A 72,089-nucleotide genomic window follows, 5' to 3' on the forward strand; every position below is an offset into this window, starting at 1 on the left:
GTTCAGTCAACCATTGTGACATAACGCTTCATTTTCCGAGGATATATCAGTAACAAGAATTGTCACCTGCGTGTACCTTATAGCAAAATTAACTTAATAAATTTATTGTACAGTTGGCATAAAAGCGAATGACGCATTTACTTTTAACTATGGGAATCAAAAATCGTATTGCTTATGAATAATTTTTTTTTATGACATAGGTGGCAAACGCGCAGGAGACTCACTTGATGGAAAGTGACTACCACCGCCCATGGACATCTGCAACACCAAGGGGCTGGCAGGTGCGTTGCCGGCCTTCGGCTCTTTTCTTGGAAGTTCTCTAGTCGTATCGTTTCGGAAAAACCGCCGGCGAAAGCTGGTTCCACGAAGTGGTTGTGCGAGGCAGTAAATGTCTAAGAAATCGCGCTGTTGTGGTTTTTCGGACATCAAGGTGGTGCGGGTGAAATTTTGACGAGATGTCCGAAGGTGAAATTCAGCAGCCGGGATTAATCCGAACAATTCCTCGGAACATTCCTCATGAAAAATTTGGTAGAAGATCCAACATATCTACGCAAAGCCAAAGGATCAAGGAGATCGGAAAGGGCTTGATCGTCGATAACTCGAGCCGCTCTGCGTTGGATACGGTCAAATGGAAGGAGCTGGTACTGGGTAGCACCCACCCAGAGGTGAGAGCAGTACTCCACGTGAGGCCACTTTGCGCCTTGTAAAGTTTTAGGCGATGGGCCGACGTGAAATACTGTCTCGCCTTGCTGAGCACACCGAGCTTTTTTGAAGCCAATTTGGCATTGCCTTCCAATTGACCGCGGAACTGAACGAGACTCGAAATATTAATGCCAAGTATTCCAATACTACCTGTAGCGGCTATAGGGATGTTCTTAAATCGTGGAGATACGATAAATACTGTTTTTTTTGCGGTTAACGCGCAATCTTGCGTCTTTTTGAGGTTGAAATGGACTAAATTTAGCCGGCCCCTGTTTGAGACTTCGTTTAGCGAAGACTCGATTTCAGACACAAGTTTGCTCCGGTTTCCTTCGACGTTTTCCCGAGAAATATTAGCGCGGCCAGTATATAAGGTGTCGACGGTACTGTCGTCTGCATAGCAATGAATGTTACCGATTTGCAACAAATCATTGATATGCAGAAGAAACAGAGTACGTAGAAAGTAGCCTTGTTGGAACACCAACATTTTAAGTCAGAGCATGCACCGCCGACAACGACCTTGATGCTCTGATCTCCCAAAAATCTGGTAATCCAATTGCATAATTTCCCGGGAAGCCCATAGGAACGAAGCTTCGAAAGAAGTGCTTTGTGCCACACGCGATCGAAGGCCTTCGCTATGTCCAAGCTGGCTGCTTATGCCTCACCCATTTTCTCAACTGCTTTAGCCCATCTAAGAGTAAGGTAAACTAGAAGATCACCGGCCGACCGACCCCGACGGTAAAAATGTAAAAGGTGGTTAGTAAAAAAGTGTATCAATTTAGTTCACTCACATTATTCGAATCTTACTGCATACACTTTTCAGTATGATTTCAATCTATCAGAGATGTACGCCCTTATAAAGCCAGTAGATATAGCAAAAATTATATCAAGACACAAATAATGTTTGGAGCGACTCAATTATTAACTAACCTAACCTAACCTAACTAAAACAGCTGGCTAGGTAGAAGAGTCAGGTACCGTATATCTTTATTTATACCCCTGATAGGTTGTATACATTTCATAATGGTTGATTAAGAACTAACGATGAGAAAACGCGTCAAACAACCAGCTTACTTATGCATGCATAATATTAGTCAAGATTAATCATATATGTTGTTTCATTTACCATTATCAGATTTTTCGTTTTAGCCTATGTTACATGCGGTTAAACTTAATAAAACCTTTCGCATGTAATTAACTTTAAGCTTCAGAGACTCGTTCAATTAACTAGTTTACAACGCTTATAGCCTGAATGATATCCTGTTTGCACTTAACGTCCGGTACATTGAAGACATATATGTGTAGAAATACGAATTCGCTTGAATATTCTCTAAATTAAATCTACAGTTCACTCAATATGATCGCAGCTATTTATAGCTGATGATTAAATTTGACATAAAATTTTGAAATAATATCGTATCGTACATGTTTATGTATTATAATTATAAATAAAACTAGTTCTGGTGACAAAGTGACATTATTCTGTTTAATTTTTTCACTTCGATTTCTCTACATCGGCAAATTTAATCAATTGACTTTGAATACGTTTATATTTCCGTATAGGTGTAGTATAATTTTGAATTTGAAATGGATGTTATGTTTCGTAAAAATGAATGCTAAATATCATTTATGCAAAAGCTCTACAATTGTTATTGTTATTGAAGATTCATATCATTTTTATTTTTTAAATATGTAGTATATTTTATTAATGAAATATAAAGATTTTACTATTAATGGCATTGTGCCGTATATTCACATAGGTATTAAAGTAAACAGTTAGTAAAGTTACATAGTCTATGATTAAAATATTTTACATCTGTACATATCATATTCTTTTGCATATATCATGTAGGTATAAAAGTCGAAGAATTGCTTGTAAGCTTATATACATAAGCTCTACACAAACCCAGCAACGGCATAATGATTGTATCACTGTCCATGGCTACGAGAAATACACTAGTACAGTTGTTATATCAATAAATATGTTTTTTGGGCATAATATGTACTTTAGACAATAATGAAAACTTAAAAAATTTAAAACGGGTTCGCAGATTTTGGTTACAAATTGTGCAGTCGGTAGGTCTTGAACCTACGCTTGCTAAGAGACTCTGGATTTCCCAGACGCCACTCGGCCACGACTGCCGATGGAAAATCGGCGAATTTGCGTACATAATGTAAGGGTATATTGAAATAATTTTATTTCAATTCTTATACCTTTACCCGAGACAATTATTAATAGGTATAATAATATAAAAAAAAATAATGCAGTCCCATTTTTTATAAAGAGGAACTTTCTTCTATTTAAGTCATAAATAGTATAATTAAAGTGCAAATTTAACGCATTTCCAATTTTTAATATTGAATTTGTTGCTTTATGATTTACAAAATATATTTATCGAATTACTCACCTCCACGTTAAATTGTTATCAGAGTGCAAGTTGTAGTGAATGATGCTTGGGCTTACATCTTACTGTGCGTGAGGCAATTAAGAGTAAAAAAGGTAAAAACACAAATTAGATTATATTTGTTTACCTCAACTTATTAATTAAATGAAGAATACCCTCCACACTTTCCAATAAAAAAATAATTATTTGTAAATAGACGTTTATGTTATTTTCATTAACTTACATTATATTGTTAATATTGAACAAATAATAAATTAGGTCATAATTATTAAAACTATAACCAAAACCATACCTACTAAAATAAAGTTTTTGTTTGTAATAATTAATGTTAAAGTAAATACCCGTACAATTTCAATGATAAAAAAATGCAATAATGAAATATTTATATTTGTTCTGTCGTGCTATTGTGCAGTACAAATATAAACAGCTCGATAGGATACGAACCTATGCTCTCAAAAGGAAACAAATTTTCCCCAGGCGCTGTAACCGGCAGGCTACAACTGCTTATCGGAATACGGCGAATGTACCTATACTTATTAAGTTAATTTACTTTTTTAAAGGAATATTTTTGGTTTAATAAGACTGTATATGATTACTTTGATATATTCTACTATATACCATTAATTTATACCTAGTTTGTAAATTAATATTCGTTACTTATTATAATAGTTTTTGTATTAGAGGAAAGATTCGATGTGGCTTTTTAGTTGTACTTAAGAAATGAAATAACGTGGGTAATATTGTCGCAAATGCTAAATAAAATAGACGATATGATGTACTTGGATACCTTAACTGGTAACACTTTTTCCTTGTTCTAGAATTGTTTTAGAGCATCAGAATATCGATTATAATAATAAATGACTCGCCCAAACTTAATAAGGGCAATAAAGTGTATGGATGTAAATCTAAGGTTTCTAATCGATTTCAATTAAAAATTCGTCAGAACATGAAAATGCAATTTACCTGATAATACGATATGCTTAGAGGGTGGCATTTTCTTGAAGAAACAACTCTCTTTAATAAAAAAATTATATGCGCTCTACCTTCTGGTATACATCATTATATATCATTTGCAACGTTGGGCTTACTTGTATTTTCTATTAAGGTATGTCTTAAGATAAATATGAAAGGTGCCGCAATTCCTTCTGGTGCCATGAGCAAATTGGTTGATGTAACTAACATGGTCGAATGAACTAATTTCGTTTATATTCGATTAAGTTTATAATATAGATACTTTAATGAAATTTAATTTAATATAAGATAACTGCAATATAAAGTTCAATGACCTAAGATTATCTAATAGCAGAAGAAAACATGTAATGCGCGTTTTTTTAATTAATAACTAAAATCAGGTTGTGGAAAATATTGTACGTTACTTTCGTAATGAGGAAAGGCATTGTAAAGACTGGATAATACTAAAAATAAATACCTACCCACACAACCTGCAACATGAACAAAATAAAAACTTGAGTATGAATAGATACACCCGTTCACATTATGACAATGTGAACTATTGACACTTAAAAGTAAAGGTAATCCGTAAAATTTCAAACTGCAGTTTCATCTTCCTTTGAGGAAAAGGCTTGGTTAATAATAATATACCTCAATGCTTGAATGCTGGAATGGGTTGGCTGATACACATATCGGAAGATTTTCATTGAAAATTGACACGTGCAAGTGTCAAGATGTTTTCCTTCATCGCCGAGTACGAGATAAATTATAAACCCAAATTAAGCAAATGGAAATTCAATGACGCTCGCCTGATTTGAACTCACAATCATCGGTTAAGATAGTCGTTCTAACCGCAGGGCTATATCGGGTTTTTATTTTACGCTTAGCGATTGTAAAAATCGGTGTTCACAAGCAGTCACAGTACAAACTCATTTCGAATTTCCAATTATTAAAATCGTAATAAATAAATCCAACTGGAGCTTGTAAATGAAAAACAAACATAAACAGAATGCGTTTGAGCGGAATGACGTAAAGATACAGTCGAGGCACAGCGATTCGAACTGATATTGGCTCCCAGGTACGGGTTGATATTGAGTTATGATTCAATATTAATTTTATTTGTCTAACTCCACTCCGTCTGCGCCGGCCAGGTTCGTTACGGAATTTTAAATTGCAGTCGCGGATGATTCGAATCAATTGTGCTTCTCAATTTTTAAGATATTTTATCGAAAACGTGCTTGAACATTTATAAGTTAAATTATGACTGTAAAATCACAGCGCTGTTTTGCTTTATTATCTTAATGTCAATTGATGTCATTAAAACAAATATTAAATTTTAATAATATAAGCAAAAACGTAGGTAATATTCTGTACAAATAAAAAATGTATGTTTGTCTTCTATTCGCTTCTAAATCATTGGTGATATTGTAATGTAAATTTGATGGGTTCTCGTCTATGGTTTCTACGTATAAAAACAAGAAATATGTTTTTAATCAAATGACATTTTTAAAAAAATAATCGAAAATTTGCGACTTAAACGGGTACGGTGTTCTTTATTTTTGGATATACTTCTATATGAAAATAATGTTCTATTAAAATAATAATACCATGGAGCTGCTAATTAGACACGATCTTTAGCAGTGAGAGGGAATTTGCATAAAATACAAGAGCTCCTTGAAATATAAAAGTACTTCCATCGCTTCTATTTTCAGTACAAATATTCAAGTTAAGTTAATACTTTTGTATATGTAACAAGGCGTATAAACAAGCGAATTGGAAGACAACTAGACTTAATTTTAATTAAATTATTTCGATAAATAACTATTCAGTGTATTTGTGTTCCGGTTTGAAGGGTGAGTAAGCTAGTGTAACGCACATGGGACATATCACCTTATTTTCCAAGGTTGGAGGAGCACTGGCCATGTTATGGATAAAATATATTAAAGTGTAATAATTATGTCTATAGGCGGCGGTGACCCCTTATCATCAGTACCACTTCACTCATAAAGATAATTAATAAAAAAACCCTGTAAACCTATTATGTTAAAAATAATACAACGCACTCTTACGAAAAAAATAATAATAAATATTCATTCACTTGCCACACACTTGCTCTCAGAGGCAATTAATGGTATTGTTAGTATTACAAATAAAACACATACGTCCCCTTCTCTCACTACCGTGAGGGTTAAAGAGAACCATATGGATGTACATTGTACAGTCAGTGTATGTAGAAATAAAATCATAATCGAATATTTTCATACGAAAATATATCCTATCGTGATGAAATAAGATTTAAAATACGAAAACAATATAATATAATATTTTTACGAATTCGCTCATGGAATTGTGTTTTGCGTCATGGATAATAAATTTATATTATTGATTAAAAATTGCTGCCGCTGACCAATACTTTAATCCTGTTTGTAATATTATTGCTAATGCAGATATATTGCATACATCGGGGGGTGAGTTTGTAAGAAGAAACGTTTTTAGGGTGACTAATTATCTTTTGTGTTCAAATTCAATATTAATACATTGTTTATTCGTTGGAACCGATACTATGTCAATTGAAATAGTATGTTTTCCATGAAAATATAAACATTAACTTTATACTTTTGAGAGCTGAGATGGCCCAGTGGTTAGAACGCGTGCATCTTAACCGATGATTGTTGGTTCAAGCTCAGGGAAGCACCACTATATATAAATGTGCCGAATTTGTGTTTATAATTCATCTCGTGCTTGGCAGTGAAAACATCGTGAGGATGTGTCGTGCATGTGTCTAATTTCATCGAAATTCTGCCCCATGTGCATTCCACCAACCCGCGTTGGAACGGCGTGGTGGAATATGTTCCAAACCCTCTCCTTAATGAAAGAGGAGGCCTTATCCCAGCAGTGGGAAATTTACCGGCTGTTACTTTACTTTTTCTACTTTTATACTTTGTTATATAATTCCAAAATTAAAATTAATATCGGTGCTGTAAAATGTATTTTATTTTATCGAAAAATCATTATTGTAACTAACATATACTCGTAGAGCAACTCTGTCCCGGAGGGATCTCGGTTGCTCAATGAACGAATGTCACCCCCAGTAGAGATATTGCAATATTTAATGTTTTACTTTCTAATAAAAACAGGAACGCAGCTGTGATGCATTAGCTACGCCAGCATGTAATGCTTTGTATTTTTCTAGGGCACTTGAAAACCACTTTAATTCCTGCAATAATATTGTTCAATTCATGCTTTCATTAAAACATACACTTATTATAGCTATAATATTATAATTCTCGCTCAAGAAACTTTAATATTATATAATTTTATTATTATATTTAAAAGTTAATTTAAAAGGGAATTTAATTTGGCAACGCGATACGTATTCTGTCATATCAACGATTGTAACGCCCTTGTTTGAGGTACGAACCCATTACGGTGTCATATTCAATTACCTTAAATCTAAAAGTAATCATGAATATTGTGATAGATTTGATTGGAAATTGTGTTTTATCGAGGGTACTGTAGCCACAAAAATTAGAAACAGCAATCGTTATTTTTTTATAATCAATTTTGATTTATAGTCTTAAATTTACAATGAAAGTACGAACAAAAATAGAATTAATTATCCTGTAATCAAGTGAAGATATTGTAAAGTTTAATTAATAATGTGTTACGTTTATTTGTAACACAAACTACGTAGTGTTTCGTTTATATTGTTTACGAATAAGCGCCGCCTTGTATCGACCGTATCGGCAGCCTCTCTACCGAGTGTTATTATTTGATGCGGTAATGTAGGGCTTTAGGAACCCTTCACGAAGGGACGCTGAGGGGCAAAGTAGACAGGTAGCTCGTTGTACGAGAGAGCGAAAGATTAAGCGTTTTAGGAATATATATTGAAAGAAAAACTATACATATTTTTTATCAATATCTAGTAAATGTGAGGAGATATATATGTATATATATTATTTATCAAATTATTATTAAGTTATATAACATAGTTACGAATATTTGGGTAATGAACACGAAAATACCCTTAAATTTATACGAATTTAAGACAATTGTATTAATAAAGCACACGTGATACAGTAGATTGAAATTGAGGTTATGATTCTACTAAGTAAAATAAAAATATATTCCACTATGCTCACATACGTTTCTATAATGCTGTACACCTGATCTAAGTCACCTTCTAAGTTATGGCAATCTTTTAGAGGGTAACTATTTCTTTAGATTGAAAAGGGAAAAAAACTGTTATCGATGAATACCTGTTGCCAACGGGTCGGTTTTTCTCATAATTTATTAATCAAGTCCTGAACGCTAGGTAAAGGAACAAAGAATTTTACGATGCATCTCGATTTAAAAAGTACTTATCCAATTGTTATCATATGATTTTATGATGGATTAATGGGAATCAGCAAATGGACAAATTAAAAAAAAAATGTTATGTATTTAGAAGCTTTCTATAATCATTTTATCCTTATATCTGAATAGCACGAGAATATAGTACAAATACTTTACGGGCAATTTTTTTTTGTTTTCTGTTTACGTCGTGAAAAGAATATTTTATCTCTTTATATTCGTTCATTATCTCAACAACGATCAAATTAAAAGACTAATAATCAAATATGTTAAATAATTAACCATTTTAGTTCAAAAGCAATTTTTTCCGGAAGACTGAAGACATATAAGGCACATAACGTGATTGCGTGTTTGCGTTGATTGTCTGAATACGGAAATGTTTAGAAGACTTCGATTACATTCACTGAATTTACAGCGGTATGGCAAGCTTCGCAAACAACAAAGGCATGTTTCAATCCACTTGATGGTTTTTAGTTACATCACGGAGTACTCAAATATTTGCGATGAAGCCCTGGTCCTTTTGTTTGATTCATTAAAAATGTATCAATTTCACTCATTTCAACGTAAAATATATAATATTACTTTTAAACAGCGTAGAATTACATTAAATAATTCCTTTGTTTCATTATAGATGCTAGACAGCTTTGATTATTTATATGTCTAGACATATAAATAATCTAAGCAGTCCATCTATCTGGTCTATCTAGATAGACTGTCACAGCTTAGAACGTGTCGAAAAAAAGCTATCTACATTTGGCCAGTGGATACACGCACCTTATTATAGTAGGGCCGAGGGTTTGAGCCCAGTGGAGTTAACCGATGATCACGGATTCAAACCCAGGCGGGCACCACAGAATATTCATATGCTTATTTTGTATTGATAATTCATCTTGTGCTTGGCGGTGAAGGAAAACATCGTGAGGAAACTTGCATGTGTGTACTTACTTTCAAAGAAATTGTGCCACATGTGTATTCCACCAACACGCATTGGAACAGCGTGGTAGAATATGTTCCAAATCTTCTCCTTAAAAGGAAAAGGAGGCCTTAAGACAGCAGTGGCAAATTTACAGGCTGTTGTTCTATCATAGTAGGCGTATCTATAGATAAGACACTAAAGTCGGACTGTTTATTTTAGATCTTTCACAGCGCAGACAGATAGCGCGACACTCTATATAGATATAAAGATAACCTAAGTTAATCTGCAACAAATTTATATAAGTAGGCGAAACAATATTTAAAAAAAAAAAATTGGAACGGTCTATTTTTCTTGCCTTGATTGGATTGGTGGAAAAATGATCCATAGTACGAATGGCGTAGGTAATTCTCAAACAATATTTAAAAATGTGTAGGTAATCAAGACTTCTCTTTTGGTGTACAACGGATTGCTCTGCCGTGTTTCTGACGTTGCCGACTTCTTCATTTTTGCTCACTAGCTCCTGTACGCTGACATCGAAAATGCATTTTAATTTTAACTCTTTCACTGCGTATCGCTTTCGATATCGATTGGAATTACGCCGAAGTCAAAATCTATTATAACGCAGCATAGAATTGCCTATCCAATAACTTACTTATATAAGGGCCTTGCATTCGAGCTATGTTTTTGTAATACTTCATGATATCTTGTTGATAAATATAAGGTGTGATAAAGCGAGTTACCTGTTGTATAATCGTTCCAGAGAATAGTTACTTCTCAGAATAGTGTTTCTTTTATTATGTGTAAATACAAGTTCCTGATCTATTACGTCACAATTTCAAATATCACTTTTAACTATTATAATTTAGAGGCAATTTATTTATGAGCTGAGATGGCCCAGTAGTTAGAAGGCGTGCATCTTAACCGATGATTGCGGGTTCAAATTCAGGCAAGCACCGCTGAATATTCATGTGCTTAATTTGTGTTTATAATTCATTTCGTGCTCGGCGGTGAAGGAAAACATCGTGAGGAAATCTGAATGTGCCTAATTCTATAAAAATTCTGCCACATATGTATTCCACCAACATTGGAACAGCGTGGTGGAATATGTTCCAAACCTTCCTTCAAGGGGAGAAGAGTTGTTGTTATGTATGATGAATAAATGAAAATAAATAAATGAAAATGAAAAACATATTTTTTAATTTTAAGTTTTGATAAAAACGTTTATATAGCCCAATCACAAATTAATATTAATATTGGTGGTGGCTGCACCCAAAAGCTTTGTTTTACTGTGAAAATACCTAATATACATTTAGTGAACCGTGTCCATATCAGTCAGCAATCTAATTTTCTTAACCGCAAACGCTGCAGAGCTGAGTCTAGTCACCATGGCGAGGTCGCCATTGCAGCTAAACATATTATGTCGTGATTCTGTAGTGTCTAGAATGTCTAATGCTTCACCGATTATGCATTTGTTTTACACTTACGTTTCGAGTTTTAAAACTGTTATATTTTGTCTTTTTACTATGAAATGGTATATTTTACATTTACATCGTCATAATAAAACTTTTCTAGTTTATTTGGTTTCAAAGTATTGTCGCTAAGAAAAAAAAAATATTTTTTCATATTTAGTATTTTATCCTAAGCATATAGAAATTGTATGTTCGTCTTCATTTGTTGTTTGTATTTTTTTTAATAATAGTAATGATTTAATAACATTTTAATCTAATATGTTAAAGATAAAATTTTGCTCCAGCTAGACGAGTAGAATAGTAAAAAAAATTCTTGTAAAAGGATTAATTTTAGAAACCATGAAAAGTTACTGGCCAGTTAGATAATACGACTGTATAAAAATAAAAACGTAAATATTGTAACTGAACTAATGTATACTATTCGATATTTAAAATTTCAATTAAATGTGGTTTTATCATTTTGGCGCCAAATGTATGAGTTAAAGGTAACAATTAAATGAAATCAAAACAAAACTTGTGATAGGTTTTAAAAAATCTATAAATCTTTAGAATAAACGTGATGTTTCGCGGAACTCACTCGTAATTATAAGTATACACGTTTCAAAATGGCGTATATCCGTAATTCGTTTGTCAACATTTGAGGAGTGACATACGAAGTGAATTCTAATAGAATCGCACAGGCGGCCAGCGCTAGTTTGTCCATGATTAAGTCCGATTACAGAAACGGTGGTTGATATAAATGAAGACTAGCCAGACTCACGCACACATATTTTTGTATTGTATTTCCTTTCTCTTTCTTTGTACTCTCTTTATATATTTAAGCATAAAATTTGAATTTAATAATAAATCTAATAAATGTAAACATTAATTGGGAAGTCATTATAATATACGGGGTCTTCTAGTTTAGGGGTACAGGGCCTCTTTGATATTTGTAATTTCATCTATTAACAATAAATTTATTGGATCGTCTGTAGTAACGCGTTTATTGTTTTATAAATTGATCACGTCTTGGAGTGTTAAAATATTATTTGAACATATAACTGATCGAAGTTATACCAAACATTGTATATATATGTATCCCAAAAATCAAGTAAATGTTTCTATATTTAATAAAGTAGGTACTTGGAAAAATCCAATCGTCTTAACTAGAAGTTTGCTAGTATTTAACATGTAATCGTTACTTTTGTGTGAATATACTCGTATATGAAAATTTTATTAGGTATCTCAAAATAAATAGTTACAGTCTGGATGGTATAAATTGTTGAAATATAATTTAAGCTTAGTTTTCACTTGATGTAAGTTGTAGAGGCGTTTGCACGTTTTCCAGCGCCGTGTCGCGTTAGCAGCTGGGAAGCGAATCGAGCCCATGGGAAATCAACAGCTTGTCCGGCATACGCGAACATATATGCAGAAATGTGTTCGGAGTGCACTTAAGTAGGCGTAGTTGTAAAGGTGAGAGTTGACAAGGAACGCCATTGAATGAAAACGCCATTCCAGTTTTTAAATATCACAACACGCTTAGGTGAAATTACTAAGCTGTATGTAATTTATTTATTTCTAATAATATTTATTCGTTAATGTTTTGAATTATTTCTTATCATTATTAAATTATAAATTAAATAACTTTTTTTTTGTTATTGTAATTTGAGCATTTATTACATTGAAACAATAATGCTTTCATTTAGGAGTTCTTACTCTGAGCAGTCGGTTTCCAAGAAATGTTTAAATATAATTGAGTCAATAAAACAATGATATGCGAAAATATTAACATTTTTAGTTATTATAAATAAAATAAAAAACTATACATACATTAACATACATATAACAAAGTTAGTTAGTGCGCAAGATTTAGCCGAGTTTATATAGAGAACTCAAATAATGTCAGTACCGGTCAACGTCAGTCCTGTTTGCCAAATGAAGAGATGATTTAGTCACAAATAGCACTGGAGATTCTGTTACGCTAGCAATGAAAATTAAAGCACGTTTCACAATCGATTTTCACTCTCTTTTGTACAAAGGAAAACACCTATGATATTATGGGTCTGAGTTTTGGTATGATTATTTTTTAATGTAATCAGTTTTTACTCCGTAGAGTTTTATATACCTACGTCTTTATAGTTTTATATACTTAAAATGAACCGAATATTGTTGGTCCCCGAATACCTCCGATTTGAATATATAAAAAAGTTCAATTGAAATAGTAATAAAAAACTATTATTTCATTGCTTTAAGTAGAAAATCATAAATATTGTAATTTAATTGATTTTATATTTTTGACTTAAATATTACTAAAAAATTAAATAATCATGCAACATTAAAATACATTTAAGGAATTTAATAGTTTAAGTTTTGTATAATATTAATAATAACACAAAAGCCATATTTATTTAAAATATAAACCTATATCAGCTTTTTATAGTATATAAATATAATATGATATCATAACTTACTATATTAGCAATATCACTAACAACCATTATCATTTTGTTAAATTTACAATAGTCGTTTTAAAGTATAAGTATAATTAATATTCAGAAAAATAATCTTCATTAGTATTTCTTCAATTTAGTCAATATATAGTAATCATTTTGTGTTTATTGTTGAGTGTTCAAGGCTTCTGATATAGTTGTATCAACAGACAGCAGTAACAGTAGCGCCTCAGTCAAATCTCTTTTCTCTTAATTTTTTTTTTATTAGCTATTTTATTTTATAAACATACCTACGTAACAATATAAAAATTAATTAATTTCCAAACCTTTGATTTTATAAAACGTTTAACAAACAATTATCTAAAGAGAAAACAATTCAAACGATATAATTCAAGTGTAATTTAAGCATAACGATCAATATCAAACCAGTTAAACTGCGATACTCAATTCGAGCAATCGATAGGTAACAAGAGCTATCGAAAACTCCCCATGCCTTCTCACTCGCAGTCAATTACGACGGCCATACCGAATATGTGATATCATAACAGAGGTACAAAATTCGAGGACTCCGAATTTGTGATGTACCTACACAAACTGTTTCATGTTTGTTGCGTCCCGAATTTGATTGCCAAGATCATATCCCGCGTCTGGTTGAAAATTCGGCGAACTCTTTTTAATCCTAACAGATTCCGCTTTCTAGAGCTCCCCGATAAAGTTAATTGGTGCAATACTAACGTTTTATGGACGTCCGTGGAATATCAATTATTCGTTGTAACTTGTCCGAGTGTATTGTACACTCTAAATCGAATGGATTTAAATTTATGAGAGACGTGTTAATTTATTTCTTAGAATTCGTTCTTTTCAGTCTATCGTTCTATAGTGCAATTATTCAATAAATCCACTTTGATGAACTTGTAAGCGGCGCTTTTTAGTTTTCTTCTTTTCGTCTCGATCTGCGACAGAGAGTGGTTAAAGAATGAACGAATAAAACCTGTCAAATGTCGAATGGAATTCAACATTTCAGTACCGACTTTACGCACTTCACTTTTGAAACAGCTTTCACATTTTTCTTCCGTCTTAACTTCTAATTGGTGGCAAAGTAACATAAATATAAGTGACTTGTAATTCATGTCTACTATGAGTATCTTTCACGGCGTTTTGAGACTATTATTTGATACTGAAAAGATTTTTTACAAAATAAAGTCAGCCTCTTCGTAAGAAATGAGTTCTTAAATCAGCACAGACGTTTCTATGAACTCATATGTGACACGTAACATTGTTTGTATAAAACATTTGCCAGTGCATTCGAAAGTGCCACAATTGAATAAAGATCTGCACTGTGGCGTCTTAATCCTGAATAAGTACGACATACAATACTATTTAGCTCAGTAAATGAACAACCTTTATGTTGAAAGTTCTTACGTACAAAGCCGGAGGCGTAGCTCGCTTTAATAATAATTTAATAATAACCCTGAACTAAACCATTGGGTTTATAATAACATTTATATTCAATATAAAGTATATTTATTTAATTTGTGATAATATTTTGATTAATGACTATAAACGATACAGTAATCGTAGCCATAGTGAAATGTTACGCGTTAAAAGGTCAACACTTAATTTTAAATGTAACGTACAAAAACATTATTATATGAATACATGTACATTTTAATAAGACGTTTTATTTTCAATTACAACTTAAATTTAGATACGTATGTAATTCTAAAAATTTCATATACAATTTTAATATAATAATATGTCACTTAAAAACGTTATAAATACAAAATTAGACCTCAAATGTTTAGCAATGAAACATCAACGTTTTACTTTGAATAGTAAGACTCGACTTTTTTTTACTTCTAGTATTTATAAGGGTCCTTTATAGGCCGCCTTTATGTCACCATTGCTACACGCTAAATTAAATCAAAAACAGTTGCAAAGCTAAGACTGATTCAGTATAGGACAATCTATATATATAAAACTCTAAGGTGACTGACTGACTGACATAGTGATCTATCAACGCACAGCCCAAACTACTGGACAGATCAGGCTGAAATTTGGCATGCAGGTAGATGTTGTAATGTAGGCATCTGCTAAGAAAGGATTTTGATTAATTAGTAATAAATTCATGTATTTTTTGCCGAAATACTCAAAGGTTTAAAAGTAATGGTATTAAAAGCCCTAATTTAAAAACGAAAAATATTTTAGTGTCTTTCTAAAGCGGTGATTAAAAACACTTACAACAATTTATTTTTAAATTTGGATATAAAAAGTAGCACTTTTTAACATCTAAATTTAAAAAGGTATTAGTATGCCCAGAAAATGTTAAAGATTTTACTTAGTTTTGCTGAATAATATAATAGGTACATATCAATTATGTAGACAATTTTCTTTAGCGTTTGGCATGGCGAAAAGGGTAACTCTGGGCAACAGTAATACTTGTGTTGCTGTGATCCAGTTGGAATGATAAAAAAAACCAGCCCAACTACCAAAGAACGTAACATCTTAGTTTCTGAGGTTGAATGGCTAAAGATTTTTTACCACTGCAATTTCTGTAAGCCTACCATCAGGTGTCCATTTACGTTCAAAGGGTAAAAAACACTTTGGCGTAAATTGTTTTGTTTTTATGGAATAGGTTGGGGGACGAGCATATAGGCCACCTTGTCTATGGGTGATGGTGACCACTTACCATCTGGTAAGTGGTCACCATCACCCATAGCTATCTAAAAGGAAACTAAGATGTTATGTCCCCTTGTGCCTGTAGTTACACTGGCTTACTCACCCATCAAACCGGAACACAACAATACTGGGTACTGTTATTTGGCGGTAGAATAACTGGTGAGTGGGTGGTACCTACCCAGACGGGCTTGCACAGAGCCCTACCACCAAGAAATTGCAAACGGGCAATTGTTTATGATGAACAGATATGTAATTACGAATGGTTTCAAATAATCATTTAATTTTCTACAAGGAATTCGGTTTTATTAGAGCTTTAAATAAATTAAAATATGATTGATTTTGTAAAATTTCTTAGTACAAGCATAATTTATAATATCTTCACTATATTTATATTTAATTGCGTACTCAGAACTTGAAGTATCTCACGATCTCCGCTCATGATGGTACTACAGGCTCGTTTTATTTTATGTACATTATTGCTTTCTAAAAATTTACCTATAACGATTATTTAAAAACAGTTTATGTAAGAATATTTGTTCATTTGAACTGAGTTTTGTGTTAATCTTTGAGTCCCAAGAGTGGAATATTTTTAGATGAAACTGTAACTTAATTAATAAAGACTTTCCGTTCGGAGAAATCTCGAATGCGATATTTTTATCTCTCACATTTATTCAGTTTTAATTAATAATAATATAATGTTATTCGTTGATGATAATATGTTGAAGCAATTGTACAGTATGTAGTGATAGTATGTGCGTCGTCTGTTTATAAATGAAAATGAAAATATCTTATTGATAATTAAATAATTTATTAATAAACGAACCGAATTGAAATGAATTTCCTAAAATATTCTAAAATGTACATTAATTAAGAAAATTAATAGAAGCAATATAATAATATAAGCGGCTTTAGAACTGCCTTTCAGAGGCGGTACTTGTCCGTTCTAAGACGAAAACTAGTCAAGCAAAAATTATCCCAATTGAAATAAATTGTATTTTATATAATAAAATGTAAATTTAATTTTAAAACAAGGACAATAATTGCTTCTTAATAATAAATGAGAGTCTGGAATGATTATATTTATAAAAATATTCATTTAAAAAAAGTAATGAAATGGTTATTTGTATTTTACATTTAATAAAGAAAACTAACTTTTAAACATTTAGAAAAAGCGTGAAGTGAGAATTTTTTAATTATTTTTTGTTCTGAAATCTTTAGTGTAGACAATGTGAGTGTATACAATCAAAAAAAATTATATGTCTTCAAAATCTATAACTCACACACACACATAAATACTTTGGTACTTTATAAATAAAACAATAGAACCACAAGCAATCAGTTGAATTAAAATATTCTTTTTTCATACAGTATTTACATTATAATAGGGAGCTCGCGCTTTAAATTAAAACTTTTACAAAGCTGTGTTAAATGTTTGTTGAGAAAAATAAACCTGAATCTGTTTTGCAAATCATTACTTATCTGATTCCTATTCGCTTTGAAAACAAAGTAATCATTGATCTATACTTATATTATAAAACTAAAATAAATAATATTTTCATGCTTATCTGTGCTTCAATACAAGTTTATAAGAATCAATTTTATAGCGTTAACAGTAATCCTTTTTTTGTATTTATATTTAAGACGTATTTACAACTTTGCTTGCTAAATTAATGAGAAAAAATATCATTAGGATAATACAGAAATCTATTTTTCTGTGGTTTATGGAAAATATTAGGCAGGGTGCCCTGTTGGGTACTCATTGATCATTTAAGTAAGATGATGGTTGTATAGTGAGGACAAAAAAGCGTAAAAATTTAACTTAAATCGTGTTTATAAAATTGGGATGATTAAAAAATAATAGATGTATTAAATACATACATATTATACATTAACAAAACTCAAATCCCCAGTGACTTATTTACAGTAGAAATAAAAATCAAAACTGTATATGCCATATTAAATATATCAAATAAAATGCTCATTTCTTTAAATAACAAATATAAATGCGAAGTAAATTGAGTACTCTTGACTATGCTAAGTAATAGCAAACCTTCTTCTGAATACTTAATTTCATTGAATATGCCAACCAATTTATTCATTTCACTGAATACTCAGAATGAGATATTTAAAGTCACTGTGTTTACCTCACTGTGTTTACGTCTATTTTTATTGTTCTCTAATTATAATTGACTTATGTATATCTTGTTTACGTTTTGCAAATGCATTTATGTTTTTCTTGTAAGTCCTGCCGGCTAATCATTATAAGAATTTACGTTCTAATATTATGCTAGCATCATACCAGTGGAGGTATTTATTGTCCAATCAAACTCATATCGAGAGTCTTAGCAGTAAATTAACGAAACTTGAGCTGAAATAGAGGTGACTAAAGTTTTCTCATTTGACGAGATTACTAATAAAAACGAAGACGTTTCTTCCATACATACCATTCGTGTTGAGTTTCACAACTTCAAGGGTTATAAAATCATGAGTACGATATATATAATAGGTAACCGTATCGATAAGGTGTGATTGTAACTTATTATTTTTTTTAAAAGCAATCAGACAGTGAAATCTTGTCATAGACATACACAACTTTTAAAATATCTCTTTATTTTTACAAATAATTCGATGTATCAACCTAACTGGTAATAAAAAAATATACATACATGTATATGAATTTAGTTAACAAATCATTATAGTATTTCATTAGCTTTAGATGCATTTAAATTTAACCCATTACTTAAAAAATCGATAACTTTGTCATACACAAGTTCCTTGGCTTGAGGGTTCCAAAGGAAATCTACATGTGAGAGATTTTTATCACGAATTACGTAGTGGTCGATGGAGTTAGAGACACTAAAGTATAGTCTTAAAACATCTGTGATTGTAGCGATGAAATCGCCGCTAGAACTAAACATGACAACGGGCACGGTTACAAGATGCAAAGGATATTCTTGATCTTCGTGGTTGTATTTATGAAATTTTTCACTGTTGACCATTTGGGCGAAGTGTAATATTGTTTTTGTTGATCCTCCTGCCGGTATGTGATACAGAATTCTTGCAATCAAACTTTTGTCCCATTTATATTCTTCTGGAATACTACCGCTCAGGAATAGTAATGGATTAACACAGTATATATTAGGACCGCTGCAATATTTATTCGCTATCCAAATTGGAATTTTTCTATTAGGGACGAATTCACCCTCCCCCAGTAATTTTAGCAACTGTTCAGGTGGACTTTTTGCCATTCGAGTTAGAACCTTTAAGGGACCGTCAGCATTCGACATGTAGGCTAAAGGAGCGAGGAATATTGCTATTCTGAAATATTTGTTGTAATCTGGATATGTTGACAACATTACTAAAAATGCCGTAGCCCCCATAGAGTGTCCGATAAAGTTAATTTGTTCGTCAGAATTTTTAACTTTTTTTATATAATCAACGACAGCCGGTAAATCATATTGACCCATTTCATGAAATGAAAAATCCCAAAATTCCAACGAATCAATGTTATTCGATACATGTCCTCTTGAGTAATAATTCCCTCTAGCATTTGCTAGCCATACATCGCATCCTCCACTCGAAAGTATGTAGGGAAGTGACTTTTCGGGTCCAAGTAAAATCCAATCAGCTGAACTACCAAGTAGGCCGTGATGTAGTAAAACGGTAAAATTTCCAATTTTATTACCTTCTTGCAATGGATTCCTCAGGCGGTGTAATGTCAGTAGAAAACCATCTCTTGTAATAACGATATGTGACTCGATTCTTTTTCCATGAAGTGTAGCTAATTGTGCCGTAGACATTAATGCTGTCGGTTCAGATCTAAAGTTAACGTATTCCGGAGATTCGGTTTCTCTTCGTGCAACCTCTTCCTCGACAAAATCACAAAACACTTTCTTACTTTTAGAATTTATATCTACAATATTTGCTTCTATTGACTGCTGCTCTTTTAATTCAGGAAACATAAATAATTTGAACTTATTCTTCAATCTTTTAAATGCACCTGTTATTGAATTTCCGAGTTCATTCACTTTCTCCGCCATAAAATCAGCGAATTTAACACATTTGACGTTTTTACTTTGATAAAATAAAATGCATGAAATAATCAATAAAAAAATCTTCATGATTTTGTTTCTACATCCGTTTGTGGGATAAACTATGTATGAACTAAAATAATAGCTTATATCATACCATACACAATGACAAATTCATCAATAGTTGTATTGAGTTAGAGAACAATGAATTATCATAACAACGTTCGCTTATAGAAATTGTTTTATACATTAAAGAGTTAGGAACGATACAATTAATTTTGTTATTTATTTTAGTGAAACTAAATTAGTCAAGCCAGTGACTAATCTCCGGTGTAGTTTCTTCACATAAGCATTCGTTGTTCTCTCACATACTTTTTATTCTTGCATTCATTTATAACGGCAAGTCAGAGAGGCACAAGTGTCTACTCGTAAGTTATTCAAAAATGTTCATAAGTATTTAAGTAGTTCATTTTCTAGTCGACTTGCTCTCAAACCTATTCGAAGCATCACATCTTCTTCAAACATTCCTCTTCGTTTCTTTCAAGCGTACCACATTTTCTTCTTTTTATATTCAATAGATCTACCGCTAACTCTATACTTTTCGTATACTTTTACTTCTTAATTTTCCTCAATTTTGGACTCACTCTCACGTCGTTCTCTCCTTGGATATAGATGATAGATCAAACAATTCCTTGCCACAAGTTCCAGCCACTGACACACTTTTGACTTTTTACGATTTCACAACCGTCTGCTAATCACCTAGAAGACTTCTTTATATTCTTTATTGTGCGTATGTACACCTATATTCAATTCTTAATTTTGGATGTGAACGCGCTTAAAAGACCCTTAGAGAAATAGAGTAATTTTCTTCTTCCCTGTAGCATCATCCCGGGAATCAAGGATGGTTTAATATGGTTCATAAGTATTTCCTCACGTAACTGTAAAATGACGATTCAAAAGTGCTTGTAAAAGCCTACTTAAATAAAGTTTATTTTGATTTGATTTTCTCATTAGTTCAGTAGTCATTTTTTGATACTTTTGAAAACATTAAGGTCTCAATTAGTTCATTAATTTGACGTCACTTAGAACTGCTGTTGTAGATACTTAAAAGAAAGAAGAAGACGGAAGAATGCAACCAAAATCGATACATTTACGATTTTGGTTGCATTCTTCCGTCAAGATATTTTCGAGGTATACATATTGTTATACATATTGGAGATCTTGTTCCGCTGTCTTAAAATATTTTTCTAATTAAAATAGTTATAAATTATAAAAAAACACATAAAAATAATTGGTTACCCATTTTCCTATCATTTGAGGTGATCTTATGTTTATTTTTTAACCTTTGGGTCTGTCTTGATTCCAGGTCAGTTAAGGATAGTTTAATTTGGTGCGATGTTTCATTGACAAACATATATGTGACAATAAGTGTAAATAAAAAAAATAAATTAAAATTTGATAATTATTATTAAAAGTTTCTAACAACTAAAACATTATTATAAGTAAAATACAATGTCATGACATCATTAGAGCTATGCCATTTCTGTTTCCAAAGTTGATTGTGGATTGATGACGCAAGGATTGTTTAATATTTATAAAAGCAATGTCTATCGGGTGGTCAGTTGGTAGATGCAACTTATCGTCAGACGACCTATTTAAAAGATAGCCTACACATTATATAAAAAAAACAATACAAAAGGTCAATGAAATAATTAGTAACACACCTGCAAGTCCCACCGTTTTTTAGTCAGGCGGTTTAGTCACTATCCACCAGATCCAGCTGGTGTGCCATGTAAAGCATAAAAAACTTACATCGATAATCGTGTTACATCATAATCTATATTAATATTATAAATGTGAAAGTAAGTAAGTAACTGTCTTTCTGTCTGTCTGTCACTCTTTCACCGCTAAACCACTGAACTGAATTTGATGAAATTTGGTATGAGGCAAACTCGAACTCTAAGAAAGGACATAGGCAACATTTTTACCTAAGTAATGACAACCCAACCAAAACATTAAAACGCGGGCGAAGCCGCGGGCAACTACTAGTATGCAAAAAGAGTAACTACTGAGTTTCTTGCCGGTTCTTCTCGGTAGAATCTACTTTCCGAACCGGTGGTAGCTTCACTTAATTGTAAAATGACGATTCAAAAGTGCTTATAAAAGCCTACTTGAATAAAGTTTATTTTGATTTTGATTTTGATTTTTGAGTATACTATCATTGTTTCGTTCACAAGATTCAATATATATTTAAAGAGCGTTCGATGTACTTAAGAATCTAATCAAAAATTATATTTTAATATTTTATTGTAAAGACATTACAAAGATGTAAATGAGAGAATAAAATGCTGTAAACGAAAAGCTAACCTCTCGGCCAGCTTGAAAAAAAAACTTCCTTTCTTAACGACGTAAACAATTTAAATCTAATGCAAAATGCAGACGGGGTCGGCGGCGGCCTCCACGCCACCCCTCATCGCGTCTACCTGAGCCTATGTAAATAATATATCTTAATTCAGACCAACACCTTTTTCGCCGAACTGGAAACTATTAAATATACATGTTAAATTTTCTAATACTATTCGTATGATTGGAACAATAAATCAATGTTTAATTTCACTTTTATTTTTACTCTTAAATCACTTACGTTCTAAACATAAACAACATAAAAAGAGAACATATCTGGTCATTTCGAGGGCTCTAAGGGTACTTTAAAACTCTAAAATTATTTATTATTTAATTTACTTAAATGAACAATTATTTTATATCAAACAATTCGAGTACTAATAAGTTTATAATAATGTTAGTTATTTATCTTAAGACGTCTGTTACAATTTACCTCGAGCAAGTTTTGTTGTTAGTAATGAAATCTGTTTGTAATAGAACAATACGCTTATAACATTAAGCATCGGGTTTACGTATTTTGACATGGTGAGACGAGACGATGTGTAAAAGCAGACCGAGCAACCAACACGGCTCATGCAAAATGCAGCAGCGCACCTTCCCCTCCCTATTTCGACCTCCCTCGTTTATCCCCCCATTTATAAATGATTCTGGCTCAATTTCGCCGGCTCTCGTCCGCCCCAATATTGTTTGACTTGTGGATATTTATATATCTATTGAACTGGACATGTATAGTTTTCGTTAAAAGGTTTTAAGTGAATGTTTATCGTTTATATTTTATTTCACAATCGCATAACGTGTATTATGTTTCGTTATGTTATTATAAGTAGGTACTTCATATAATTTTTGTTTGCTAGCCTAGTAGATCTAAATAAAACAATATGTAACTTTTTTTGGATTAGATGAAATCATTATTTTTTAAATATACAAGTGTGTGCAACAAATACTTCGTTAAACAAATTTAAAGTCATTGTTAATGATATTATATAACTTGTTAATTTTAAATTTATAACAGCATACAATAGAAAACATTAAAGCACTTCAGTGTTAATAAACTTATAACGTAAATAAAAATCTATATTTTGTGTGATATTAAGCGACATTTGCATCCACTTAACAACTCGGTATCTTATAAAAAACCTGAATCATTTTTGCTATCTTAAGAATAATCTGAAGATAAAAAAATCTTTTAAATATTCAATAAAGTTTATAAACACCAACATAAGATATCTGCTGTAGGCTGTTAAAATTGATGACATAATTTAATAGTAAAGGAGCCTGTTACTATTCCACTACTAGCCTAAGAACACCTTTCCCTTTCGGAGAAACTCTTTAGAGATAAATCCACTATGCTGCTCTCTTGAATGGTCCATACAAATATAGTAGAATTTCATTTAATAATACTTTATTTGAAATATATTTATTGTTGACATGCAAATTGTATACTATTAATCATATATAAACTCATCTTCACTGTGGACATCAAAAAGGACTCCTACAGCGATGTCTGATTTAATTAAAACAGCACCTTAGAGAATTTAATTTAATTAGCGTGAGCAATAATTTTAGGGACCACCTCCATTCTATTGTTCCCCGCTTTATTTAATTTTAGCTTTATTGCACTCTCCGAAGACCAATTGCTTCTTTTTAAATTTCGCACACATTTTTTTCTAGGTAAAGGACATATGGATTTAATTTTAGGAAGTAATAGAAAAAAAAAAGATTTCATTATATTTTATGGAACTGATTTCTTTTCGTAAAATGAGAAGTTACACGTTTAATCATTTGATGTAAACAATATATAAGTTTTGTATCAATTTTAATTAATACGAATTTGGTAAGGGGTCCTGTATATTTTATAATAGTGTAATACTTGATAGCGTGTCATCAACACAGATGCTTGGTGAATGCTGACCGAGACACTTGCTTCAAAGGAACTTGTCTTTGTTTCAACGGTCTGTATTTGTGTTATGATTGTTGTTGATGATTGATGTTTATGATTATGTCCGAATGCCGTCATTTGATATTGCAAGATACCCTTGTGTGCTAAACAATGTCTTTCAAAGACAATAATTCAGTCTGATCAATAATGTAGGTACTACTAATAAAAATAAAATGAAACTGACTCAATTTCAAGTGCGATTAATTTCAAGGTCTAGCCAATTGCGTAGAAAAATTTTAATTCACAAGTGTGAATCCTTATCCGATATGATGTAAATCTGACACGGGAGGGCATAACATAACTCGACATCCTATTAATACACGAACTAAACACGACGGCTGGTAACGCGGTAACTGGTTATTGAAAAATTATTAATGAAAGAAAATATTAGATCAATTTGGAGTGGATTAAAAAAGTTTAATTATGACATATAAATATTATATCTAGGATTTTTGGTGTTCTGACACTTGCAACTGCACTCACTCTTCAAACCGTATCACAACGCTACTAAATATCCATTGCTATTTGGTAACAGAAAACTTAACAATTTATGTTACCCTCCCCACACGGACCCACTCTTACGTTATTGATCTTCGAGTCTTCAATCAACATTGAATTCGTCTTTGTTGTGGTCATAACATACGACAGAGATATCGTAGCGATTCTAGTTAATACAGTTATATCGGATTATATTGTTCACTGTCTTTGATCTTCTTCGGATGTTACAATGACCGCACGAAAAGCGCACATACGTATAGCTCTTGCATCTTGATGAATTCAGCGATTGATTGGCGCTGCTTGGCGCAAACCTGTGCAGACTCAATTGTCACCAATTTGTAATATAGAACCCGATCAGTGTAAAATAATATTGCGACGATAATTATGTCATAAAAACATTTGATAAAATTACACATACTTTTGTACAACTATAGGACAAAAGAAAAAGTTTTTTTCATGTTATAGTTCACACGGCTCACCAGGTGGAAAGTAACTACCACAATAAATAAACAAAAAATCTGTAGTGTATTTAGTATCAGCATTGCCCCCGTGCGAAGCTAGTGCGGGTCGCTAGTTTGTTATCTGAATGTTCAATGTTTAATGATAAGCAAGGCAACATTCAGTAAAATATGAATAATGGTACGCGTGACGTTTTCTATGTACTCCGTCACGTGGTAGCAACGTCTTTCCTTTGTCTCTCGGCGCGCCACATAGACTCCATTTAACCTCTGTATAAGACATTTATTTTTGCTCATACAGCGGAAAATTTCTTTAACACACACAACTATTTAGAATGATAACCGAACTAAATTCAATCAATTGTTAAATACTATCAATAATCTTAGTCAAGCTTACGTTGTTTAAAACTGGTTCCAATTCAAATGAATTTTCTTTCCTCAATGTTTAAACATTACTATTATTATTTATTGTTATTGAAAGTGAACTTACTGCCGATTGCAATGATCAGACGTGAGTAAAATTCGTTAGTTATTTTAGAACATATAATTTTTAAGAAGCGTTTACGAAAAAAATATTTATTTCATTAATTTAGAATTACCTTTTTCTGCAGACTAAATTTCTAATGAATAGAGGCTACATTACTCCAAAAAATATTGAAGTAACTCATTACGTATGTATAAGTACCTGAAACATCCTAGGTGAGTCATATCAACATTGGTAAATAATGAATAAAGAAGTTGTGGCGTTGCCATGGTGAGAGGGTGTTGACGACGTGACGGGGTTTCCGGTCAGAGAAAGAGAAAATGGACGCAGACAAGTTCTAAATGACCAATTTAAAGTGATAAATAGAGCGGTATTATAGGTAGGTATACATATATGAACGTTATTTTCAGTACAATCAATATTTGTCAATAGTTTTGATGTTATTTTAGTATGTATTATGATCCACCCAGTATATTTCAATCTTAATTCCCAAGGTCGGTAGTCAATTGCCAATGTAAGTCATGTTATTTTATTAGGCGCCAATGATCACTTACCATGAGATGAGCCATTTGCCAAGACGCCTATCACCGTAAACAAAAAACTAAGTCGTTACATTTTATTAATCATTCTATTAATTTTTTTTGGTAGGTTCTAATAATACGGATCTGGGGGCACGGCAGTGTCCCAGCAAAGTCTCGAGCAAAACGGACACGGACATACCATCTTTTTTCGAAGCGATTCGCGGCTGTTTCGCCCATTATATAGTTTTTAACTGTGGCCAAGCATACGTGACCCTTTCAAGAGTGACTAGTTTGGCTGTAATATAAAGAAAACTATTGATACAATTACTAAATGTTGACTTATAACTACAAAATAATTTGAATAGGACTTGGCTTCTATGAGATCTCAAAACTTTTTACGATGGAAAGACTGCATCGAGAGACTTGGCATTTTTTTACGTTTAATGTTTTTGGTAGGTACAATTATCTCTTAGGTAGTGCAATAGTCAATAATTGAAGGTAAAAAAATATTAATACATTAACTCCTACTTATCTACCATGGCATGCCCATCCCCCCATCCGTTACAATAATGTCTAACAATCTCGTGGTCTATTATTATGAAATTTCCGACATTGGTTTCGCTATCTGGCCTTTTGGAGGGAGTGACATCGTTGTATAAACATTTTGCATTTACGAAGACACGAATATTAGGCGATTTTAATAGTCCATAGTGTGATAAACTCTTTTGCATAATAAATGTATCTTTTTACGCCCAAAAGTGAATTTGATGAAATGCTTTACTTTTTTTTAACTTCCATATGATTTTTTTTGTTAGATAATATCATTTTTCTTAGTTTTCACAGCCTTAAAATAAAATTTGTCGTCTTATTATTTAATGTATTGGTATCATCAACAACATCTGAATAATATATGCTTTTTTAATTCTAGGTTTTCAAGAAGTATATAAAGACAACAGCCCACGTATTCTATATTATAAAAATAAATTTGGAAATAAAAATTTACAAAAACGAAAGAGGACGAATTATATTGTAAATAAATAATAAATAAATATTGAACATCATCACGTAAATTACTCTGATCCCAATGTAAGTAGCTAAAGCACTTGTGTTATGGAAAATCAGAAGTAACGACGCGTTACTTATTTATATTTCTGATTCGGTACCGCAAACACCCATACCCAAGATGATATAGAAAAATAATGAACTGTTCCTACATCGACTCGGCAGGGAATCGAACCCAAGACCTCGAAGTGGCGTGAATGAATACCGGTGAACAAACTACTCGAACACGGAGGTCGTCAAATTTATATGAATATTTGTATATGAAATATAAGGTACTTACTATAATATTATTATTAACTTAGCTAACTTATGGAAAGCGTATCGACAAGAACTAAGCCTTACCAAGTAGTATTAGTATTCGACGTAGTAGTAAGTTGTGCAATACATTAGCATGTTAGTGGTTATTTATTATGAATATATTATTTACTATCAGTAAATTAAAAGTAATTATTATTACAAATTAATTAAAAAATTAACTGCCTTATTATATGAAATTAAGAGAGTTGTAGAATTTATTGATATGTAGTGCAAAAGTAGTAGTGGTTTTCAAGCTTCTTCCCGGGCTGCGTAATGCATGTATGAACGTACTATAAATAGTGCGTTGAGTGTTGAAGTAAAAAGACAATACATAAATTATCTCATTTGTTCAGAATATTACTATCCTTAAAAACAGCTAAGTTATTAAAATGAGCTAAAGTATCTGTCTACAGATTACCCTTAGTCTTGCGTTCATATTTTGGTTGAGGTTGGGTAATTCCAATTAAAGGATGTCTTGGGTTTTACGTCCAAAAATTCTAAGCTAACGACGAAATAATTATCCCAATGAAAAGTGCACGGATACTACGCATTTGTTTATATTTAGAACAATTAGTTTAAATAATTAAAATTTTGAATGAAAGTTAATACTGATGAATTTTAAAAACGAGAGAATAAAAAAATTAGTCAGTTTATCCCGCATGGTTTAGTGTTTCAAATAACCACGTATAATAACATCTAATTTCAGTTTAAAATAGAATATTTTAAATGTAATATTTTTTTAACAAACAGTTTAGCATCGGAATTATTTAATAAACTTGCACACAGCAATAAAATTCTTCATAAAGCTACACTTTACCTAATTAGTGCGCCACTTTCTGATCAAGGCTTATGAGATAATTAAAATAATTTCTTGCATCTTAAATTCACATAGTAGTATACTATCTATAAACAATGTATTTTTGGCATTGGGATTTTATATGGATAGAGAACTGGAGGGTAAAAGTAAACGACGATATAAAGCTACCTAACAGAAACGCTAATGGGATCGCCATTGATACACGTTGCACTACATAGTCATAAAATATGAAAATTATAATATAAATTTTTAATCGAGGGCTTTAAGATCTTAGGAGCGATTCATATAATGTAACATAATAAGGGATGCTGATCTCTTATACCGTCATGCCTACTCACTTGTCTATCAGAATAAAATTTAAACAACCGTTCGTCTCCCTGTTATTATAAAGGAAGAGACGAAATTACATTAAAAAAAAATGCACGATTATAGAGAATGTTTTTTAAACAATTACTAAGCCGTAATAAGACACAGATGCAATATCATTCCTGTATTAATATCAACAGTGTACATTGAACAACATAATTAAATTACAAACATTAATTAATTGATGTTTGCAAATTTGTCATCACACTTAAAATAAACAAAGTGATTCGTGTTAACATTAGTAATTTGATTTATTTATTTTTCATTTTGAAAATTGTTATTCGTATATTAATTGATTTGATGACCCTGATTGTAAAATAAAAAGCAGATAGAGCGCATAGATCATTGAAGTTGAAGCAACAAAAACGGATACACATTCATAAGGAATGCATACATTTATTATTACATAAATAATTAATCATTAAAGTGACAATTCATTTGACGTACTAGTAATAACAAAAATAATATTCATCATATAACAAAAATAGTCGTTTCGCAAAGCTTTAAAGTTGACTCCAGACTTTTGTATTGTGAGCATCAAACGTTACAATTTTACCCAGTCCTGTTCTAAATTGAAGTAGACCAAAATCTAAACATATTTGTAAACGAAAACATATTGCGAATACTTTTTGATCATTATCATCTTTGATATTATCAGTAACGGTTGCAGTTCTGATGGGTATTGATGATTGGGATTCAATGCGAGCTAGAACACAAAATAGTAACGATGTTTTAAAATGTTTAATTAATTCACTATTATTACTATTACATCGTTTATATTCGAGTAGCGAGTTTGCATCAATATTTTACAAAAAACTCTCACGGCGATCCACCTCGATCAAGTATGCATCCATTTTTCCTTACCAAAATACCCGCCAAAAATGTAAAGCTTGCCCCTCGACCTCGCTCGAGGCTTAAAGTCTACCCTGATTCTTCGTGACATATGACACAATATTATAACAGTAACTTTGAAAACAAAAGACTTCAAAAATATATTATTTCATTTAATTTTCCAAAAATACTTTCTTAGTGTTCCAAATGATGAGCGTTGATGGTTACACAGGACAAATAATATAGTGAGTGTATAGTAGTAGAGTGTTTAATAAATGTACTTTCATTAAATGTGTCCTAAAATAAATATGATTTAATATCAAGTTGGTTAAATAAATTATACTTACTGTTAATGTCTGGGGATGATTCGCCTTAACCGATGATCTTAATAATATTTATATTTCGTTGCAGAGTGTGAACAGGAATTATTGATGATATGATGAGACTTGAAGCTATGTGGATTGATCTCTGTCGACACGGTAACTTTTCTGTACTGGTGTCTCGTGTGATATAAGAGGAATCTAACTAGACGACGCGGTTCCATATGAAGATCACCAGCCTTCTATTACATTTTAACTTGAAATTAGTTCGATTTTATTTGGGTTCCCTGCATATTATATTAATATTCTAAATGAAGACATCTTCGGCTATGCAGCATGACAGTATCAGCTTTCGTTATATAGTTTATAATAAAATAAAATTATAGAAATTTATAGTATGGTTATTAAAGAGCTGATCTTTTTACAATTATACGAACATATAGATTGATTTATTAAATTTAAAAATAATATTAAAATTGCTTATAGGTTGATTTTTGAATGTAGCGATGAAAATATTTGAAAAATGATTTAGTTTTTAAGTTTTGCATCTTTTTTCAATGTATAGATTTTACAAAGGCATAATCCTCGGGCGCACCGGGGCCGATTTTGCACTAGATAAAGTAAAAACAAAGGAGGCTTTTCGTAGTTTTGTTAAAATAAAAAAAAAATCGTGAAAAATAGGAGCAGGCAGGTCGGATGTTTCTGTTTTGTTTTGATAGACTTGCGAGATTAATATGAATCTCAGAATTAAAACTTCATCGTAAACGTGTCAAGACGGAGAAGGTAGATGTATCGTTTTTTTATGCTATAATTTTTCGGACGAGTATGCGGGCCACCTAATAGTAAGTGGTCACCAACATCCATAGACAATGGCGCTGTAGGAAATATCAACTATTCCTTACATCGCCAATGCGCCGCCAACCTTGGGAACTAAGATGTTACGTCCCTTGTGCCTTTAGTTGCACTGGCTCACTCGCCCTTCAAAATGGAACACAACAATACTAAGTATTGTTGTTTGACGCTAGATATCTGATGAGTGGGTGGTACCTATTCAGACGGGCTTGTAAAAAGTCCCACCAGCAAGTAGTCGTCTATTTAATGAAAAATTTAAGAATACTAAAATAAATTGAATATGTTCGTTCGTCTTCAGATTAGGTTTATCAGAACATACCGAACAATCACCGACGGTTTGATTCGACACGAAACGACCCAACATGGGTTGGTCGGGAGGGATAACTAGTCATTTATAAAGATATACCACAGCCAACTTTAATTTAAAATCTTTTGAGTCTCAATTTCAGTTTCAATCAAAGTTTGGAGCGACGGGGCTTTAACTAAGAAAACAGGACATCTGAATACAGAACTGGTATCATTAATGTTTTATTACAAATATGCATCTTATTTATCAAACAATAATGTTTATTTTGCTGTATATATTTTACTAGCGACCTGCCCCGGCTTCGAGCAGAGGCAATACTGATACTGAATATACAGCAGAATACATACAAATCAAATCTCTGTGTCATTAGACAATACAAACCGGTACAGATACCTTACTTTGATATATCTTGTAAATTAAACCAAATCAAAATAAACTTTATTCAAGTAGGCTTTTACAAGCACTTTTTAATCGTCATTTAACAATTAAGTGAGGCTACCACCGGTCCGTAATGTAGATTCTACCGCAAAGAACGGGCAAGAAACTCAATAGTTACCCTTTTTCAACATTTAAAAAATACAGTCATGTTAGTTAAATACAATTATATATGTATGTAATATATCCTACCTGGAAGTCAACAAGTGGAGTTACCACGCTATTTTATCATCTATAAAATCTTGTATCGAATGTTTTGTAGCATTATAAAATACTAAAATTATAAGTGTTTGTTAACTATATTGTTTATGTATGTAGTTTATGCAAAAACCTTCCTCTCGAAAGACTATCTGTTAAGAAAAACCGCATGAAATGCGTTGCATAATTTTAAAGATCTAAGCATACATAGGGATAGATTACTTTGTTTTATATAATGTCATGATGATTTACTTAATTTACCAGATTCATATGAAAAAAAAAATCTTTTAATAAATTTTGTACCTTTTTTATACCACGTTTTTAACTACTTGCAGATAGTGGCATTGTTCGAAAATATCTTACATAAACGAAACAATACCACACGTGAGACAAAGTTGTCCATTATGTTTGTAATTACACTGACCCACTCACCCTTTATTACTGGACACAATACAAGACATTGCTCTATGACGGTATAATAACAGGCTTTCATGAAGTACTATCAGTGAAGGTACTTTATTTCACAATATACCACATATTACTTTACAAGCTCGAGTTAGAAAGTAAATAGCACCTTTAAATTAGTTCAGGTAATTAGGTTCTAGGAGTTAAATGCTTTACTCGTCTCGGTTTCAATGTTCTCAGTGCTTATGATATTAATATTAAAGTATGTTTTCCTTTTATAATTTTTTTTTTCAAAATTAAGACATAAGCAAAATATATTTTGTAACATTTCTTGGGAAAAATTATATCACAAGAAAATATATTTATTCTTAATTATAAATAGCATACATACAAGATTAACTATCTATATATTTATGCAGTAACTTATTTTATTCTATTCTATTTTTAAAAGAAATCGCATATTTTCGTTGCTCATTGTAGCCTTAACAATAATAGTCACAGAATATCAAATCAGAATACCAGTTATAATTTCTAATAATTGCCCCTATGAAGTTTACGGTAAGCGTAATGTAGGACGACCTCCGACTCGCTGGTCCGACGACATTCGCAGGATTGCCGGTGGAGGCTGGATGAGGGAGGCAGAGGACCGAGCTGCGTGGCGCGCTCTAGGGGAGGCCTATGTTCACCAGTTGACAGCAAAAGGCTGATTATAGTTTACGGTATCAACGATCCATATCGTCAGTCTTCATTTGAATTACAATAACATCACACGAATGGGATAGTATCTTCTTCTCTACTTATTTCACGCATAAACAGGCTGTGGAACCAGCTTTCGTCTGTGATTTTTTCGAACCAACACGACTTGGGAATCTTCATGAAAAGAGCGTACACTTTCTTAAAGTCTGGAAATACCTGCAAGCTCTTGTATTGTCTATGTCCATGTGCGGAGTTAGTCACTATACATCAGGGTCAACATCCTGTTCGTTTGCCACCTTTATCATAAAATATATATGCTTTGAATTAATTGAGTAAAAAAATAATCATATTTATGTTTTAGGAAAAAAACAAACGTCACTGCTTAGCCAAGTTAATTATTAATCTCCTGACTGCTGTCAATATTTTCAAAAATATGGAATACTTTTAAAGGATAAGATTTAGTACCAATAATTTATTTAATATTTTCAGTCAATTAATAATTACACAAATAATTATGTTAAAAAATTTTAAGGTTCATTTCAAGGTCAACTAATCCACCTTTTTATTCTTTTTCTTGGAAGAAAAGAATATGTTCTAATTTATTAAGCTCATTAGGCCTTTTGTGGTTCATTTATTATAAACAACCAATCCTATTGATTTATGTTTTTCAAAATAATCCTATCGCGATTATAAACTTTTTCAATTTCCGAAACCATAATCCTAAAGCTTTACAAAGTACATTTTTAACAGAGCGGTAGGGTGAATATTAAAATTGTAACTGTGAAGGGGACTGGTTGACAACGAAGCAATATTCAAATAATTGGATCGACATAGCCAGCCAAATTAGTTAGTGAAATATGCATAACATTATTTAGGTTGCTACTCGACGACCTATTATTAAGAATCTTAATTATTCAGATCATCCAAAACAAGATGAAGGGGAGAAACTCAATGAAGAGAATGTGGTTATATTGGAATAGTAACGCGTCAAATCTATTCTAACGTAATAGTTTTGTATCATCTCGTATTGTCTGTTCCGTTTGTTTGTAAATGTCTCGTAGCTAACTGCACATTTAGGTGTATCTACTTATAGAAAAGTAGCTTTATTTTAATTTAAAGTGAAAATTAAATGTTGAACGTTTAAGGATTTCAGATAGAAAAATATAAAAAGTCTTAACAGATATGAGAAGAACATCGAACCATATAAAAACAAGATCTTAATAATCATCTGTGCTATCACCTATTAAATAGAATTCCTTCTGTTCAGTATGTTCATATATTATAATGGACTTCGTTGACTACATGTGTGAAGGTAGTCCACGTTGAGATTAAGAGTACGTAGTAATAGAGGTTATATCATTAATAAAAGTAAGAAATGTACAGTGGGAACAATATTCTGGACATACATTGGCCAATTGGCGAAAAGGTATGAACTAAAATATTTTATAGAATCAAGAAACAAAGATGACACCAGTGACATCGATGAGAGCGAATGACAGAGGGTAAAACCATGTTATTTAAATACTAATATTAGATCTATATCCAATTTTAAATTGTATGCAACCAAAAGTAAAACAATGACTACCCAACAACAACAACAGCCTGTAAATTCCCACTGCTGGGCTAAAGGCCTCCTCTCCCTTTGAGGAGAAGGTTTGGAACATATTCCACCACGCTGTTCCAATGTGGGTTGGTGGAATGCAAATGTGGCAGAATTTCTATGAAATTTGTCACATTCAGGTTTTCTCACGATGTTTTCCTTCACCGCTGAGCACGAGATGAATTATGAAGACAAATTAAGCAGATGAAACAGCGGTGCTTGCCTGGGTTTGAACCCGCAATCATCGGTTAAGATGCACGCGTTCTAACCACTGGGCCATCTCGACTCGTTGTGAATGACTACCCAAACAGAGTCAATACATAAAAAACATTATTATTTATTCTACTATGTGATAGTATATTCGGGTCCATAATAGTTTACCAACAATTATCAAGTTTTGTTTTTGAATAAGAGATTTTGGTGTCACGAATAAATTATAAAATGAAAGAACAAAAGATCAGTATAAAGAGAACCCTTAACACGTGTATTTTGCGATGTGTGACATAAGATTTGAAACACAAGAATGTACGACAAGTTGAAAAAACGGCATTCGTCTGATCTCGGGGTCATATTGGATAAGGGTTATAATCGACAGAGAACCATGAAAACCGTTGGGGGAAGCCTTAGACAAAAATCACCTCGTACTATATAGAAAATATTTTTGACGGGAAATATTTAGTATTGGCTAAAACTTTTTAATAATTTCTGTAAAAAAATATGTAACTAGTAATAGTTATTTACTATTGAAATTGAAAAAGCAAGCAATAAACCAAACACCAACGATTGTTTTGATCAGACATTTCAATTCATGCAGGAATGTATTTTATGTAAATAAAATAGATTTTTAAAACGGACATGTTCTGCTGTCAAAACTTAATCGTAAATAAAGAAACGATTCCCTTCTCGGCTATATTTAAAACGGCCCAAAACTCCAAAACTCTGTCGGTATAAGTTACAATTGCTATGAAAAGTTTCGGCGGGGATAAATTGCAGCCTTCATAATGCACCACCGGCTGCGATAGGTCGAAGTTGGGTAGAACTAGTAATAATTTATTATATTTTACAACAGTGCTCCTTGCTGAGGATTGTTTTTTTTATATTTAATTAGTAAAATGTACCTGATTTGAAGTCTTAAAATGCAATGTATTATAACCAAATTTTGTTTCCTTGTTTTGAATACTGATTCCACTTATAATTACAAATGTGTATGCATTTGAGTATTAAAAAAGTAAAGTAACAGCCTGTAAATTCAAGGCTAAGGCCTCCTCTCCCATTAAGGAGAGGGCTTGGAACATATTCTACCACGCTGTTCCAATGCGGGTTGTGGAATGCATATTTGGCAAATTCTTTATGAAATTAGACACATGCAGGTTTCCTCATGATGTTTTCTTTCACCGCCGACAACGAAATGAATTATAAACACAGATTAAGCATATATATATTGTGGTGCTTGCCTGGGTTAGAATCCGAAATCATCATCTCTCTCTTAGTTTTGAATACTGATTCCACGCATAATTACAAATGTGCTTGCATTCGAGAGAGAAAATCTTAGACTCATGCATCTTTAACACATGGCTGTCAAACGTGGAAATTCACGAAAAAAATTAAAAATAAAATTAGTTAACGTCAGAAGGGTATGGAACGAAGCATGCTCAATATAAAAAAGACTCACAAGATTCGACACACAAAGATAAGACATCACACAAAAGCGATAGATGCGCTGTCGTATGCCCAATCACAGAAACTGAAATGGGCTGGCCATGTAGCCCGCTATGTTGATGAGAGATGGACAATAAATGTCACTAAATGGAAGGGCTCAGCAGGCAAACGGAGAGTGGGAAGACCTTACACAAGATGGGAGGACGACATAAAAAAGATCGCAGGAACAAGTTGGTTAATAACAGCAAAGAATAGAGATAAATGGAACGCCTTGGAGGAGGTCCTTCACCTGAGAGGGGTCCATGCAAAAACAAGTTTTCCAAGAAGAAACTCTTTACCTATGAATTCAAAAATTATATATTTTAAAAAAATCAATATTTGTTTCTACTTAAATATTCAAAACCTTATTTTTATATAACTTTAAAAAAATAAATAAAACTGCATAACGTAATATGTAAATTTATGCATGGAATAAAAGGCTTTTTTTATTTTATTTATTTATTTTATTTATGCATTCAAGTATTAATATATTTTTGATTAGTCCTATAAGTGATCTTTAACTATTCATTCGATTGTATTGTTACACTTGTTACTTTGTTGAGTGTTCGAATCTCGAACTTTAACGAATGATTAGCTCAAGAGGTAAAAAGTTAAGTTTTGACAACATTTTACTTAAACATGATATTAAATATGATATCTAATAGAGTTGACGTTAAACTTTTGCAAAAAGTATGGGGTTTATCTAAAAATAAAATAAGCTCACAAAAGTCTTACTATATAAAATGATCAAACAAGTGATTTTATTTGATACGAATACATATATGCGAAGTTCGAATCTACGTTAATACTCTATTAATAAAGAATTCTGTATATACACAATTTGTACACATATTTTTACGTAATAATGGTAAAAAAAAAATTACTTTAGAATATCTATGTATTCCATTTTCAAAATTATAATCAATGATTATAAATCTTGTGTGACACAACAATTTATGTCAAAAACTATAACTGTCGTATTCTCGATTTACATATTATATATAAAATCATAAAATGACTGTCTCAATGGGTATTGATAGGAAATTTACGAAAATGAATCCTGAAAAAAATATAACATTATCGTATAGGTAATCGTTAATTATAGTATGATTAATTTTACGATATTTTTAGAAAGTTGAGTTAACCGATGAAAGTTATGTTGACGCCAACTGTTTGATTCCTAAATTTAAAAGCGTTTTCATTTTCAAATGCTATTCCCTGTTTTCACTAGGGATTCCATAGCATTTCCTTGAAGTCGTTAAATACCAAATCACATAAAATTTGAAAAGTTATTATTTTAATAGACTGTTTAAACAGTCTCCAAGCTGTTACCCAAAATTAATTTGTAATTTAAAAAAGGGAATCTATCTTATTAAAAAAATAATTATAATTCACATCAAAAAGAGCTTATATTCGTTATATTTAGGGCTTAATGTGAGTACATATTAGTGAATCACACCGACTCGACAAATTCCATCGCTAGAAAGCAATACCGCCTTAAAAATATAATGAATGATTAATATACTGATACCACCGATTTCCAGAAATAGTTTTAAATTTTTAATAGTAATTATTTTATCTATATAATAATTGAACTTGATAATGCATAAACTTATCAACTAATAAGTTTATGCATTATCAAATTGATTATCGACTGTTGTATTGTTTACGCATATTTTCAATGAAAAAGATCAAAATTTAAAACCGATTCATATCCTACGTGTCTTCTCTATAAAACGTGACATTGACCGAATATTTTTTGCTCAGAGACTATATCCATCAAATAAAAAAAATGTATAGCTTTATTATTTACTGAGCAAACTAATTTAATACCATAGCATGATATAGTTATTTGTCACAAATCCAGTTGGGGTAAATTTGAGCGGTAAGTCACCCACAGTTATTACTACCCTATTTATTTATACAAGGGGACCAAGTGCATGAAATGATTACAGATAAAGATACATAAATCACATATAACATTATTGAAACTTTAATTTTAAAGTCATATACTGCGGATGTTATGTAAGCGGAATCATCGTAAAGTATTTTCACGTTATTTTGTTTTAATAAAATACAAGGCATTTTCTTTTGTACCTTTATTGATACAATACCACATTTTTGTTTACGTAAGGTAAGCGCTGGAATGTTGATATTATATTGAGGAATCTGGCGAACAAAATGAGTTTTATTTTTCGGTTTAGAAGCGGCTATTTTATTCTTAGTTAAAATTTCATCAATTATTATTAACATTATTAATAATCAGTTTATTATTATTATTTCATGGTATGGAATTAATTGCGATAAATAAAAAAAAAATTAGCTCCGCCACTCCAAAGAATTAAAATTTTAAATATTTAAATAACAATAAAATATTAAGTATTTCTAAATATTTTTCTAATAACATCTAATTTCTAAGAATAACAACAACGACAACAACAGCCTGTAAATTCCCACTGCTGGGCTAAAGGCCTCCTCTCCCTTTGAGGAGGTTTGGAACATATTCCACCACGCTGTTCCAATGCGGGTTAGTGGAAGATTTTTTTACATTTATTTTTATTTCTAATAAATTTAAAACAAAGTCTGGATTTTTTTATTATTATTTTCTTTTTTGATTTAACTAATTTTCTTGTGATTTTTGAGCTGCTGTTAAGAAATATTTTCTAAATATTTTCTAATATTAACGACCTTGAAGCCAGGATTATAATTGTTGTTGACTGGTGAATTATAAAATTAACATCACTTAAAATTGACAATTCAATTACATGATTATTTTGACAGTACTGTAAATGATTTAACAAAAGCGCTATACACAATTAATTCATTTAACTTAGATATTACTTAGAAGAAATTCATAATACTGTAGACTTATGTAGTAGTAAAGATGTCTCTTAAGAAGTTAATGAAAGGTGTGCCTCCGGATGTCTTGCCTGCGGATGGTTACTTGAGTCGAGACGAAGATGCTTTATCTCCATGTCAGGCGGCATGTACTACAAGATTTGGCCAGACTTTACAAATAGAACAGGATGATTACTTATTACGTCACCCTGAGGTTATTACGTTCGTCTAGTACCTAATCACAATTTACAATTATCTTTTACGTGTAAATTCACCAAACTGCTACATAATGCTATAACACGAATGCAGTATTCTAAGAATTATTTGTAGCTCTTGATTTATAGTTACCATTCATCTCGAGCTCAGCGGTGAAGAAACATGTTTCACCAAATACTCTGAGATTTGTATATCCGCCATTTAGCATTGGATCATCGTGATGGCTAAAGTTTCGTGTTTTCGACGTACTACAAAGAATGCTAGTATTGAAAATACTAAAAGTAAAAAAACATTAATTCGAAAATCAAATAAATAAAATTTATCATTTTAACGTAATTTTTTTAAGGTTAAGACCGAAATCAGTGTCCTTTTATGTAGGTTTTTCTATCTGTTATTATAGCTATTTCTTTTCTATCTATAATTCTGCATATTTGGCAGCGTTGAGACTGGAATCTCAATGGTCAGGCAAGAATCGATCTGTTTAATGTTAAATGTTAAAATATAGGTACACGGTATGCTGAAGGTGTTTATTAGTAAGATGGTGCAAAAAAATAAGAGAAAAGGGATACTAAAAGAAGCTGCTGACCATTTTATAAGACCAGCCGAAGAACTAATGCGAGAAATTGAAGAGGCCAATCGCTATTCGGCAAAGGAGAAAAAACAGGTTACAGTATAAGTTTAGCTATACAATGATTGCTTCAATTAAATATTGTTTTTTAAAATCTAATTATATATATTTAAAACAAAAAAAAAACAAAACAAAACAATATCACGTTATAAAAATATTTAAAATATCGCTAAGATGGGAAAATTTCTATAATGTTTCATGATAATAATCTTATTATTATTATATTAATTATAAATTAGATTGTTCTCGGTAACATGTATAATGCTAATACTATTCCTAAGGTGCGAAAGAATCAGAATTATCTCAGGGTAATTATAAACAGACTTAATTAAATTGACCACATTTTTTATAGATCATATAATTGAATTCGAAATTCTAAAATTAAATAGCAATCCATTTTTGACTGATGTGTCATTGCAGGTATCAGCAGGGACTCAGCCTCCTTACAATAATATTGAACTGAAAGATGATATAAGAAATGTTATAACAGCGCATTACCAACCAGAGCCTCCGAAATGGCCTACTCCTTCTCTATCAACCATTGACACAGAATCATCCTCTTTTCTATCAGACGTGACGTCAGATACAACGGTGGCAACACCTGGTGAGACAAAACATTTTTACTTACATAATGCAACATGATCCTAAAGTGCACAGCGCAAAACGATCTATAATATCTACATATGGCCGTAAGTCAAATTTAAACAAAAAAAAATACATAGATTACGTCGGTATACGTCTTTTAAGTTTTTTTATAAATTATTAGTAAAAGACACTGAGTGAGATAGGCATTAGTGATTTCATGACATAAAAATAAACAATTTGAAAACATATAGAGAGATAATTTAATGGAGCTTAAAGCTTCATTAAATTATCTCTACTAACAAGAATAGTCAAATAACGAAAGTATATTAAAATATTCGTTCGTAAAGCATTCTCTAATAATTCACGTTTCGAGTTGTGCAAATTAATTGAAATAGAAACAAATAAAAATCGAGTTCGAGTTTATAAAAAATATAAATACATCCTTATTCTAGAACACGAATTGTAGATCATCTTTCAAGTAACATTAGTTTGTTTTTTCAAAAATGTTAATAATCTTATTAATATTACAGAACCGATACCAACACCGGAGCCGACTCTATCAGAGACTCTCATGAACTTAGTCTCAAATACAGTTGATAAAGCAATCTTTCTCCGTGTGGATGACGAAGCTCTGAACTATGATACGGCATATATAGAACTTAGAAAAGCAGTCGAAAACGCGATGGAAATACCAGTAACTGACATAAAAAAGGATATTGTAGAACTCTTTAATAATGCTTACGAGAAATTTGACTTTAATATCACGGAAAAGGAACGTATCGGTAAGGAGATCAGATTGTGATATGACCTTATCAGAAGATATTTATACCATTCATATTATTGTAGTATCAAATGTACTCGAGATATTATTATTTGGTATTATTGTTTAATTAAATTATTTATCGAGAAATAATTGCTCAAAAATTAGTAAGATGTCTTGGATGTATGCGTAAGATGATTGTTGATTATTACCATAATTTTTCTCCAAAATATTACGAGCGTCCAGTAAGCAAATCATACAGTTACCTGTTTTCATATATTAATTTATTGTCATTGCGTACTACAACGAATTCCTCTCTAATGCAATTTAGTTTTTCTTTTAAATAAACAACTACTAATTATTTTTTGCCTAAAGGACATACATATTGAGACATACACTTGAGATTTTTAAGTGCATTTATAATTTTCTATTGGAAAATAGATTTAATAGAATAAAAACATACATATCTTTTAAATATTTATGTAAGGCGAAGTGATTTTTTTTTATAATCGCTAAGCGTCCTAAACAATGATTTCTGAATTTGGAAATATATAAATTGTCAAATCAATGAATTTAAAATAATTTCAATATTTTTAAAATAATATGAATTACGGACTGTTAATGTAAATATATTTGCAATAGTAATATACTGTTCCTTGTTGTGTAACTCAAAGTCGACGAGTGTACGATACATGCATACCTATTGTACTCGTTAGCTTTACTAATTGACATAGTTTGTAAAAAAAGAATGAATAGTTATTCCATAACATCGTCAAATAAAAAAAAACCTATGTAAGCTTTCCTTATTAAACAGAAAAGCATATCTATAGCCTAACTCTATAAAATAATTTCTTTCATTTACAGATTATATATAAAAAAATATCATAATAGGTAGTTGATTTGTAGTAAGATTTTAAAATTTAAAATATTCCTGAAAATTGACAGTAATTTATCCTTTATAAATTTAATATTTCACTTCACTGTATCGATGTGTCGTTATGATTGTTTGGTTATCAACGGTAACCATGAGGAGAAGACAGTTTTGTTTGGCAGTGAGAGTTCTTTGATGAAGGTTGAGTGATAAAAAAACGATGTTTTTTAAAAATGCGATATTATAAGGCGGCGTTTACAATATCGTACTGAAAATGACGAGTAATGATACTAAGCTGTGAAATTGGAAGTCCAATTAAGAGTTCAGACTTTGCTTTTATTGTAAGGGTGACTGCGAAGTTTGTTTCTCAGATTAGCGCGGAAATTCAGTCGCTTACTGTATTACATATAATTTATAAGAAAGCCTTAGATTCGTAGGTTCATAAAAAATATAAATTAATAAACTTTCATTTTTTAAAAAGAAATAACATTATTTAATCAGTGCGTAAAATCTTCATTACCTTGATGTGACGTCATAATATAAAATTCCATTGCCTTGAAACAATGTTGCCGTATCGAAACGCCTGTCAAATATGAAATAGCGAATTCGATGATTTCTGAAAGAATTTTTAATGAAAGAAATAAATATAAAGTAGGAACAAAAACACCGAAATATAGAATTGCGTACAACGTAAAATATATATATATATATATCTCTTACATTACAATACAAGGAAAGAAAGAATGGCAACGAAGAATCGTCATGATCGGCTTTTAAGAGCCTTATGACGTTTCCAGTTCGCCATACGAGTATAACTGTCAAGACTCCCAAACAGTTATTTTATGGAATATGTTGGCGGACGAGCATATGAGCACCTGATGGTAAGTGGTCACCATCATCCATAGACAATGACGCTGTAAGAAATATTAACTATTTCTTACATTGTCAATGCACCACCAACCTTGGGAACTAAGATGCTATATCCCTTGTGCAAATATTTTTATTTAACTTTTTCGATAAGAAATGATTTTGAAATATTATATTTGCATAAGTGTTCAGATATATGGTTTTCTTATAAATAAATACTATTTTTTTCATCAAACATATTCAGATTAGTTTAAAAGTTCTATTTCAGCTTTGACATGGCTACATTATCAACTTCCTATTTCTAAACTATTTTAACCTCCGTACCATATTATAAATTCGAAAATCATTCTGGCTTGTTTTTAATTCACCCCCGGAGTGATGAATACTGGAGGGGCTCCATTCTGCGTTGCCTAATTCATTCATTTGTCAAGTTAGAAATGTGAGCTCTAATATGTAGATTTTTCCGTAAAAATAAACTTCAGCTATTACAAAGGATTTTGACATTGACAAGTTACGACACGAGCGTTGATTTTTAAGATTATATGAGCTGTAAATTAATAGTATTCAAGTAGCAAATTCAATAGTTAACGTTATGTATGTTAATAACCTGGGGAAACAAATGGAATATATTTTTGAACGGCTGTAAATTGAAAACACGGGAAGCAAGCCGGCAGATCATTTTTTGTATTCTCATTCAGGCGCATACTGGCAGCGCTTTAATAAATTAATTTACCGGTTGTTGTCTTGCGTTTATTAAGCTAAAGGAGATCTATATAAAAGTATATTATTTAGTATAAAAAAATATTTTTGAATTACAGCTCCCTTCACACATGTCAAACCCTCTCATTACTTGTCTTAGTGTGATTCAATTTAAGGTCAATGACCGTTAAGACACTAAATACCTCATCCGACGAGCGATGGCGCATATTATTGAACTTTTTTTTTTCTTTTATCAGACCAATATGCTACCAACCTTGGGAGCTCAAAATTTTGTGTCCTTTGTGTTTGAAAACATTTTTCAAACTGAAACACAACAAACCAAAATATTACTGTTTAGCTGTAGAATATCTGATGAGTGGGTGGGTACCTATCCAGACGGGCTTACATTTACCTCACTAGCAAGCCGAGCTTATTTATTATGCCTTTTCATTCGCAAAATACGATATCGTACAAGATATTAGCTATACGGAACACTATTTTAATCAACGAGTATTCATTTTAAGATTGACACTATAAGTTATATTATAAGTATTTATTGCAGAGTAGCGAATGAACTGAAATGTATAATTTTTACTAAATTAATTAGTCTTGTATTTGCTTTCAGTTGCTGCAATCGCTTGGGAAAAAAGAATGAGAAAGAAAATGAAAAGAACTTTGAGGCGTCTAAATAATTTTAAAGGTACTCATTTAATAAAATACAAATATATTTAAATATTATTTTGACATGAATGTTATAATTTGTGAACAACTTTTTTATCTTTTTAAATATATGTCCTCGTTCAAAGGTTTGTAAAAATCTATATTTAAACTAATATTATAAATTTGGAATTACCTCTGTCTGTCTGTTTTTTGCTCTTTAACTGCCAAACCCACGAACCGAATTCGAGGATATTTGCTTTCGAGCAAATTTGAATTATAAGGAAGGAAATAGGCTACTATTTTGCCCAACACATGACAACCTCCTAAAACACGTGCGAAGTCGCGGACGATATCTAGTAGTTTATACGTAAGGATGTAAATTTATGTATGCGAAAGTATACGTACATACTTTAATGACCACTATCGAACAAGCGAGGATTATCCATTTTATATAATATCATATTATATTCGAGCTCTAACCGCGATCCTATCCTCGTGGTCACGAGCTGACTGGCCTCAGCTCAGTTCGTGACCACTACTAGTACAACTTAGTCCAAACATCAGGCGATATAATAAAGAAGATTTTAATCGCGGCTAAAATTTGAACATCCTCGTAAAATATAAATTGAATTTTACTATATAGATTACGAAAACTTTGCATTCAATAGATTGTAATTAAAATATCGAATTGCATTATTGGCTATTACAGAATATGTTTCATTTGAATTAATTTAAAATTTTATTCGTGCTGAGTTTTAAAATATTTGAGACTTTACGTTAATTTTATTAATGTTTCATATATATTTAACTATCGAAGTTAGATAGATTGGACAAACCACAGCGGTTTCTAACTGCTTGAAACTGTTACTCTTAATCGTATTACTATTGATTGTTTTCAGTTGTTGTGTTTACTTAAGCAAAACAATTATATATACAAGAATAAATATTTCGAGCATATATCTAAACATAAAAGAAAAGTTAAAAAAAAACAAAAACACAACGATCTAATGCACACGCGGAAAACGTTAGATCCAACGCAATAGGGCTGGATGTTAAAATAACATTATTTAAGGCCTATTCTTTGCGAGGAGTCTGTAGCTTTAGTCCTATACACAAAGGGCGTTGAACGCCCTGTTCAATGTAATAATGCCTTTAGGATGTTGTTGGGGCTGTAGCGCTTGCAGCATATTTGCGGAAGCTCGTACTGATGGATTTACTGCGTAATTGCGCAAAAAGAAGTATTCACAGTTGAAAAGAGTAAAAATGAGCACGAGTAGTGAGGGCGAGGAAATTTGATTGCTTTATTTTGAAAAGCGGCCCCTAAACAACAGATCGATTTGTATTTTAAACGTAGATATTATTGCTCATATCTGTTCACTATAGAATATTATTCACAATACCTATCCAGTTAAATTAAAAACTAATGATACTGTAAAAATGAAATTACGATAAGAAATAATATTTAAATTAACATTGTTTTATGAATAATGTAAAATTATCTGCATTTTCTGTGATAATATTTTAAGGTAATTTGTAATTTTAAGGTTACGAGACGCCTCCGACTCCTAAAAGCGAGATCTCGTCCCATGAGAGTTACAAAACACCACCTCCGCGTCCTTGCGTGTGTCATCCGCAGTTTAAATATAACAGATATCCGAAGGTTACTTAAGTTTCTTTCTACAACTAAATATACTATTCAAATAATGTTTGTATATGTATTTAATTAAGTATAATTATCTTATTGCATTCGCAAATAAATAAATACATAATAGCTATTACTCCGTCGGCTTCGCTGGGCATTTTATAAAAATGGGATGGATGAACAACGAATGAATGAATAATTAAATATAGTAAATGGGTAATGAAAATATTTGAAAATAAATAAGTAAGAAGGAGTATTATGAAATTGCTTGATCGATATGTGATACCTCAACGACGAAAACTTATAACGTAATATCAACTCTGACCTAAGTATACAGTGGGCATTCAAACTTAATACTTTGGTGTTGAAAATGTAATAAAATGTTGTGTGAACGGTCAAAACTGCTTTTTGTTTCTTCATTTTTCGAACTTTCAAAACGAGGGCATATTTTTGCATATATTTTTGTTCAAAATCTTCAAGAACGAAACATTTACTTAAGCCCCACCAGATGGTTATATATGAAATTTCATACTTCGTCAGAAATAAGTACTCCTAGTACAGCCAACTTAGTCAATATTAAGTAAGTACCTCGGGATTCGAGATACCCAGCTATAAACTTGTCGAAACTTTTATTTTGACATCCTAAACTTTTTGGGACCTTTCATGTGTTAAGGGCCGTCGCGCACACCCTACGATATGTAGGTTTAGAGGCAAGTTTGGGATATCAAATTAAAGGTATCCCGAATTTCTAGGTAGAACTACGATGATGACTATTCTCACATAAAGTTGTAATCCTTATCCTTACCTCATAAGTTGTGGAATTATCAAAAAATAATTCTTAATATATAAGGAGTTCCGAAAGTACTTACTAAGATAAATTTGAATTAATATATGTAATTGTATATTGATATAACTTTTTATGTTAATCCAGGATCGATTTGGCATATACTTACCAAGTGAAAAGATATTTAGCAGACGAAACGTGACCGTCACACCGGCTGTATCGGAGTCGAGCGATGAAGAACAAAATAAATAAGCCATCCAAAAGTCGCTCATATATTGCCAAATATATTGTTTAAATAAAACTTTATTCTCTGTTTTTGTTAGCTCTCATTTATTATGCTTATCATTTTATTCGAAATAAATATTCTACTTAAACCAAAATAAACAATTTTATTGTTCAATTGACTTTTCACCCCTTTTCTTCAGTACACGTGACGTGTCACGTGTGGTTTCTCATTGGTTTCTAATTTGTAAAGCGTCCAATACACGTTGCTACGGGCCGGCGTGCTTGGCTATGGCTTTAAAAGAACGTGTGCTGGCCTGATTTAGGTGTTTTTGTCAATCGTCTCAACTTTGACTCAATTATTGTATTAAGTGTGCAACTTCTTGAGTACGAACAATTTCGAAATACTATTTTATTCCCTCAAGCAAAAAAAAAACCGTTTTATTTTAATTTGAACTTCGAATATATTTTTGTTTATTTTAATTCTAAATATGAAATAAAAGAAAGGGTTCGTGCAAACAATCTGCTTAACAGATTTGAATTTTTGTGGGTAGAAAACAAAAGCGTTATCCCATTGTTTAAGTGATAATGGATTACCGGCTGTTTATTTAAAAACTTATTAATACGAGGCGTCAAAATTATTAAAACATAATAAAGAACAAAGTAAAGTACCAGACAGTATATATCCCACTGGTCAAAGGTGACCTCTTGTCTGAATTTCTTAAGGGTATGGTTGTAAGTTATTGCGCGCTGCTCCAATTCAGATTGGTGGATGGATGAAATCCCTCATGTTGTTTGCTTACACTATTTAGTACCACGCTAAATTTAGAACGATTTACTATATAAAGGTACAGTCGGGGTAAGAAAAGGTTCGTCACCTCAAGATCTATTTTCGTGTGCTCAGTATGGTTCATAATCTGTTTTACCGATTGAGAATAACATATTTCGTCGCAATGATTTGATGTTTAGATTCAAAAGGTTAAATAAAATATTAAATAAAATAAAATAAATTTGGAGTTTCTCTGCGAGATCGAATTAGAAATGAGGAGATCCGCAGAAGAACCAAGGTCACCGACATAGCCCGAAGAATTGCCACACTTAAGTGGCAGTGGGCGGGGCACATTGCTCGAAGAACTGACGGCCGATGGAGCCGACGAGTTCTCGAGTGGCGACCACGGACCGGAAGACGCAGCGTGGGTAAACCCCCCTCAAGGTGGTCCGATGACATGGTGAAGGTCGCCGGAAGACGCTGGTTGTGGGCTGCACAAGACCGGTCGTTGTGGCGATCTTTAGGGGAGGCCTATATCCAGCAGTGGACGTATCACGGGTGAAATGATGATGATGATGATGATGATGATGATGATTCAAAAGGTACTACAGAGTTTAAGACTTGATAAAAGAATGAATTTGAAAACTGGCGATGTTTTTTTACTCAGTACATTTACAATATACATAATTTAAACAGATAAAAACTAGACTTTATAAAATATCAACATTAACACATAACCATAAGCCTAACTTTATAGTATTGTTCAATTACAAAAGGAACTAAAGAAATGAAATATTTAATATCTGTGGTGCCTGTTCGATTTGTTAAATTCATTCATCGGTTAAGATTTATGTAGCCGAAAGTTGTAATGAATCATAATAATAATCATTCATTATAACTTACCCCTAGCATTTTATAATATTTAAGTTAGAAAAACATGAACGTTTAGTTTAGATTATTTCAATAATAGATAGAAGGCTATCGTTGAGAGGCTCTGTGATGTCATTCGCAAGATTATAGGATATTTAATTTGTAAAATAATTCAATATACAATCAATAACAATAAGAACGCTATGCATTATTTTATAAATGAATATGCATGGATGTATTGGTACTCAAAAATTTGAGAACACCTTGGGACGTACCTCAATAGCCATTTGATAGTAAACATATAAAAAACCAGCGGAGATGGCCAAGTGGTTAGAACGCGTGCATCTTAACCGATGATTGAGGGTTTCACCCAGGCAAGCACTGCTATATGTATATATGTGCTTAATTTGTGTTTATAATTCATCTCGTGCTCGGCGGTGGAGGAAAACATCGTGAGGAAACCTGCATGTGTCTAATTTCATCGAAATTCTACCACATGTACATTCCACCAACCCGCATTGAAACAGCGTGATGGAATATGTTCCAAGCCCTCTCCTTAATGGAAGAGGAGGCCTTATCCCAGCAGTGGCGAATTTACAGGCTGTTATTTTACTTTACTTTACTTTATAAAACCATAATATGAAAGCGTATACCCGTTGATTAATATATAATAAGTCAATATTTTTCTTATGATGGTTAAAAATACAACCAAATACATTTTTTATGTATCCAGTGACAAATGAGCAACTTGATGGTCAGTAGTTACCAGTGATAACATAATAAATATTAAGTATCCCTCGCCGCCAACCTTGGGAAGTACGAAGTTATGTCTGTCCCTTGTGCCTGTAACTACACTGGCTTCTTGGAGTTCTAACACTATTTAAAGTAAAATACCGAATTCCAAAGGTTAGGGGCTAGGAATAATTATTATTTATTGTAAACTTAGTTTGGGTTCCACTGACCGTCCCAATCTAACTATTAGATATGTAAAAAATTACCAGTTCAGCTGCCAGTCACCAGTTCTACCACCATTTGTTATAAGTGGTGAGTGGATGAAATCTAACCTGGTTATTGGTATTTTTCTCAACTACTGATTTATCAAATATTTAAAAGATGTAAAATTTTTACGTTTTATCATATTTCATGGCAATATTTTAAGCGGTAAGTTATCATCGCTTTTTTTTCTGGATTCGCGCAAAAGCTTATAATCCGATTAAGCTCGATAGTTCAGTTACCTTCTAGTGTCTTTATTCTAAGATAAGCTTTATAGTTTTTCCTTCACTTTTAAGCTGTTGGAATATAAGTTCTTTATAATATTACCACTGACGTTCGGTCGGAGAAAAAGTTATCTTCTCACGAATGATATTAAAACTATTTTTTCGTTAAAAAATATATGCTTGTAGATTTGAGTTCAATAGAAGTCGACAACGCTTGACCGATAAATGTAGCATATATGTATATGTATTTTTTCATGGAATAATTTGTATACTATCCAAACGGCTCTGCAGCATGTCAGCTTCTATATCGTTCAACCGATCACTGTAATAATTGGCTAGTATTAATCCGAATCAATGTGTATACATACGAGTATATGTTGGTAAATATTTATACTTTGCGAGGCTCGTTGTACATTTATTTGTTATCTGTGTCATTATTTTTTTTATATCTTTGAAACACCATCTTCTAATTCATAATTAATCGAGTAATAGCACAAGATCGTGTGCATTGTCTATGAGTCGAGATGGCCCAGTGGTTAGAACGCGTGCATCTTAACCGATGATTGCGGGTTCAAACCCAGGCAAGCACCGCTGATTCATGTGCTTAATTTGTCTTTATAATTCATCTCGTGCTCAGCGGTGAAGGAAAACATCGTGAGGAAACCTGCATGTGACAAATTTCATAGAAATTCTGCCACATGTGTATTCCACCAACCCGCATTGGAACAGCGTGGTGGAATATGTTCCAAACCTTCTCCTCAAAGGGAGAGGAGGCCTTTAGCCCAGCAGTGGGAATTTACAGGCTGTTGTTGTTTTGTTGTTGTTGTTGTGTGTATTGTCTTACTATAGGTGTTTACATAACACATTTATAACAATAAGAACTTCGTAAAGCTTTTCTTTAAATTTTTTACAACTGTGTTTCTTTAATCTAATAATAAAATAAGTTATCTACTTCATGGTTTTTTTTTTGTTTCACTTAATAAGTTAGGTATTAAGTCAAAGAGGCGGCAACGTCGGTCCCAAATTGCCTGAAGATGTTTTCGTTTTGATTTTAACCTGTCGATGTGTGTGTTATTTATTACGTCACATTAATTCCATATGTATGTTACATACCGGAAAATGAAATTATGAAATAATAAATCTATAAGGTGAATTAATTCGTACAGTTACATTATAAGAAAGTCACAATTGTATTATATTTACAGCGCCATCATGAATATGCCAAGAGTACTTACAAGATTACAGCGTTAGTTTAAGCAATTAAGTGACAAGCGTTCTTATTGCAACTGCCTTTGGACGGGAACATTTTATATTATTCAGAATTTTACTCGAGAATGCCAGAGAAAACGTTTCATTTTACTTGAGAGATTGCACTTACACCGAAACAAAGTTATATCACTGTACTGTTTGACTTTGACCTGAATTTTGCTTTGACTTTATGCTGCCGCCCGTGTGTCATGTAACTGAACGGACAAGCGAAAACGCCTAAACGTTCTCATAACCATTACGCAATGCGTCAGGATTTCCAACTTAATATTGTGTAAACAAGTGAACGTCGCAGTATAAAATCGTTAAAGATTTACCAATGTGTCAACAGCCGAACAAAACTAAAAGTTTTCAAGAACTTTTCAAGACTGCAAGTACTTCGCGCCTTATTCCTTTTTCTCATGCGTTTACTCCAATAACCAATAAATTCTCTATATCTGCTGTTTAGAATTCCATTATGCAAACGGTAGCATTACGGCCTTCTCTTATTAGCTTAGTCGCACAAACTGCACAACCTATTGACATATTTTTCACTGCACTTTACTACGATGGCATTAGGGTTTTGAGAGTTTTGAATTATAATTAAAGACAATTAGTAATTTCGTACTATGATTATTTACTTGCCGACACATCTTTCTTGTTCGGTATCTAGCAAAATAAAATGTCCTTGCAAGATTTTCTCTACACATAATAACTGTATATATTTTATTTCATATAAATATCTTAAATAACAAGAAGTAAAGATTATTTTTATGTATTACTTTTTGTTAAAAATAGTCATGCATAAAATTATATTTGCTAAGCTGTAAATTAAAACGGTATAATTAAACTCTCTGGGTTTAATATGTATTTAAAAAATATTTCAATAATGTGTAAATAATACTAAAAATAAACAAATGTGACGTTCCTATTTATACTGTCACGTGCTAATGTGTAGTACAGATAAGAACACCTCGATATATTACGAACCTTCACTCTCAAAAGGAAACCTACGACTGCTGACTTGGAAATGGTGAAAATGCGTCTATAACCTTAGCTGTATCGGAATGAAACACTTAATTATTTTTACATTAATAGAAGACATCGCATCTGAGAAAATTTTAAATCAATGCATATTTAGAAGATTCCTTTATCTATACAACTGGCTAGAACGAAAAAAAAAACAAAAGCGCGCGAAACCGTATTAAGCCGTCATTATTTTTTCTTTCTGGGCGCGGACAGTAATATTGGCGCGACTTGTAAGTTGTTCAATATGTTATTTGTGTTTTTTTTTATTCGTATTGTTTGTTTCAACTTTGTAAGTATGTTTTTTTAATTTACTTCACTTCTGTACGCTAATTGCAATAAATAATGTTTCTATATACAATTTTTTCATATAACATAAATCAATGTTACTTCCAATAAAAAATGTTGCATACATACACATATTCTCAGTTGTAAAAGAGTCCTCTATCATGTATTTATATACTTTTTAACACAAAATGTGGACGGTATCGATTTTCTGCAACATTCTATTAATTTTACTATAATAGTTAGTAAGCAATGGTAGTGTGAATAAAATTCAAAGTAATATTTGTAACTCTAGACTTCTTTATCAAGAAAATACAATTACCAAGAATATTATGGAACATTGAATCTATGCAATTTGACCTCGCGTCAACTCGTCTCTTAAGACAATCCCATCGTTCCCGACTTCAATGTTAGTGAAATTACAATTATCTTGCAAATATAACAAAAGTTTCGTTTGATGTTTATAACTCGATCACGCCAGAACGACTGAACGGATCGCAATTAAATTTGGCAAGGAGATAAATTATAGTCTGGAATAGCACATAGGTAACTTTTTATTCCGGAAAATGTACGATTCTCGTGGGATAGATTCGTTTTTGTTTTTCATAGAGCAAGGGAACGACACGTTTTTGCATTGTGACAGTGGCGACATAAGATAATAAACTTGATAATAATACGTGTTGCACGGGCTAGCATGGTGGGTTATAGCTTAATCCTTTTTATTTGGCACTGGGATGAAGTAACATTTTATTTTCAAGTAATATTTGGGTATACTTTCTTCTAGGCTCAAGATCCCACTGCTGAGCTCTGCCCTACTTTTGCACAGACGGTGAAATTTTGAAATTCTTGGAAAACTGTGGGAATTTACAAAATTCACGCTTCCTCGCAATGTTTTTGTTCATGAAAATGCACGAGATGAACAAATAAATAAACAAACAAATTATTTCGTTTGAATTTGGAATGATTATTCTGATCATATGCCTATCTGGGCTTTAAATGAATTTGACATAATATACTTCGGTATATAATTATATTTTAATAAAATCCTATTACATTTTCAGCATTAGCTGCAGGCTGTACCTAGAACTGAAAACTGATATCATTATTTGCGTTATTACCGTTCGTATATTCGAGTACGATTGAAATGTATTCGATGGCTTAATATAATATTATGAAATGAAATATTATATGTTTATTAAATGACAATATTGGATAAAAAATATTTATGCAAGGTTTATATTTCATATTTTAATTTAACATCATATTTTTATTTTTATCATTATTAAAATGTTTATTTGATTTATACGTTGGTAAAATAGTTACTTAACTTAGTTACCAAAGAACCAAAGTCATCGACATAGCCCACCGGATTAGTAAGCTGAAGTGGCAGTGGGCTGGCCATATTTGTCGCAGAACCGATAACCGTTGGGGAAAACGTGTTCTAGAGTGGAGACCGCGTCTCGGCAAACGTAGTGTAGGACGTCCTCGGGCACGGTGGAGTGACGACTTAAGCAAGGCGGCTGGCAGGAGCTGGATGCGAGTAGCCCAAGAAAGATCTCAGTGGCGTGCAATTGGAGAGGCCTATGTCCAGTAGTGGACGGAAATGGGCTGATGGATTGGATTGGATTGGAAAGTAGTTACTTGTACTTCAGCATAGGCATATTTCTATGGTGGTACTGGTATAGTATCACATAGTTGAAATGTAAGTGAGTCAGTGTAAGTATAGACACAAAAGACATAATATTACAGGCCCCAAAGATGACGGCGCGTTGTAAGGAAATGTAAGGAATGGTTAATATTTCTTACAACCCTAATTTACGTCCATCAAACTATATCATACAAAATCCATGAGCAAATTCATTTTGCTTTTTCGATCAGTTTAAAAATAAAAAATAAAAATTAGTTACCGACCATGATGATGACGAGCTGAGACGACGATGATGTCCTCAAGGTAGATAAACAACCGTACGTTTTTCAAATTTTATTTCGAACCGACACATTTGTTTCAAATACTAATAGTAAGGGAATCAAGCTACTTATTCGTAAAAAAATACCGGTTACCTAGATTTTCAAAATTTCACTTCATTTTGAAGCTTGATGGCCGCAAGGCGTTTGTTTGTTTCTTATACGCATAGCATATTATATAACTAGAATCTAGTCGTTGTTATCGTAGATATATATAATTTTAAAATGATTTTTTATATAAAACAACGTTAACAAAGGACTATACCAGGCAAAAGTACAGTCGTTAATGAGGAGCCAATCAATTTAAGTCTCGAATATACAGTTCAGCCACAAAATACATTTAAATCTCTTCAATTGGTAAAGATCATATATACACTATAACAAATGAAATATCAAAAAACCTCATTCATCCCACGTCTAAAAATGTGAAATGTACCTTAAATGTATTGAGATAAGGTATGTTTTCATGGGGTCTTCCTTATTAATATACATAGAAACGCTAGATGCTTAGAAACGACTGATGCTTTGCTTGTTACCATTTTAATGACGATTTGAATTATTTCATATTTAACGATGTTCGTACTCCGATATTCGGGAAAATTGATGTTTAACGATGAATTTGGTCAAATATTTTATAGATTTATATGTTTTTGGTAATTTTACCAGTCTCTTGGTACGTGAAGCCGACTATACATACTCACATGTGCTTACATAAAGCTAATACCATCAATGAAACAAAAGAAATATCTAGAAGTTTGTTAAATGGCCCGGTTTACTAAGTGTCAGATGCATTTATATGACATTTTTTACGATGCAATGACTGGGTTGGTCTACTATGCGAGAATGAAATGTGACGCAAATCTGTAAATACGAAAAAGCTTTTCTGTTGAAATTGTGACAATATCAAAATGATACTAATAGGCTTTGAAATATCATTCCATTTATTTAAACCACTTTGGAGTTATTTTGAGCATTTAGTTTAAACATTTCATGCAAATATCATTAGACTAATATATTCAAGTTCTGCCAAACAGACCACTCCTTAAATAGTTGGAATAATATTAAATAGTTCCCATATTGACGTTCTATGTAATAACATCGCTGAAAATATTTCAAGGTAAATAAACAGGCTATTCAGTTGAACATAAATTATTTATTGAATTAATAGGTATTATATTTCACATAATTTAACTTCGTACTCAAAATTAATTTATATAATATAATAAATTAACAATACATCTTAAATAAATGTAACTTATTCTTGGTTGTAAATTATCATAACATAACAAATAGAATATGTATATGTTTAAACACTAATGAAAATTCAAATTAAATAGTGAAACGTAGACGCGTCAAAGATAGACAAAATTAATACACTATTTAAATTAAAACACTATTTTCTTTCAGATTTTGATCAAAGCACTCTGTATACTTTAGCTTTTATAAAATTTCCACAAAAACTAATCAATTCTATAAGATTTATAACAATGCGACGTATTAGGTAACAAATTTCAAATGTTATAACTTTCAAAGTATTTGACCATCTATAAATAACACGATTATTATAATGTCTAAAAATAAGGGGATATTCCGTCCGAACATTTCAAACAATGATATCATAAAGAGGTAAACTGGAATCCACACCTCCATTAGACATGGAAAGCATTATTTTTTACTTTTATATTTCGAGACAGGACAAAAATAAATTTACACTAAAACACATCATCATATAAAACTCCAATATGTATTTTAATGTATAAAATTAGAAATGTAAGTGCGGACAAAGTTACTGAAAAGTGATCATACGATGAATTATACAAATCGCGATTACAATCAGTACATATAACAGAAAATAGAGTTCTATTACAGACTACAATAATAATAATAACATTGTTTCCATAAAAACTAGTGTCAAAATTATTTAAAATTCAACATAATATACTTCTACGTTTAGCTTAAGCTACGAATATCAGCATGGAACAAAATATCAGTAGCTGAAATAAGTATAAGAATAAAATATTAGTTTGTTGCCTTCTTTTTGCACATAGCTTCAGACTTGTCCTCCTTGCCCTCCCCGGATAGTATAGCTTTAAAGCTAAATGGCTTAAATGGATAACCGGCACCGGTATAAAACTTACTCATAAATTCAACCCTGCAATTTTTATGAATTATAAATAATATACACTAATATCGTAAATGCGAAAGTAAAAGTTTATTTTTGTATTAGCCTTACACCTTAATAGTCACCTTAATAGTCTAACTGCTAAACCGATTTAAATTTATTTTTGTATGGAGAAAGAAGGAGTCGTGGGGAAGGACTTCGGCTACTTTTTCTTATGGGCTAAATGGGGGTGATAGTTTTTGTGGCACTATAAGTTGTATAAATTTCGCGCGTGTAAATTTGTATGTTTAACTAATAAAAGTAAAATATGAGTTTGGAATGTATGTTTATTTATGTATAAAACTTGCAAGATAGTACACGCAAATATTTTTTTGCTTTGTAAAAAAAATTTAAACTAATGTAATGTTAGCTGTCATGAATACGGACATTCACATGATTATCATGATTTCCTTACATGCTCTAGTTATAAAAAAAGTGATTTAAATGTTATAAATTTATGACTATAATCACAGTACAATTTGTTTTTTATTGAGTCAGCAGTTGGACAATTGTGCAATTTTTGTGCAATTGTACAGGAGTTGTGCAATCTCGTCTGGGTATAGGCAACTCATCGTATATTCTACCGTGCGAGTAAACCAGTATACATGTAAGTACTAGTAACTCAACATCTTAGCTGCCAAATCAAAACTATTCCTTACAATACACCAATGCCCTATTAATAAGGAATAGTTATTTTAGCGCCACTGTTTATGGGCAAAGATGACCATGTACCATTAGGTGCCTCTTTTCCTCGTCCGCCTAACTATTACGTATAATATATATCGAAGGTTTTACTTTGAAATAAATAATTAAAATTAACCTTATTCACACCATAGGTACATAATATAAGCAGATACGTTGAGCTATAAGTATATTTATTCATATATTACCAGTGTAATCTCAATGTATGGAGAAAGGCTGACAATCCCTCCATAACGACCAAGATCGAAAGACTGAATATTGCCCAAATAGCAAATATTATAAAAATTTTTGGTCCTCCGGCCATTGAAGTATCCCGAAGACCGAGTTTTGCAAATATCATCACCCATAACATTTCCGAAAGTTCTGAAATCATTAATATTATTAGAAAACGATTTTGAAACCAAATAATAAACATTAAAAAAATGATTGATTAATTAAACAATGACGTTAAGCCATTTCTAACGATATGTCGTCGTATTTTAATAAAAAAAAAACTGATTTAGATTTTTCAATCCCACTATATCTATACATATAATAAAATTGGAGTGTCGGTTTGTAATATTAAAATAGCCATTTTTTACTCAATGTGTATGTATGTGTACACGGCACATATACCAAAATAACATTTTTACATTTTTGTCTATCTGTCTGTGTGTTTGTTCCGGCTAATCTCTAGAACCGATTTTGACGGGACTTTCACTGACAGATAATTGATATTATATATAAGGAGTAGCTTAGGCTACAATAATATATTTTTTTGTTAAATTCAAACGCGTACAAGGTCGCGGGCGAAGCTAGTTTTATAATATAATTTAAGCGTTTATAATTTATCGTCAAGCTATATTTTTTATTCTTATTTTAATAAAATCACAATCTGTATCGTAATGATCAGTTCATATCATATTTACATCCTATAAAAGATAGTTTACTAAACGTAACAATTTAAAGGGAGCAATTCCTATCGTCTACTGCCTATCTATTCAACTAATTCAACAGGCTGTACTAGTATTTCACCTAGTAACGAGTTATATAAGTACAGGTGCGTGAATCGCCTCGAGCCTATAAATATACAATTAATTGAAACCGTATTCGTACGAAAACGAAGACTTAAAAGGTTTGTTTTTGTTGTGAAACCTTTAACATTATAAAAGTTTGCGAAAAATACAATAATGAGCAAATACATTTTGTAAAACACAAAACTTATTTTTGAATGTCATTATATAAATTAATTATGTTTTCTCATTTTAAGTACGGAGCAATTGTGTCCTTCAAGATCACACTATCGTCTTTAATAAACTGTTATCGTCAATTGTTGCGTTCATATAAATTTGTTATTCGAACGCAGGCAGATACTTATACATTGCTGGCTAAGCTTAAAGTAAAGTGTAAGAAATTAATATGAAGAGATTTCAAAACGAAATAATTTATTACAAAAGTATTAAAAAAAAAAGTTACGTTCATGGGCGAGTGACAGCGCCCACAGACGAAGATAAGAAGCCGTGTGAGATATGGTGCTCAGCACGAATTCTATAGTGTGTACAGCTTGATGTATCATCAGCTCGCCAAAAGATGTCGAGTATTTCGCCACATCCTTTAGTATCTTTTCCTCCGCCCGTTTATTATCAGAATCACGTCGTTGATATCTACGAAATTGACTGATTCGTTTCTGTAAAGAATAACTCATATAGAAACCATCATTAAAATAGACTTATCCCTAAATATTTATATAAAATATGTTGAATCATTTTTCGTAACCGAAACTGTTATATAGATATACAAATTGCTTGGGATGATTACTTCCTTAACGGACATCTAAGGATAAATATTCGTCATTACCAACGCCTCTTCCTTTTTCTTTTTATAAATTTTGTGTAGATAGACGGGTGTTCCGAATAATAATATGGGGACGCAAATAACTCCTATTATAACTAATAATCGCTGAAGTTTCTCTTGACTTTCGAACATGTAAGCATCACAATCGTCCTCCACGGGCTTTGAAGTTGATAACAGTACCATATCGATGAACAAAATAAGAATCAGGGGCGCACAGCCCGCGCCTCTTTTTATTTCCGCTGAAAAAAAAAACACAAACATAATATTTTATCCGTGTTTTACATTTATTAACAATAAAATAATAAATGTAATGAATGTCAAAAATTTACAAATCTCAGATTAAACTTCCAATCGTGAATTCAGTAACCTATCAAGAGCTGCTTTTAGAACAAAAGATGCCTTGACTGTTTGCTAATGCAGTCATTAATTTTGGATTAATAATCAACTCTTAGAAAATAAAACTTTTTTTTTAAATACTATACATGACAGTCCATTAAGAGTACTTACTGTATTTTCCACTGAACATAAACCATTTCATGTAAATCAATGTGACCAGCCACATAAAAAGGCAAGCCAGAAATAGTACTTGTGGAATGAATTGCAAATATATTGCATAATATCTTTTAAAATATCTACAAAATTATGTTTAATGCATTAATTTAATTATACTGTATCACTTTTGAAATATGACACTACATTTAAAGAAGATAAAAGCCGCATAGCTGATTGGATATTCCGTCGAAACATTGTACAAAAGGCCACCTATTTGTTTGTTGGTTTAGTATTTTGATAAGAAGGATTGTCCATACCCAACTACAACATTTTAAAATAATGACTACTCTCCATACATGTCTTCATTCGTCTGTGATGTATGGAAATCTGTTTGGTCCAGTAAAATAATACTTATCAAGTAAATTGTCGTTGAATTCTTTCTTTCCTTATTGTAACTATTATTCCATAATTATGGTTTTTGCCTTTTTTAAAGTAATATAATATTTTTTACTATAAGTAAAATTCCAATTATGGCTCTATTTAATAATATACTTTCATTCCGACACAAAATTATCTTAAAAGCGACGTATCTATAACTGATCTCAGGAATTTTATAAAAACCCCTCTAAAATGTTTAACAATACGCTTTTTGGTTTTTCCTATTATGTTGTTTAGGGAGTGTACAGTTAAACAATTTTGTCCTCTTCTTTCGAGTAACAAACAAATGATGAAAGAAAGGGAAACTAAAATTCTGCTAAAAAACATATATAATATACCTCATTGTTTTATTCCCCATTTATTAATTTTAAATGTCAATTATAGGATGGTATAGAGTCTACAAAGTATCTCATTAAGGCTTTATCATTTATTATACGATATTTAATAACTTACGTATGATTAAAAAGACTTAAACACAGTCCGAACATCATGTGGACGATGCCAATTATAATTGACATTTTCATTTTCAACGAGTTCAGGTACATAATTTTATTTTTGGCCAACTGTAAACAAATTTAATGAGCGTCACCATTTTAATCAGAACTATATTCAATAAACACTTGATAATAATCTGGTTGCGTCCTTTTTTTAATAACATATATACAAACCCTCTTCTCTTCATTAGCAGATCTAAAACATCTATTTTATTATAAATTAGAGTACTACTGATTATGCGTTTATGCAATTAACTTTCAAACACCATGTCAAATAAATGGTTTACTTTGGATAAATAGTAGAAAACTCATGCTTTTGTACTAGCATGACTGGTAAGAGATAACAGATAGAGATAAATATATATAAAGATCTAGAGATGGAGAGAGACAAACTTAAATACATAAGGGCTACCACCAGTCTTATTTACGTTTATATGACTGTTATTATGTCCAATTCATATCTAAGAATGGACATGCGTAATTATCTAATTAATAATCTAATCTATTATTTACCGCCCACACTGGATCCACACCGAATATGTAAGGCGCACGCGTTTCAAAAACAGGATTTAAGGTTATATATTGGCTACTTTCCACAGTTTTCAAGTCGTACGTGTTCATCCAATACGGCTGTACGAGTACGATTGATTTAGAAAAGAATACATTGTACAGAAACCCAGTGTAGAGCGTGAAAAGACCCATCATCAAAATTACGTATCGACCTGTGAACATAAGTGTAAAAAATGTTTCGTTATTGAAATTAGCGTGAAACCTAATATATGTAAAAAAGGAAATTTAATGAATCAGATTCCATCAATTATATACTATATGTATGATTTTTGTTAAAGAAATGAATATCTAAATTCCTTTAATCATATTCCTTGGGACATAAGATGAAACGTCCCATATGCTTGTATACTTGCAATGGTCCACTAACCCTTCAAAACCATGCAGGCGTACATATTAAATTGTCTTTATCTAACGTGACTATATTTAAATGTTGACACAGAGTAACTATATAATTTCTTGCCAGTTCTTCGCGGTATAATGTACATTCCTAAGCGAAGCGGTAGCGAGCGGTAGCTTCACTTAATATAGTTTTTTAAATGACTATTATAAGTCTTTGTAAATGCCTACTTGAATAAAGTATATTTTAATTTTGAAAATGGAACTACAATACCAAACATTGCTTCGCAGAAACATAATATGCCGAATGGATGGTAACTAACCAGACGGGCTCGCACAAAGCCTTACCACCGACTAAAATCCATAGTATACTTATAATATTATAACGTTCATTTCAATTATTTCGATATGTAATTATTCATTCATTTCAAAATAATTGAAATTAACACACGGTATGGTACGGTAGACTAAACATACCGACAAAGGTATTTTGCTTTACCAACTGTTAATGGTTCAATAATATCATCCGACCGCATTGACATATTTGTTGATATTTTGTTAATTAGCCACATTATCGATTTAAAAAATTAATTATTTCATCTGTGGTAGTGATGAAACATTTGTTCAAAAACTGTGAAAAGTTAATCCACGAGTTCAGAATTCTGTTATGAAAACGGTTTATTTTAGGTATTTGCTGAAAACTTAAATGCAAATGATGACTTTGTTATACAAGTAAATACACAGAAGCCGAATAGTTCGTTACAAGATAATTACAAGAGTATTATAAAGTTTGCGTAAATATTACAATAATATTAATCAATTATCAAGAATCTTGGAACTAATTAATTCGAATCAAGGGGCCCGTTAACGGGTTCCAGCTAGTGTTTTATTTTAAATCCTTTTACAATTTTTTTCGTGTATTTTAGTTGTCATTTGGATATAGTTATATACATATATTTGTATACATTTTGCAAAGAGCTAATAGCAAATACCTAAACATTTCAGAACATTTATAATCTGATCCGAGTTTATGTTAGCGTATGATAAAAATACTTAAAATGTTAAATGCACTTTAAAATCAATACCACAAATAAACTCATACATAATTCATAGCACATCCCAAAAGCAACGCGGAATGGTAGTGTTCTTTTATCGCCTGAATACAATTGCATTGGCTTTTTCGACTTGTTTTTGTAAGCAGTTATCCAATTAACAATTTTTTTATGAATTTTATTTGAAATACTAACAACCTTTGCTTTATATTTTAAAGTTAGCTGGTAGATAATGCAGTAGAGTTAATGTTGCCAATTATTGTACGCTTATAGTAATAAATAGGTAAAATTAAACTGAAAATTATAGAAAACTTGCTGCCCCCATTTTCATTGCCTTAACTGTACTATTTTGAGTGTAACTAATCTTAATAAAACATGATATGCATTCTACACACATAACTAATACATAGACACATTTCAGATTGTGACCTACAATTTATTCATGTTAAAAAACCATCGTTAAAGCCGTTAATTTGGTGAGATCCAAGGTATTTTATGCTGTAACATAGTCAAGATTTCCTTTTCAAAAGGCATTACTAAGAGTATTCAATCTTTGTACTCTTTGTTTTATTACCTGCATGAAATATATTTCGATAATATATAAACAAGTGTGTTCAAAGGTGACTTTCGTCGAGCAAAGGTGGCAATACATAAGTCTAAGTTATAATTTAGAACGTTAGACGCCGATCCCAAACTGAGCGTTACTTAAGCTTTTTGGATAGTATATCATTTAATTAATAAATAAAATTTCACTTTAATAATACCTCCAAAAAATATATTCCAGATCTCATTCTTCGAAGTCTTATCCATGTTTTCCTTTTCAACCGAAACCATCCAACCCGCAAATGCAAGTAATATAATACCGTGACACACATCACCAAACATCAGAGCGAATAGAAATGGAAAAGTTATTATTGTATAAAGACCTGTAAATAAATTCGAGAGTACATTAATAGCGACGCCCGATAGTGCCTGACGGAGTTAATTTAGGATTAAAATGTCACAAATAATTCTAGATTTAAACCATACTTTTGAGCAATATTTTGATAATAGCTGCCAACCTTACAATAAAATTTATATAGATTTTATAATTTATTTTAAAAAAAATTATACCTAAGTATCAATTTTAAAATTATGTACAGATTAATAAGTGCATGTGAAACTTAAAACAAAGGTTAATTATATAATGTATTGTGTATTTTTTGCTGTGTTTTCTATAATGTATAATAATAATATCACGAGCGTCGCTCAATACTAATGAACGCATTCATGAGTGAATTGATATATACACATATATCTAAATATTTAGAATGTTATAAATTGTAGTGATATACCTACATGCTTGCCTTAAGTATGTCAATACATCCCGTTGTATTTACTTATATTTTTGCTTCTGAATCATATATATTATTAAAATTTACTCATTATATTAGTTGAATTATCTAATTAATAATAATCAGTTTACTGATGTACGTATCGTTACATACTTGTATGCTACTAAAGCAAGGATATAAAATATCGCGAAATTAAAGATTCAGTTTATTAAAAAAATACAAAAACCTTTTCCATAACTTAATACTTTATAAATTTATAGCTATAAGGATATATTAAAGTAGATATGATATCATAAGACTTCCGTCTAAACGAGGAAACACCACAGTTAGAGCCAATCACAAACTTGTTGCATTTCTATTTGAGCTTATGTTAAATCGAGCTGGGATATTTCATTTCATCGGTAAACAATTTTGTTGCGCTATCGTTGCTGTAATTTAATATACTTTTTGTGATGCTGACGTGAATCTCCGTAGATAATTCGTATTTGCGTACACATAATTAAATTTATTCATTTACTTTACAAATAGTTTTTACTTTGAATAACCGTCGTCATTTGTTTTTTTGTATATGAATTTAGTTTATCCACACAGTAGACACGACGTAAGTTTATAGTTAGTACATCATTTATTTTTTTCTGTCCATCGATGAAATCATAAAGACATAATAATTTGATGTAAATAATTTTTTTCAAAAGCCAAAAATAATTGTATATCCTGATCATTTCGTATAAAAAATTAACTATGCCAATAGAACAGAAAAATATCGAACGACACGCGCCTGTGGTGATATGTTTATTTCAAACAATTTATACTTCCTCTAATTTTAAATTTTGCGCCAAATGTCTACCGAATATATGAATTTATTTCTAGCTTCTTTCTCTTAATTTCTATTTCTATTATGTATAAGCCATCGAAAGATGAAACTAAAGAGTCAGTACGATTTTTAAAATAAGAAGAAACAAATTTGCATCATCGTGCATTAGCGATATTTATATTTATAAACAATCTCCTTGTCAACATTACCATTGAAAATTTACAATACAAATAAATAAATATGATACAACATCACAGATATTATTCTGATCCAATGTAATCAGAAGTAACGATGGTACCACAAACACCCAGACGCAAGATAACATAAAAAACTAATGATAATTTACATCGACTCGGCCGGAAATCGAGCCCGGAACCTCGGAGTGGGGTACCCATGAAAACCGGCGCACACGCCACTCGACCACGAATTTTTTAAGCAAAAAATAACTACAGCAACATCTATGTGACGAGCATTAGTTAATTCATAGTTGATGCATAAAATAACGCACAAGAAAATTGTAGATTTTCAAACTGCCACAGTACACTCACAGTAAGCTTTAACAGATTAATAAAAGACAAAAGGGACAGGTTAATTCGAAGATAGTGCAACGAAAAAATTTTTTCGCTATGAAAGGGATGACAATGAGCAATATAACTTTGAGATGACACTGCTTTCAGATTGATTTTTCGTGAAATTATCCAACATTGAATCTTGAAATTGAAATCTTTATCAGGGATCTGCTCCATGCTCTATCGGTAGAGCAATGCTAAAATCATGAAAAAGCAATTCGTAATGGAAACTTCACATCTAAGAGAGTTTGCAGAAACATTTAAGATTCACTTAAAATATATTCACAGAAAATCGTTCGAATTATGTTTGCATAGAGGATGAGTTAACTCTGATTTCCTCAAACGGGTAAATCATATTTGCAGCGGATTATCATAACGTGATACACATACCATATGGCAGTTGAATTATGCGTCTGTCCACATTACTGTTAATATATCTGCCATTATTCAGCAAGCACTGGAGAATTGGTTACTTGACCAACTATAAAGACCTATTATCGACATATGAATGCGACTGTACTTTTATCTTATTATCTTCTGAAAAAAAATCTTTTAATTATTTTTCTAATACAACATGACTTTCAGCATTTGAAGGCGTTACCTCAACGAATGTATTGAAACAGACTCATCATCAATTAAAGCGAATAAAATTTAGCACTACAACGCGCAACCTATAATGATGCAATTTGTCCGACATTATATAAACAACCTATGCTGATGAATACTTAAAATTAAATCTTAAGTAGTAACATTACAAACTCTTAAGTAGTAACAATGAACACCTTGGCGTTTTGTTAAAACCTGTGGAACCTCTGCCCAGCAGGACAACGTGCTATTACTGAACTGTACTATACTGCATAGTTGTTATTTAGGTACCTGGATTCAATTCCCTATATGTCGAATCACCATAAGCGTTTATAAGGGCTTGAAAACCTTTTGTAAATTTGTTAGTACGATGAAATGTTGGTGGTTCGTCGGCATCATCAGATTTCAATAAAAACGACTCAACATTCGTACCAGCTCTCACCTAAAACAAAAACGTTATAATAAATGCTTATAACAAAAACATAATACCTATATTTAAACACATTAATAATGTGGTATGTTTTCGACTGCTGGTGATCATTATTGGATACAATAATTACCGAAACCCGTGATAAAATGTCTTCAACTTTTGGGAGATCCATATCTGGCACCCAACACTGACCGATAAGACATTTTCTTGTTATATCCAAAGTGAACATGTTCATTGTGTGATAGATTGCTTTAGACTTTCTTATTTGAACCATCCATGTCTCCCATTGCTTGCTAACGGCTCGGAGTGCTTTGCATCGATAGTATTTTGATTTGCTCATTACCTAAAATTACCAGTCTCAATTATAATACAGAAAAAAAAGACAAATGTGTTTAAGAAATATTTATTTCGTATTATATTAGTTAGATATTTATCTAACTACATAGAAAAGGCAAAATTAATATTAACATTTCTCCCGACTACTGGCACGTTAGACTTTTAATGAACTAATTAAGAAGTACAACTGTCAAAAAATCTTTTTCATATTCCCTCTTTATGACGAGTAATGAATAGATTTTTTTTTCTTTATTAATGTCGATCTACATTTTAAATAAAGACCTATATAGGTTTTCTTTAGTGTCGAAATTTAAAATAAATTTTTAAATCTATATAGTTATTTATTTTAAGGCGTGAACTATACGAGGCTAGCTCTCTTGCATTTTTTAGTGACATAAAGTACGTCACTCTTCGCGACACATAAAATGCTGAATGTCACGTCGATTCGTCTGTGCTGGAAAAAAGGCCAAACCAACAAAGACGTTTTAAAGTTATTTTCACTATACTTACTAATATTATAAGTTTGATAATATTAGTACGGATAGTAATAAAAATAGTTCTATTTGTTATATTTGAAGATTTAGGAAATTTCAACGAAAAAGTATCTAAACAAACTATTCTAAATTAGACAAAAGCCTGTTGTTTTAAAAGTTTTAAGAACTGGAAGCAGTTTGAAATAGAACTTCTGTCTTAATCTAAGCTACTAAACGGAAAGTTCTGATTACAGTGTTCAAAACATTATTTTTATAGATTTTTCTTTTATCGTGTCCGATATTATTTTGATTTAATATCTATTGTACCAGAAGGCTTTTTTTCTTGTCTACATCACAGTTAGAACTGGATTCCACTTTAAATTACCTTCCCTATGTCATCTGGAAACTTCTTTATTATTATTTGCGATACTTAAGAATAGATTAACTAACCCTTTCCAAATCATCAATCCTCAAGTCTAACTGCACCATCATGTCCATCCGCTCGTTATAATTTTGGGGACAAGAATATAGGTTGACATGAAATCCACTGCAAACCTTCTCTAGTCGAGCGCTAATCTGTTCCCCTTGACATATGGCTAAAAACGCCACCTTCCGAATATCCTGGCCCTGGGGATTTAAATAAAAAAAAAACATTAAAAAAACGCGTACGCACGAGATTTACCTATACAAATGAATGCTGATAATTCAGCGCAAACGAGCGCAAAGACTAACAGTGATCCAAAAAATAATGCCTGAGATTTACAACGTTGAATTTTGTATCAAATTGCATTTAAATGTAAAAATTAGAGCGCAATTCCTTTCTCCTTTCCTTTGTTCAATGAATTGAAGTTAAACATTAATTTAATATTACAAATAACAATTTTTGTTGCTTAAGAAAAAAATAAAAACACGAAATTCCATTCAGCCAAGAAATTTACCAATTTTTTTTATGAATTGATTTATGAAATATTTATTTGTATACGCATTGCGTATATTGGAATATTGCATTGTGGCGTCGATATAAAAATGTTAATTATCAATTAATTTCAAAAACATACACTTTGTAAAATATTGCTATGCATGTATATTCCTTATCACGCGATAACTATTCAGCGGGTAAAGCGAAATCCATAACCAATGTTATTCAACTCTCTGCAAATATTCAATATAATATACCAGTAACTCAGCTATGCGCATACTATGAACGAGCTTATTTGATAAGTTTCAAATGCCATCAAAACCGTTTCGCTCTATATCACGAGCGGAAAATCGGAAACATTATGAACACACATTACTGAGTATCACGAACAAAAGTGATATTCGTATTATATGACTTCAATATTTGATATCAATATAAAAAAAAACAATCGTTAAAATATAATTTTAATCAGACCGTCAAATAAAAACGACTTCAAATCAATAACAAAAGAAAACGAATTAAATAAAATATCGTAACAGTACCGAAAGGTACAGTTGACAGATGTTCGGTCAAGGTACAAGAAAGAGTAAATGTTAGATGTAACATTGCTTAAATTTATTTTTAATTTCGAGCAACACAAAGTTATTAATGGCATAAATGCGTTATGTCGCAGGTACACAACGTTCAATTTATGCAAAATTGAATTTCAATGGAGGCATCGTGTAATTGCTTTATAGACTGTGACCCCATACACATCAGTTTTCTCATTTGACTTTGCTTTAATATTTCCTCATAAACTTCAAATACAAGAACCATACACACCTCAAATAGGATGTGTGTTCATCCGACGCATTCGTTAAAGAACAATGAAGTAAAAAAACCTTTTATAAATTTTTAATAAAAGCAGGAAATTTGTTAGTAGATGGCTTCAAAAGTAAATAAGGTTTCACGGTATAATAATATTGTTTACAGCTCATACCTATGAATATAAACAGCAAATATTCATAAGGAATCTATGTTTTGGAGTAATTGATGAACGCTTAAAATTAGCTGCACGTGAATACAATTTTCACAAACATATAAATAATTTAAACTTCTTACTGTTTGCGGATCTTGTAGTATAGCGTCCTGTGTCGCTCGCCTATAATAGATGTTTCCGTGAGACACTCTCCACAGCATCATTTCAAAAGGAAAACTTCGGCTACGTTTAACAACGCCTGTTATGACAAAGAGTCGGCCCAGTAAGCCTGTGTCACCACCAGCAGACCTAGAATTAAAAAAAAAAAAATATTCTCGACAATGAATGCATTGTCGAGAATATTAAAAAGTTAGCAAAAATATGCATAAACAACGAATCAACTATTACTTCTAATACTCTGAGGCTGGGGTTGTAGCTACATTAATCAGTATATGCTATTTTTATCAACCACAAAGGTTTTAATATATAATCTATACATATAATAAAATTGGAGTGTCTGTTTGTAATATTAAAATGGGCTATTTTAATATTACAAACAGACACTCCAATTTTTTACTCAATCCATATTTATTTATACACGGAACATATGACAAAGTAATATTTTTACTGACTGTTTGTTCCGGCTTATCTTTAGAACGGCTGGACGATTTTGACGGGACTTTCACTGGTAGATAACTTAAATAATAAGGAGTCCACTACAATAGTAATATTCTTTTTTGTTAAATTCAATCGAGTACAAGTTTGCGGTCACAGCTAGTATATAATATTATTATATATAAAGCAGCACTTCACAGCTTAACGACTCTCAGCTTTAAATTCAGACTATTAACGAGGAAAGCGTGATTTCCTATTCTTGTATCGCATATTGATAAAATACCTGCCAAATATAGATTCCTCCGTGATATCTGACTGGCCCAGCATCGGACCAATGTGATTTAAAACGTAACTCATTTCCGTCAGCTCTAAGTAATTTCTTAATAGCGTCGTCTGATTCTCCGACATACTTAAAACGTCGTTTTCCCATTTTTCGAGTATATTCTAAGAAAAAAAAATAGTGTTAACAAACCTCTTTTACTTGTATTTATTGCTTGTAAAACTGAAATAATATATCTATTGTTCATTTATTATATCTTACTTCTAGGGGGGCCATTTCATGAAGTGGTATAGCCTTTGGAGTAATGGTATTGTATTCGATAACATCGATCTTGTCCCTAAGCATCTCCCCTTCCATGTAAAGGAGCTTGCGTTCCATCTCAACGCATCGGCACAGTTCCGTAACAAAGTTCCTTTGAAACGGTTTTACATCCGGTGTCATCTATAAATAAAAGTAACAAAGCTTTGTAAAAATATATTCTTATTAGTAAATATCATATGTAATTCGCTTTATTTGTTTTATTTTTTATAAATATAGCATGCATTTATGTAACAGATTATTATTAATATAATGGATGTTATTGATAGTCAACAATTAAACCAAGTAAATAGAACACGGTGATTATTTTATTTAATAACGAATATAAACAAAATCATTTATCCATATGAATTTTATTAAGTTATGGCAACAGAAATTATCTACTGGATCGTTATTACAATTCATTTAATTATTACAATATTTTACATATCACAATTTATACTTTCATTACTTAGCGTAAAAAATATAATCCGACGGTAGGTACCGATTTTTCGAACGTAACAAATAATTATGCTTTCAAACTCTGATGTGACGAACTTAGACATTCGTAACGTGAAAATATTTAAATCTATACAAATTCTTCGAAATTATCGCAATTAGGGCAAACGATCGAAATAAACTTTCCGCGAATTAAATAGAATAGAAAAGATAAAAAATGATTTTATTACAATGAAAAAATTATGTTGAACCAAATATTTTCAAACTTCCAAATTATTATTTATGCGACGCTGAACATTATATAAATTGTCTTATAATACGAGATAATGATGATGTCTAGTCTACGAACTATTAGTCTAAAGATTTGTAATGTTTTTATAGTTCTCAAGTTACGAAATGAATAATGTCAGTATCAATAAGTTTCATAAACTCAACATTTTTTTTTCTTTAAATGTATGTTAATATTTTAAAATGAATTTTTATTCTATATATATCTTACTAATATCATATTTAATAATATTAGTAAGATATAAAATTGTATGATACCTTAGTACAGTAAGGTTTTATTTCACTTAATTTGAATACAAACCCTAAATTTGTATGTAACAGTATATAACTAGCAAATTGTCCGACTATCGATACATCTATATAGCCGAACGTTCAATGAACAAATCGCCCACTTCATATAAAACAGCATAAAATACTTTGATTTGTTTTTAAGATAAATGCTTATATACAATATTATATTTGTAATCGGCAAATGGATCACAGGTTTGGTGTAGTCTTAATCTCTATTTTTTTAATGCAAATTTCTTTTGCTTTATTAAGTAAATATTTTATAAATATTGACTAGTGTTCAAGCCTAAGGTTAACGTATCATATAATACACCATTAGAACTCGAAAAGAGTTATACTGTGGTATACGAGGTCAGGCTCGTTTAGTATACGAAATACACGTTAGTGCTGGCATTCGGACAAAACTTCGAGAGAACTAAAGTGCTCACCGAACTCGGGATCAACATAATCGTCGGCAAGAGATCGGAAGCGGTATCGTTCCAAGAACTGCCGAAGGGCAGAAAACCAAATTCGCGTTACGTATAGTGTACAAGTACATGACCTACATACTCCTCAGCCTGGATCATACTGGGGCTTCAAAGAACCCTTCAAATGCCTAATTTTTCATATCGAGAAGATAGCAGTTACCATACACACTACTGCAGGAGACCGACTTAATAAGTTCGTCGCCCCTATGCCGGTGTCATGTTATTCAATAGCCATCTACGGTGTGTTCGATTGGTCCTTAAAAATTAGTCAGTTTGATTTAAATCGTATATTTGATTGTAAACAATTTATCTAATGATTTTCTTAAAAGCTCTTAACGCTCAAAAATGAAGACTCGTGACAGGTTCTAGTTTGTGGTGCCATCGTGGATGAACGGAGACCCCATTTTGGAACAACTTCATTGCACGGTCTAACCTAACACCGAACGGCATCTTTGCTTATCTGCGTTCAAAAATAAAACAAAACATATAGTAGTGCTCTCCGATACTTTCGTATACGACATGGTCGAGTCTTTTAGGAAGATTTCCTTTGTGTTGTATAGGAACGAGCCTGTACGGTAACTGGGTTAGGTTATTAAACGTGACCTTTCGAAGCGCTTTGTAAAAAACTAAA

At 31.6% G+C, this 72,089-nt stretch overlaps 3 protein-coding genes across 3 annotated transcripts in view; 1 reads left to right on the forward strand and 2 right to left on the reverse strand.

Moving 5' to 3' along the window:
• Nucleotides 1–18,594: 18,594 nt before the first annotated feature.
• On the reverse strand, nt 18,595–19,941 carry LOC124543443 (lipase 3-like). Its single transcript, XM_047121674.1, has one exon. It carries the CDS (start codon nt 19,939–19,941, stop codon nt 18,595–18,597), a length of 1,347 nt encoding a protein of 448 aa, XP_046977630.1.
• Nucleotides 19,942–38,972: 19,031 nt separating this feature from the next.
• LOC124543381 lies at nt 38,973–46,945 on the forward strand. The gene is made up of 7 exons (XM_047121593.1): nt 38,973–39,171; nt 39,679–39,837; nt 40,222–40,405; nt 40,917–41,168; nt 44,209–44,283; nt 45,788–45,903; nt 46,817–46,945. Exons 1-7 carry the CDS (start codon nt 39,004–39,006, stop codon nt 46,919–46,921), a joined length of 1,059 nt encoding a protein of 352 aa, XP_046977549.1. The 5' UTR covers nt 38,973–39,003; the 3' UTR covers nt 46,922–46,945.
• Nucleotides 46,946–55,710: 8,765 nt separating this feature from the next.
• Nucleotides 55,711–72,089, reverse strand: part of LOC124543187 (V-type proton ATPase 116 kDa subunit a 1-like) — a 19,622-nt gene continuing 3,243 nt past the window's right edge. Inside the window, exons 3-16 of the mRNA XM_047121273.1 lie at nt 69,921–70,100; nt 69,663–69,823; nt 68,908–69,073; nt 67,338–67,514; nt 66,209–66,421; nt 65,940–66,090; nt 63,111–63,272; nt 60,902–61,110; nt 60,348–60,457; nt 59,472–59,596; nt 58,968–59,203; nt 58,587–58,797; nt 57,320–57,494; nt 55,711–56,420 (exon numbers count right to left, since the gene is read on the reverse strand). Of these exons, the coding sequence (XP_046977229.1) occupies nt 56,288–56,420; nt 57,320–57,494; nt 58,587–58,797; nt 58,968–59,203; nt 59,472–59,596; nt 60,348–60,457; nt 60,902–61,110; nt 63,111–63,272; nt 65,940–66,090; nt 66,209–66,421; nt 67,338–67,514; nt 68,908–69,073; nt 69,663–69,823; nt 69,921–70,100 (2,409 nt within the window). The 3' untranslated portion in view covers nt 55,711–56,287. The remainder of the gene's footprint in view (nt 56,421–57,319; nt 57,495–58,586; nt 58,798–58,967; nt 59,204–59,471; nt 59,597–60,347; nt 60,458–60,901; nt 61,111–63,110; nt 63,273–65,939; nt 66,091–66,208; nt 66,422–67,337; nt 67,515–68,907; nt 69,074–69,662; nt 69,824–69,920; nt 70,101–72,089) is intronic.

The sequence above is a fragment of the Vanessa cardui genome, chromosome Z, assembly GCF_905220365.1.
Source record: "Vanessa cardui chromosome Z, ilVanCard2.1, whole genome shotgun sequence".
NCBI lineage: Eukaryota > Metazoa > Arthropoda > Insecta > Lepidoptera > Nymphalidae > Vanessa > Vanessa cardui.

What these genes read in the sequence shown, in the direction of transcription:
- LOC124543443 (XM_047121674.1), bottom strand. Translation starts at nt 19,941, where the DNA reads ATGGCGGAGAAAGTGAATGAACTCGGAAATTCAATAACAGGTGCATTT.
- LOC124543381 (XM_047121593.1), top strand. Translation starts at nt 39,004, where the DNA reads ATGTCTCTTAAGAAGTTAATGAAAGGTGTGCCTCCGGATGTCTTGCCT. An exon ending in CGGCAAAGGAGAAAAAACAG is followed by an intron (nt 39,838 to 40,221) that starts GTTACAGTATAA and finishes GTGTCATTGCAG; the next exon opens with GTATCAGCAGGGACTCAGCC. An exon ending in GCGTCTAAATAATTTTAAAG is followed by an intron (nt 44,284 to 45,787) that starts GTACTCATTTAA and finishes TGTAATTTTAAG; the next exon opens with GTTACGAGACGCCTCCGACT.